Source organism: Poecile atricapillus, chromosome 2 (genome assembly GCF_030490865.1).
Source record: "Poecile atricapillus isolate bPoeAtr1 chromosome 2, bPoeAtr1.hap1, whole genome shotgun sequence".
Classification (NCBI taxonomy): domain Eukaryota; kingdom Metazoa; phylum Chordata; class Aves; order Passeriformes; family Paridae; genus Poecile; species Poecile atricapillus.
In genome coordinates, this window is record NC_081250.1 from 16,276,683 (window position 1) to 16,348,771 (window position 72,089).

Below are 72,089 nucleotides of genomic sequence, written 5' to 3' on the forward strand. Positions count from 1 at the left end.
TAAAAAGTAACCAGAACAATGGACAAAAGCAACATTTTGCTGGAAGTGGACACCAGAAACAGGGAACTGTATTTAGGAGCATAGATGGAACCCAACTGAACTGGTTTTGGATTTTCCCCTGCTCAGGGCTGGAGGAAGGGGAAGCAGATAGAGCAGTGCTCACATCCAGCCCCAGTGGTGCCATCTGAGCTCTGTGGCATGGCTGCCCACCCCAGGCAGCAGGGATGGGGCTGCAGCCTCTCCAAGGGCTGCAGTGGGGCTGGCACTGAGGAGCTCCATCACTTGCAGCCTCAGGAGCAAATTCTCCTCTCAGCTTGACAGTACAGCTGATTTTTTCCTGGCTCCTCCAGTGATACACATTAGGACCCAAAGCACCACTTTTAGGCTCTTTCTGCGTGATATCCCTTGGAAATGTGCCTTGATGCCCCTTTTTGGCAGGCCACCCTGGCCTACCAGCTGTCTGGAGCTGGCACACAAGCATGGGCCAACAGAGGGGTGCTGCAAAGAATGGCAAGGAGTTTTTTGCAGCTCCAGCCTGGCAGGTGCCTGAAGTCCTGCTGTGCTCCGGGCTGCTGTCCCACTGTGGGATGCAGGAGAGCCACAGTGCTCCATCAGCCGGTGCTACATCCTCCGGGAGCCGGCTGCAGGCTGCGGTATGCGGCCAGCAACTATTGACTTCTTTTTCCGTGCATGGAGGGGTAAGTAACCTTAATTAAAAACATGAAGCCCACAGTTTGTATCACATTCATGATGTTAAACAAGCTCTGGAAATAGAAACACTGTTTTCATTTAAGCTTTCCAACTGTGATCTATGTAATAAAATATGGAGGGGGCGGGCGTGTGTGAGATTTACATGTGATGATTTGGGAGATCTCACTGCTTTAGAGGCTTGTGAGGCGCCGCAGTGCCAACTGCTCCTGCCACTGCCTCACCACGTTTGGCAACGTCTGCCCCACACACACTTTTGTTTTTTTCCAGAACTGCTTTCCAAATGGTGATTTCTGCCCTCAGCTCTTGTTGCTGTGACTTATTCTGGGTGTGGGTGTGGGATCTGCCAGGCCCTCAGCAACCTGCTACCTTGGCTGCCCATGCCCTGCCCAGTTCAGGACAGGCAGGCAGGTGAGCAGCGCACATTTCCACCACTCCTGGGGACCACACACGTCCTCGATGACAGCTACATACCCTGCAAGTCCAATGATCCTCCAAGCCCGTGCCCAAACAGCACCATCGTCAATAGACACAGGGAAGGAATATTTTTGCCTTCCCAGATCGTCCTGGGCCACCACACAGGGAACAAGCATCCATTCCACCATGGTGGACAGGCAGAGGGAAGGCTCTTCCAAGGGCACTTGCTCAGTACCCTGCCAGTGCATGGATTGCCCCTTCTCCAGAGGCTGCCTCAGCCTGCAGGGCCCACAGAAACATACCATGCCCTATCTGCACCTCCCCTCAGGCTTTGGGGACCAGAACCTGTGCCTGCCCTAGCAGAGGGGGTCACTACTGCCGTGCTAGAGGGGTTTGGAGGGGGGAGTGGGATGACAGGGCAAACAATTGTCTGAGACTGCAAACGACTGAGATCACTTTCCCACGGGAGCTTGGTTTTGGTCAAACCTGTCACCTTCTAAGACTCCTTTTGCAGTGACGTAATTATAACAATACTTCCCGTGTCATAAACAGTTCATCTGAGCATGGCAATGATCAGAGCTGAGTGTTTTGCCGGAAGCTCCTAATCAGCATGTTAGCACAGTCTAACAGCAGGCATTTGTCCCACCCTGCTCCCCTTTGCCCACTTCTCCCCCAGCTGGTTCCCGAATGCTCTGGCCATGTCACATCCTGACAGGCAGCCTTACCAGGGCTTTGCCCAGCAGTCTGTGGCAGTGCAGGATGCACAGCCTGCACGGGGGCACTCTCGTGGTTATTTACATTTTCCTACCTTCTGTTTTCTCGGCAGGGGGCTGGCAGCAAGTTGTTCATGTCTTTGCCTCCCACTCTAGGGACAGTCCTTTTTCTCCCAGGACATTGGGGCGTCTCCGGTGCATTGCCCTTCCCCAACCTCTCCACTGCTCCCCGTCAGCAAAGTGAGAAATGACAATCGGATCGGTGAATCCCGATGCCAAGCTGCCCCGCTGCCAGGGCGCCTTTCCCCAGCGCGTGTGGCTGTGTGACGTCACGGAGATCGGCAGTGACGTCACTCACCGTGACGGGGGTGCGGAATTGGGGTGAGCCCCAAAAAGGACCCCACGGCGGCTGAGCCCTGCGGGGCGGTGGGCGGGGGTCCCCAGATGTTTTCCCCTCCGTCGCCCCCGTTCCAGCGCCCCGCCAGCGGAGAACCGCGTGCCCTCCGCAGCGCAGGAACACGGGAGGGAACGAGGCCAGGGTGATGGTAAGGGGTGGGGGGATACAAGCGGTGGCGGTATGCAGACTCAGGTACTTTGGGGTCACGCTTGTGGGGACAAGGACGGGGACAGAGAGGTGCCATGGAGAGCGAGGAGCCGCGGCTGGTGCCCGCACGAGGGATCTGCGCCGCGCACGTCCCGCCGGGCCCGCAGACGGCTGCTCCCGTTCACCCGCGGCGGTCAAATAACGTCTGAATTACATCCTTGTAAATATTGACTGTGGCCATCCTCGTTTCTGCCCGCAGAAAACCAGAACGTTAAGCCTGGCGGGGCCGGGCTGCTGCTCCGCAGGGCTGCGGTGTGCAGGGGGTGTGGGGCGGCGGGGCCGAGGGAACGGGGGCACATCCGTGGGAGCGGCCGGGGGCGCCCGTAGACATCGCCGGCAGCTGAGCATCTCTGCCGGCCCCGCCGGGGATGCTAAAGGCTGTCCCCCGGCTTGGACTGAGGGCTAACTTACAACCCTTGGGCGGGGGGTAGCGAGGGACACAACACACAAGAGAAGAAGGGGAAGCGTATTGAGAGATGGTTCCTGACATGGCATCATTAAACACCTGTGTTAATGAGTGGCACGGGGCTGCCGCTGCGCCTCTCGCCCCCTACGGGGGTCTCTCCCGCGGTCAGCGTGACACCAGCCGGTGTCCTCAGCCGCCTTCCTCGGGAGGCTCCCCCATACAGACGGAGAACAGCCCAGCCGTGCACTGCCGTACCCTTAGATGCCCCTGGCCGGACTCCTACCGCCCCTCCCCGCAATGCCCCTCGACGCCGCTCTGCCCGGGAGGGGCCCGTGCCCTGGCTGCGGCTGCTGGGGTCCCCTCGCCAGCGGTGACTCCCCCGGGGATGGGGAGCGACAGTCCCGACAGTTTGAGTGGCTGTGCGGCGGCAGTGCCTCCGGGCGCCCGCTCTGCGCATTTGGTGGTCGTTAAAAACAATTTGTTTCCCTCCCCGTTTGGGGAGGGGGAAGGGGAAAATCATTCCGGGGGAGGGGAGGGGAGGGAAAGGGAAGGGAAAAGGGGGGAAAAAAGGAGTGAGAGAGAGAGCAAGCGAGACAGAAACACCAAAGCCGACAGAAAACCCGCGCTCCGAACTATTGCGACACTGAGCGAGGAGCGCGGCGAAGGCTGGCGGCGAGGTGCGAGTGGGAGCGGACCGGGCCGTGGGAGCGGGCCGGGCCGAGGAAGCGGACCGGGGTTGGGTGGGGGGGCCGTGAGAGCGGGCCGGGCCGTGGGAGGGGCGGGCTGCCTCCCCCCCCGTGGGTGGGCAGGCGGCGCCCGGTGCCTCCGCGCTGCCGCCCCGCCGGTCGCGCCGGGCGGGTCTCGGCGGTTCGGCGCGGCTGCCCGGTGACCGCTGCCGCCTCCCCGCAGCGCACAGCGAGCCCCCGCACCTCGGAGCCGGCGGCCAGCACGACGGCGGCCCCCAGACCCCCACCATGAACACCATCGTCTTCAGCAAGCTCAGCGGCCAGGTGCTTTTCGAGGAGGACGCCAAGGAGCGGGAGCGGAGCGGCCGGTCCTTCGTGGGGGTGGTGGAAGGCCCACACCACGCCGAGGTGCTGCTCCCCGACAGCCCGTCCATCAAGGAGAGCCTCAGCCTGCGGAACCGGCGGACGGGGTATGCCGTGCGCTCGTCTCCGCGCCGCGCACCGGCTTCGGGGGCGGCCCTGCCCGCGCTGCCGGCGCTCCCGGCCGCCGCGTCACCGATTTGGGGTTGCGAGATGGGTTTCTAGCTGGGTCTTTGCCCGCGACCCCGGGTTCGTATTCTCTGGGATTTTCATTCCACAGCTACGGTGGGAAATTCCGGCAGTAGGTGATGCAGGGGCGTCCGATTGGGCTGGAATGTACCAGACAGAGAGCTCCTGTCCTGCTGTGCTTGACCTCCCCCTCTGCCTCCGAACAAAAACAAACCGAGAACACCGGGGCTCCACCGGCTTGTTCGTGCGCTTCATGCAATTAAAGTCTCCAAAGCAGAGGCGCCAGGCGGGACGTGTGAGGCCTGGGGCACGGGGTGGCGGCGCGGCCGGTGCCGGCGGCAGCGCCGGGGCTGCGGCGGGCGGGCAGTGCGCGGCCCCGGCACTTGTTCCGCCGTCCCCGCGGGTCCGCAGCGCACCGAGCGAGCGGCCGGGAAGGAGCTGCGATGTCAGTGCGGTCCCAGGGATGGGATTTAGAACGGACTAGCGTGATGCCAGTCAGGGGCTGGATAACGTGATGTTAGGATCGGGTTTGCTAAAACGGCAGCTGAGGCTAAGCTGCCCAAAGCCGTTTCTTTTTTTTTGGGGGGGGGGGGGGGGGGGAATCTTTTTCGATTTGTTGTTTTTTGGAGGTTAGGTTTGCTTTTTTATGCTGGAACAGGTGAAATATATGGTGATGAGGGGACGTGCGAGCTCTGGCGCGTTGACAGCCGTAGCTCGAAGGGTTGAACTGGCGAGCGCTGACCAGACATTTCGGGTCAGTGTTACAAAGTAAAGATCGAGGAGCACACTCGGGCAGCTGCGAAGCCGCGAGGTCCCGGGGAGCTGCTTGTACTGACGAATTTCCACCTTAGCGATTGCATCAGCTGGCAGTTTTAGCGGCGGTGCTGGCCGGGAGGACGCAGGTGTGTGTCACCGGGCTGTTGTTGCAGCCGGCCGCGGCGGAGCGCGGCAGCCCCGGGGAGCGGCGGCCCGGCCCCGTGGCGCCCCCTGCCGCCGCCGCCGGCCCCAGCCCGCCTCTGGGCTTTCCCTAGGATTCCGCCGGGTTTCTTCACTTTCTATTGTAGACCTTTTTTACAAAGGGACACATGTTTTCCTTTTTTTCTTTTTTTTTTTTCTTTTTTTTTTTTTTTTTAATTTTTTTTTTTTATTTTTAGTGGAACCCGGGGTTTGTTCCCCCGGCATACGCTGTTTCCCTCAGCAAGCGCGGGGCTTTGCGGGCTGCCTCGCGTCGCTGCCGGCGGCTTTGGGAGAGGCACGCCGGCTCCGAGGGGCGGAATGATCCAGGAGCTGCTCGGTGCCTTGGGTATCTCTTGAGTATCAGCGGGAAATAAATCCGGGCAGGGGAATCAGGCTGGGCTGGCCCCGGGGCAGCGCGCACCGCAGCTGCGGGATGCGCGGCCGGCCGTGCGAGATGCGGCCTGGGCGCCCTGGAGAGCCCCTCTGTGGACAGACCGGCCACACGCCTGTCAGGTGCCGAGTACCGAAAACATCGGGACACTCGCACCGTCGGAGCGCCGGCCCCGCTGAAATCCCCGCGGGGCCGCCGCCCGGGTCCGCAGCATGATCGCGGCCATTCGCCGGCTCTGAGTCCGCTCGCCCAGGCCCTGCACGGGCAGTTCGGGGAGCTGGTGGCATCACCTTCGTCCAGGCCGAGGGCTGCGGCTGTGGAACGTCCCCGAGCACCCCGCGAGGACGGAGCTCGGCTCCTCCGGGCAGGGCGCACCCCGGGGTGGGCACCCCCCGAGCTGGGTCCCCCCTCGGACGGGGCGCATCTACCGCACCCCGCAGGGGAGCCCGGGGCCAGGCGGGGCAGCGGGCAGGGCCCGGGCACGGGGAGCGGGCAGGTGTCCCGCAGCTGGTCCTCAGCGCCCCTTCTCCGCGGCAGGGCGCGGCAGAGCGGCGGGAAGGTGCGGCACAAGCGGCAGGCGCTGCAGGACATGGCGCGGCCGCTCAAGCAGTGGCTCTACAAACACCGCGACAACCCATACCCCACCAAGACGGAGAAGATCCTGCTGGCCCTCGGCTCCCAGATGACCCTGGTGCAGGTAAGGAAGGGAGCCCCTTACCCCCACCTCCAAAAACCGCTCTGAGGCGTTTCGTGGACGGGAGGGATGGGGACAGCATCTCCAAACTCCTCTGTGGCCTGAGCTAAGGACAGTGGTGGGTATCGGAGAGCATCAGTGCGCAGCCAGCAAGGCCAGGGGTCTTGTGCACATCCTTCTTCCACTCTCCCCTGGGCTCCCCCACCCCAGCAGGACTATCTCCCTCAAACAAGAATTACCACATCTGAGCTATCATGGCTGGAGAAGTGCTTAAAGGCAACCACCAAAAAGTGTGTGCTTGCCCCCCTAGGAACAGATGCCCTCATCCTTTCTTCTCATTCATAAATACAATGAAAATATTTTTGCTTAATCTTTAAAAATTCTCAAGTAAAAAATATCAGCCATGGAAGATTTCAGCACAGAATAAGAATTGTTGAGGAAATTGCAGGGACCTACTCCTCCCTTTTGAAAAGGGGATAGGATGGAAACTGTTCTATTGTTCTGATAATAATTGTCATCACCTGTTGCTCAGACCGAAGCGTTACCATACACACAGTGTGCAATGGCTCAGCACACCCAGTCTTGCAGGAATTATCATTGTAATATAATTAGATATGGGGAGTAATTGTTTTGCTCTCAGGTAATTCTCCCCTGAAGTGACTGGCAGTTGTCTTGCCAAAAGAGGAATAAATTTTGCTGCAAATGTTTATAAATCTCACTTCTTTGTTCTCTTTGCCATCTGGCGCTCTACTGAAATCTGTGGTTAAATGCTATCAGTTGCCGAGTGATGCTATCTCAGGTCTGGATGCTGCAAAGATTTATGCATTGTGAATAATCTAATTTCCTTACTGCAAGCTACTGCTAGGTGTGTAAAATGAAACCCATGTGTTTGCAGGATTGGGTCCTCATCACTCTGCCTAACACGTTATGTGTCACTTTGCAAAGGACACAAAGAGATCAAAGTAACCTGAAGTATTAGAAAAAGACAGGTAGTAATTCAGCTTTATTATTTTGAGTGCCGCTTCAAAAAAACCTGTGCTATGAACTTCAATTCTAGTAATGGCAAAATGGGAAATCTTTACACTTCAGTACCTCACGATGAAATTATTACCCTAGTAAAAACACTATAGCTTTGACAAAAATAATATTAATGTCTCAGAAAATGCCAGTTATAACTGGAAGATATAGTTGAAACAACTTCTCTTGCTTTTAAAAAATATACATGAAAGGCTTAAACTATGATTACATAAACATTATCCCTTCAATGGCACAATTCAATAGGAGTATTTTACTGGACTATGGCTCTTAGAATATCCCTGTATTTTTACATGAGATTTAAAACATATATTCACAATATGTGTTGGGACACTTTCACATTCATGACATCTTGAGGTGTTATTCCGTTCTTTTAAAAATGCCTCAGAATGAACAGAGAAGGAAAAAAAACTGGTGGGTTTTTGCAGGATTTCTCTTGTGGCAGCTTTGATAAATCCTGATGGGGATAGAATGTGTTATACCTTTATAAAAGCATCAAGTGAGCCATGGCCAATTCTCCACTGAGTTTTATGATCTACATAAGGTGTAGAATAAAATTAAAAAAGAATCGGGGAGGCCTGCATTTAGGTCTGTTAGACCTCTGTCACTCTAGTGAATTTTCACTGAAGCTGAATTTGACCAGTTTTGTTTCTATGAACTGTAATACTTGAAAGAACTGTGCAAACAGGCACATCTATCTTCATTCACAGGAGCACAACATCAAAGAGAAATCCCAGGTGTTTTTTCCATCGTTTTTGTGCAATGCTCTTTTAATCCAGGAATCCAATATCATCTGTATGAGATGTAAATACATATGTCTGGCACCAGCAGTAATTCCTGAGCCACAAAGAGCAAAACAACACAAACCCTACACCTACGTTTTGGACGCTCAAAAAGAACAGGATTGTAATTCAGTTCAAAATTTTTATTCTCTAAGAATGAGAGAGAGCACGTCAGTGTGTGATCTCAGTCACCCTGGGTACATCTGAAATAGCTTTCCTGAGGGCCACGCTCTTTCAGACAAGTGGTATAGCCAAGAGCAGGTTTGGGACTGTGCTGGTGTCTCTTGGAAAGCTTTGCTTCTGTCCCAGGAAGGGCACTTTGCAAAAGCATCAACCAGGGTCACCTATAAATTGTTTTTCTAATCTAGTAATATTGGACATCGTTGGAGAACCAGGAATCGGTGTATGATGTTTCCTCTGGGTTAAACGCCTTCACGTTTGCTAACCTGTCTCATATTTCCTACACTTTTTGCATTTCTCAGAGTTGTCCCGTGGTGTTTGCTCCCACAGCTTTCCACTCCTGTGGAGGCTCTTGTCTGCTGACAGCTGCTCCCCTTCCCAGCATCCCTCATGTGCCGACACCTTTCGTCACATAGGAAAGGCAAAAGATACTGTTGAATATCTCTCTGAGTTTGCGTTTCTGACAAAATGCCATTTAGGGAATGAATGGTTGGGTTTTTTTTTGTTTTTTTTTTTTCACCTGACTGACAACCTTGGCAAAGGTCTTTGGCTGCCTGGAAGATGTTGGTTGTCACCGTAACATTGATAATACGGATGTAACTCTTCTGCCCGTGCTTTTTTTCATCTAATGAACCTTATTCCGGTATGTACCATCTATCCAAAGGAGATTTTTTCAGGACCATGGCACAGATAAAACCAATTCTTCTGTGGGACAAAGAGATGAACATCCAGCCCTGTTTTTTACTTTGATTATTAGGACAAATTAATGACATGCAGATACGAGTAACTTTTGTTATTAGTATCTGCATGCCAAATCTACCACAACTTTATTTTCATTAGTTTTGCTATCACCCAGTGGGCTGATTTTAAAGTAATTTGTTCTACTTTACTAATACTTTGGCCTACTCCACTCTTCTTGGGTGCAGTGGGACAGCAAGGAGACTGTTCCAGATGCATTGTCCGACTGCAGTGCTGAAGAAAAGTCAGACTCTTTCAAAGAGGTAGGATTTTGCAGGAATCATAAATCATCTTGTTTCTTAAGTAGTAGTAGCAAAACCTGGGGCAAATTCTGGGCTGACTTACTCATGTGCAGGCCAACAAGGTCTTTGGGAGTCTTCAAGGCAAATGTTATTGCAGATTTCAGTCCAACAGTCCAAAGTTTTCTACTTCCACAACTGCCAAAGCAGGAAACCAAAAAAGCAATATAGTTTGAAAAGGCATTTTATATTTTACTCCAATTAGATTCCAATTCAGAATCCAATAACTTGTCCTATAATATGCTACATTTTCATTTGTATTATTACCACAGTGCTTGATTTATTTTATTTTAAATTTTGGTTTAGATGTTCTTGTGAAATAAAAAAGAAAAATGGCTGTATATTCCTTCCAGAAAGAAATATGAATGTGTGTATTGTTGGAAAGAAGGTTTTTCAATACAAGGATTTGTATATCAGTCATGTGCTGCTATGGATTTAATAGTATTCAGATTTATAAAGGCATATCTGGATTACTGAAGGAGAATCGCTTGATGTCTGCTCCCTTTCTGAAAGTTTGGCCACTCTTAAGCACTGAAGCAGAACAAATTACAATAAAATTGAAGATGTGTCTTCAGAAGTAAAGCCAGAGGGTCAATATTTCATGATGCTGATATAAGTACCTGATGCTCTTAGAGAACAACTGAACTGCTGTAAAAAAATGAATGCTGGAAAGCACATCTATTATCGTTCCCCTTGGGTTTTGTCTTTTTACTTCTCAAAGAACTACAGGATCGTTACTTTATAAGAATAGTAAGTTTCATCATGTGTTTTTTCAAGATACTTACTTCTTGGGAGGTTTATGTGACAAAGATTTTCCCACTGGCTTTTATCTAAATAATCTTTTGTTGGTTTTTTTTATTATTTTCGGAGATCACAGTAGCACAGCTTGGGACCGTGGGAAAAGTTGAATATTTTGGCAGCTTTGGTTGTTTCTTTTTGTAATGGTTTAGGTAAGTGTGGTGCAAACTGGCACTCCGAGTGGGACCTACAGCAGTAGACAGGCAGGTTTTTAAAGACCACATGGATAGACAATGTAACATTTGGAGCTGGTTGAAATGAGTGGTAAAACTTCTGTTGTCTTTGAAGGAGACAGGTGGTGGCTGGAGGTCAGGGTGAGCTGCTGACTGGTACAGCCTGTGGCAATGCAGCCTGTTCCAGCTCACACACCTGGAGATTGCCCAAGACTAAAGAGTGGGAGAGGTGTTGAATCTCATGGTGTCTTAGAAATCAGGACTTTCCAGCAGCATGCACTAGTGCCCAAAAGCTGGAAAGCACCTAGAGATTACCACATCATAGATTAAGCCTAAAAATCTCTTAAATGGATTTGACTGACTTTCCTTTCTTCCAAGGCTTTAATGGGCCTTGTAGTAATTGCGTTTGGGATAAGAATTTCTAGAGTGAGTTTGCTGCTTTGTGCTTTAGTAAAAGGTTTCTCTTCTAAAAGCTGACTTGACTTCTTTCAGAATCAGAGTAATTTATGTTGGAAAAGACCTTCATAATCATTGAGTCCAACCATTAACCCAGCACTGCCAAGTCCACTGCTAAACCATGCCCCTAAGCACCCCATCTACATTTCTTTTAAATACCTCCAGGGACAGTGACTCAACCACAGTAACTTTCACTTGCCAGCCTGTTGCCTGGCAATCCTTTCTGTAAAGAAATTTTTTTCCTGATATCCAATCTAAACCTCCCCTGATTCAATTTGAGGCCATTTCCGCTTGTCCTATCACTTGTCACTTGGGAGAACAGACTGCCCCCCACCTACAGCCTCCTTTCAGGTAGTTGTAAAGAGCAGTAAGGTATTTCCTGAGCCTCCTTTTCTCCAGGCTAAAACCCCCAGCTCAGTTGCTCTTTGTCAGACTTGTGCTCCAGACCTTTTCCCAGCTCTGCTGTCCTTCCCTGGACTCTCCCAGCACCTCAGTGTTCTTCCTGAATTGAGGGTCCCAGAACTGGACCCAGCACTCAAGTTGCAGCCTCAGCAGTGCTAAGCACAAGGGTACAATTACTGCCCTGGTCCCACTGGCCACATGTTATGGTCTCGTTCTTAAAATTATTAGAAATGCCTCTGCCTGAATTAAGATGCAAACCAGACCATATGCCAAAGGATTCCAGTCTCTGACACCACACTATTGCTGTTACAGGCCAGGTTGCCATTTGCCTTCTTGGCCACTAGACATTCACCAGCTCACATTCAGCAGATGTCAACCAGCACCCTCGGATCCTTTTCCAGCAGGCATCTTTCCATCCCCTTCCCCCAGCCTGTAGCACTGCAGGGGTTGTTGTGACACAGGGGCAGGCACTTGGCCTTGTTGAACCTCCTATCACTAGCCTTGGCCCACGGATCCAGCCTGTCCAGATCTCTTGTGGAGCCTTCCTGCTGTCCAGCAGATCATCACTCCCACCCAATTTGGTGTCTCTGCAAACTGACTGAGGGTGCTCTCAATCCCCTCATCCAGATCATTGATAAAGCTATTGAACAGGTCTGGCCCCAGTACCAAGCCCTGGCGAACACCACTGGTGACTGGTGACCAGCTGGATGTAACTCCATTCACCAACACTCCTGGGCCTGGCCATCTCAACAGTTTTCTACCCAGCAAAGAGCAAACCCATCCAAGCCAAGAGCAGACAGTTTCTGCAAGAGATGCTGTGGGAAATGGTGTCAGAGGTTTTATTGATGTCCAGGTAGATGCATCCACAACTTTTCCCTTACTAAGTGGGTCACACTGTCATAGATGAAGATCAGGTTGGCCAGGCAGAACCTGTCTTTCACAAATCCTTGCTGGCTGAGCCTGATCCCTGGATTGTCTTGTGTGTGCTGTGTGATGGCACTTAAAATAATCTGCTCCATAAGAAGCAGGAGGACAAGGTGCAATATATTTATCTCATTATGAAATAACAATCAAATACTACTATTCCCTTCTCTCATAGCAGAAGACTTAAAATATGACTCATCTTTTCATATTGATATGCAGAAAGCAAAGCAATGACATGGGAAGAATGAGCCCAAAATAAACCAAGAGTACCATGCAGTAATCACTCCTGCTAAATTTAATTGCTTTTATGTATGAATCACACTAATACTACCCTATCTTTTCTGTAAATGGCACTTCACTGATGAAAAATTTCAGTATGTAATAAAATGAAGCATAATCTTTCTTGTGAGAGGTTGGAAAGCTGTCAGTTTGGTAAAATGCTGCAGTAGCTGCAATCCTGTTGATTGGGACCCTGGATTGATCCATCTCTACTGTTAAATATTTGATTTCAGAATTACACTGTCATGCAGCAGGTGACTTCTGCTTCAGTCGAGCAGTCTGGAGTGACTTTGTTAACGGCATTAGAAAGTGCATGGATTTCAGCCCACCCTATCTCATTTACTATAAAAATTACTGTGTAAATATGATGATTATAAGCCAGTAACCTCAGAAGAGAATGAAAATTACTTACTCTGCCAGCTACAGTTTTGGTTTTGTAACCTGCCATAGTAAGCTACATGGCTTGTAAAGTTACGTGTTTTCCCTCTGAGCACTGATCCAGGGCTCACCATATTTTCAGTGGAACCCTGTTTCATGTAAATGTGATTTTAAGTAAAATCAAAGTGACAGACATAAGGCACCAGTGCTAAGTTCTAGCTGGGACTCTGAACCGAAGCTTTGCTTTTTCTTCAGGCACATAGTGTTTATTTTTCTCATAATCATTTTACAAGAGATTATTGATCCAAAATAATTAGAAAGATACTTCTGTGTGATTTATGCCGTAACCTTAGCTACAACAGACAGATGACAAAACCAGGGTCAAAATCCATCACTAGGGTCTACAGTTTGGCTCTCTATTATGTGGGGTAGCATGTATTGATAAAAAAATGTATGAACTTGCTTTGCAGGTTGATGTAACTTCAATGGTGTGATCGTTCCCAGATCAGACTAAAATGACGTAGTCTGGCTTTCTCTGTGTGCATGCTCACAACACAACAATGTGAACAGGGCTGTAGGCTGCTAACATTCTTTACAATTTCTTTTCTCCTTTGCAAGTGATGCTACTCTGCCTCCTTCCAGAGGTCATGTCAAAATGCACTTATTCCTGCCAGGTTTAAATAGTACTTTTAACACCTCATTTATCATTAAGCAAATATCATTAGAATATAGGTCACTTGCCTCTGCTCTTTCTCATAGTAAAGGTAGAGTTATCATTATGTTCTAATTTCTATCTTTTTGAGTTGCAGTAGAATCAAGGCCAGCGTTTTCTGAGGTGTGCTTTCATGCAAAGTCACAGCAAGTATATGCATTCCATTTGGTGGTTTAATTAGCACTGCTGGCACTGAAGCCTTTTTGCTCATTCAGTGCCTAAAACACTTTGAAATACTTGTGTTTGAGCCTGACTTTGTGATGAGCCTGTATGCGAGAGAGATACTAACATGTATCCATTTTGCTATGTCAAACTCCAGAAAATGCTCTGCAGTTGGGAAGGAAGAAAAACCAGACTATTGTTTAGTAGTCACCTGGTGAGAAATTGCATATTTACTATTTTTAGGCTGTCCACAACAAAAAGAGTTTGTAAAATCTGCTGCTCTGTAGAGAAAATGGTTGATTTCTGCAGTGAGTCTAAGTACGTTGTACTCTATGTAAGACTTTCCTGATGCCCACGGCTTGTCAGACTTAGAGTTTTGTTAAAGTACAAGGGAGAATTTGGGCTTTTATATATACAGATTTAGAATGTCTTCTTCTGTTCAATAGCCTTTTTGTAGCCTACGTAAATATCAAAGAAAATTCCTGAATATTAGATATTAGTTTAATTTAGGAAGTTGGTAATATATTGAATGTTCATATTGAAAGTTCAGGGTTTTATCTTTAAAATTAAAAAAATAAATAATATAAAACAACTATTTGGGACACATTAATTGAAACCTTGTGATAATGTGGTTTTGCTAACACTTGGGAAGGGTGGGAAGCCTGACCTTGCCTTCCTGTATGAGATTCCTGCTCTGCTCAGTGGTAATTTCGTGGACTTCCTTGAGGCATACATAAAACTGTTAAGGACTCTATGGATTTATTTGTGAAATTTTCAAGGGAAACTAATATACACGTTTGTATGCAGGTATCAAACTGGTTTGCCAATGCAAGACGTCGCCTGAAGAACACAGTCAGGCAACCAGATCTTAGCTGGGCTTTACGAATAAAACTGTACAACAAATATGTTCAGGGAAATGCTGAGCGACTCAGCGTGAGCAGCGATGACTCATGCTCTGAAGGTTTGTTGATGCTCTTTTATCAATTTTAAACTAATTAAAATTTATTTAGAAAGTATTATATACCCTAAGTTAGATCTAATTTTTTAATCACAAATACCTTCAGTGGATCTGCTTTTATTTTTTTTGTGAATTAGGTTCCTTTTTTGGCTCCCAGCTAGTACGCAGCCTTGCAAAGCAGGATTGTGTAAGTTCTTCAAGGTGGCAATCTGGCTGCATGTTTTTATATTTCACTGCTGATAAAAAGATAAATGTTAGTTCATTACATTCTACAAGCCTATTCCTTTAATCTGCATTAAAAGAAAAATATTATTTCGTTTGTTGGTATAAAGAAATGAGAAATCACTTGACTGTTACTTTCCTTCATGAAAGGGCTATAGCAATATACATCATTAAAGGGAGAATCTGATTAGTGGGGCATCTTAGATGGTAAACTGAATATTACTGTTATTTTTTGATGTAGTTTGCTAGTAGCTGTTTTTCATAACATAAATCATAAAAGATGCACTGGAATTCTCTTTCTTACTCAAATTAACAAATGCAGGATTTTTTAAAAGTACCCTGTATTTTTGATAGAACTCTTATATTAATTCTGTCTGTGAGTACTTTTTTTAGACAGTTGTGACATGGAAATACAATGACAGGAACAAATCCTACAGAACATTGTCAGAAATCTGTGTGTGAATTTTTAGAAGAGTGTGTCTCAATTTGTACTCAGTTTCAAATATCTTACTTCCAATTTCAGTCTGTACTCACATTTCTTGAAAAATGTGGGAATTTACACACCTTTCTACTCTCTTCCCTTGAAAAGATTGCATGCAGAACAATTAAAATAGAACAGTTTAAGAAAATGCACCTAAATATGCTGTGGTATTCAGGCAAACCGAATTTCAAGTTATGATAGTAAGAATTTAACCTATTCACACAGCTTTTAAAATGTTTATCATTGAGTTAGGGGACTTTTCAATTTTTTTTTCCACTTGTGTTACTTATGAACATATTAGACTCAGATGGTCTTCTACAGCTAATTAATTTAGAATAGCTGGAACATCTGAGAATCATGGGAACTACTATGAGCAATGTGTGAACAGAAGGAAGTGAAAATCAGTGCCTAATGCTGAAGTTACTGTCTGTTTTAGTATATTTATCACAGTTCAAAACATGTAGAGAAAGCCTCATGTTAAATATGAAGTACTCAATGTATTACTGTATCTTTGTTCTTTTGTTTTCAGATGGAGAAAATCCTCCGAGAAACCATATGAATGAAGGGGGATATAACAAACCAGTTCATCACACTGTGATTAAAACTGAAAGTTCAGTAATAAAAACAGGAGTGAGACCAGAAGCAAGTGCCAATGAGGATTATGTGTCACCCCCCAAATACAAAAGCAGCTTACTGAATCGATACCTAAATGACTCATTGAGACACGTCATGGCTACTAATGCAGCTATGATGGAAAAAACAAGGCAAAGGAATCATTCCGGTTCATTTAGTTCCAATGAATTTGAGGAAGAACTGGTGTCTCCATCATCATCAGAGACAGAAGGCAATTTTGTCTATCGGACAGGTAAGGGATATTTTTCTGTGTGATTTCTATTACAGACATCTTCAGTAGACAGTGGTTTTTGGAATAAGTGTCACCTGATTGTGCCTTTTATGAGACTGGGCGACTTCTGTCCATCCTCTCATATGATAGTGGGTAATTCCTGTCCATCTTCTTGCATGAGAGTAGATTACTCCTATCCGTCCTCTCAGAGTGGATAAATCATGTCCACTTTTCATTCTCTGGAGAAGTTCTACCTACAGTATTACAGTTAAGTGCTGTTATTGACCTCTAATGAAGCTGGTTTGCTTTTCAAATGGAGAAATGGGGATAATTTTTGAAATGACACAGGCCACTTTTTGTCAGCACGAAGATGAGCCTAAGGAAGGAGAAAACTCTTGCACATTCAATTATTACAATAAGGGAAGACTAGAGGAGGACTGAAGTTCTCCATGGCCACAGAGGAGGAGGAGGGCTTTGAACTTTCAAGGTGGCTGTTTGTGACACTTACAAGAGTCATATTCCCTTCAGTGGAGTGCATGTGAACACCTTCCCCTTTTGTACAGTACCTTTTCTGTCCTCAGAGTGCCTTTTCCAGTATGTAACCCTTCAGTGCCCATGCATCTCTTAGGAATACAGGCATTAGTGAAGGCTAATTTCTGCATCACTCTCCAGAGCTAAAGGGCCACAGATTTGGCCATTAAATGCCTTATCTTAGTGTTTTTTGAAGGGTTACACATAGTTTATTGTTTTAATTTTATCAATAAAAACATACAAGCATGATGTAACGTCATCCACTGTGTTACCAGTCAGAGCAAGGCACATGGGACAGCCTGCTTCCTGCCAGTAAATTGTTGTAAATCAGGGCAAGATCAGGACTTGCTCAAGTCCCTGTGAGGCAGGGAATGCTGGAAGGCTCCTCTTGTGAAACTTCTGTATATCTTTGGGACATTAGGTAAAAAAAATATCATTTTGAAAAATATGAAGGTTTGCACCCCAGTGTCTGAAGGTCTCCACCAGTGTCTCGTGGTTTTGACTCATTGCAGCAGCCCCTTGTGTTGTCCTGGGCCTTTCTTGGGTTATTCTGCCAGGGACCACCCTGAGGGCAGCATCACTTTAGGGATGGAAATTGCTGAAAAGTATTGGAGGATTTTGCAGAAAGTTAATACAGATTTAGACTTTGAACTTGGTTCCCCTTGGCTTCCTTGGCAGGCAGGTTCAGGTGCCTTTGCAACCTCTCAAGTTTGCAGCATTTACTCTCTTTTATGGCACATTTCCTGTGGGTTTTTTGTCCGTGTGGAGGGGTCACAAGGCTTTTGTTGGTGGGGGATTAGGATGACGTTTTTGTGTGCAAGTTGTTGGGAATGACCAAAGAACGAGTGGGGACCCTGTAGAAAAATGGGATCTCATGGGGAGAAAGAATAGTGCACACTCAATTAATAAGTTTCAAAATAAACTCTCTCTGTTAATTTAATTTTTTTCTGTACATAGCAAATGCATTTGGTTTGCATTATAAGTATATTGTTTGCCAAGTTTTATTTTTAAGTGAAAAGTTACTCAAGAACAGATGCAGAAGCTCAGATATGTAAACTTCTGTTTTCTGTACTTTTTACTATAACCTAAAAGTGGATGCAATGACTTCTTAAAATTTATAATAAATTTGCTACTGGATTAAGTTCTTCTTGACAAATTTCAAGCTGCACTGAAAAATATGGTCATTAATGTGAAGGCTGAGGGAGGCACACTGCAACTGTGTAAATTCACCAGCTGTGCTGGAATGACTAAGAACCAGTGTATTTGTCCTTAAAGTTTGTAAGTGACACTCCTGGAACTCCTCTTGAGATTGTATTTAAGTCAGTTCCTAAATATCTTTCTTAACATTGTCACATTTTTTGAGAATAGACTAGCAGCTCTTAGGATATGGTTTCATTCTTTTTTGCACTTTGAAAGCAGACAAGCAGTATATAGAATGAAAAAAGATTATATATATATATACACATGATATACATATATGTATATACATGACTTTTTTTCTATATTGTTGCTATATATATGTACGAACATTCAGGAAATACAGGTACAAATGGGATTTTTTCCAGTTACAAGATTACAGTCCCATTAATGATTTTCTGGTGATTTTATACATGCAGGAATTAAGCTTTTCATGAAGAGAGCCGATATTTTCAAGGTATTGTCTATTTATGAAACTTACTTTCAAATAGCTGAAATTATCCACATGATTGTTAGGTAGGAAGAGATAAATAAGGATGATTTACTTTTTTTATGTTTTTTTCTTCATCATTTGAATATCTGGGTTGGCAGTTCTCAGCGCAGTACTGTACCAGAACTGTGTCTGTGTTTTCAAAAATAGCTGTAATACATTTTGGTTAAGTCAATAACAGGGTATGGCTGGATTTACCACTCTTACTCTCCTGAAAGTGGGAAGTGTATTTTTAAGTGAGATATCACTGCTTACAAGGAGTTCCCGACTGCAATTTTTTTGTAGAGCAAACCAGCTAATTTTTAGCACAAAGGAGTTGTTGCAGGATTGTCAAGTCCCTACTAGACATTTTAATTTATGAAGTCATTTTAAGCAGTATTTCAAAAAACACAGAGTGAAAACTGATCGATGTTTTATTTTTGAGAAATGCTTGGCAAGGTTGTTGTGCCTGTAAGGACAGGCAGTCACTGGAGCTTAAACTAATTCTTTATTGTGTTTCCCTGGAAAGGTAACTTTTTTGTAGCAGATGATAAGTGAGAAAGCTCATTTGCCCTGTCTGGTTCTGGTTAGGGGCTGGACCCTGATTTCAGGTACATCTCTGTGTCTGGAGCTGCTTTGCTTGCCCAGCGCCCGGGTCAGCGTGGCCCCGTGTGTCTCCACAGCCTGTGCCAAATTGACGGCCTATGAGCGCAGCCTCCAATAACAAAAACAAGAAATTGCAGTTTAAAGTTTATAAGGAAAACGGGCTGTAGAGGTTCCCATTTCAGTCATTAACATGCTTATAAACACGGGACCATATGCTACTCCAGCTTCGTGCAACTGGGAAATCCCACATAAAGATGAAGGACAGGCTATAGAACCGAGTGTCGGCAGAGCAGCCTGGTTTTATACCCCCACGCAGTTCTCGTGAGCTGATGGGAAGCGGTGTCAGTGCTGGAGCAGGAGCAGCGAGCCCCGAGCGGAGCCCTCGCAGGTGCAGTGCCCACAGTGCCATTTCCCAGGCCTGGCGAGCCGGGCAGCTGCGGACAGTGCAGGCAGAGCCGAGCAGCCGGGGAGGAGTGCAGCCGTCTTGGGTATGTCACAGGCTTCTGTGAGCCCTTCTGTCGTAAGCTGATACTCTTATGTATATAACAGGACGTGCACAAGTGTGTTCACTTAAAGCAGAAAATTCCAGTTCAGATCAATCCTGGTGCAGGTAAAATATGTAAGTATATATAATTGGTCAAATATGCATCTTAAACTGATGACTGAAAGGCTTGGTTCAGTGTTTTTGTTTAGTTAAAAAGCCGTGTTGGAGAACTGGTTTTCACTAACTGCTTGGCATGCAGTCACTCACAGCGGGCTCTCTGTGTGACAGGAATAAGTGAAACCAGACTTGTCTACCTGTATTTGTTGTACAAATGCATACAGAAATAGCAGTCTTGACTGCAACAAGCACTCCAGAGATCTACAAGGAACAGATCTAATGTTGGTAGTGAAGCTGAATATAAATCTGAAGAGGCAACGTCAGTCTTTGGTTTACAGATCGCTAAAATGCTGACTTTTCTGTAATCACGCTGCAGTGCTCCCTGAGTACCCTATTGTCAGTCACCTGCAGAAACAAAACGTTCTGCATTGTTGTAGCACAAGGAAATGAAAAATTCCCAGCTTTCTGGGATGTCATTGTCTAGTGAAGGAAAGCAAAAATTTAAACAAGAGAAAAAGAGATGAAATGGCAGGACAGGGAGTCCTTTTTCTGTGGGCAGATTTTTCATTGATTTCACTTTATATGTTACTTAGCACAGTAGAAAAGCCAGAACAAATAAAAACAGTGAGGAAACTCAAGACTTGCAGGCCTGGAAAAGAGCATGGTTTTAAACAAGTGCTTGAATGACTGGCTGATTTTTGAAGATGTTTGATCTCTATTTTTAGACGCTTATACTCAGGAGTACGTTCTGTTTCTGATGTTTTCATTACTACTTTCTTTCTTTCTTTCTTTCTTTCTTTCTTTCTTTCTTTCTTTCTTTCTTTCTTTCTTTCTTTCTTTCTTTCTTTCTTTCTTTCTTTCTTTCTTTCTTTCTTTCTTTCTTTCTTTCTTTCTTTCTTTCTTTCTTTCTTTCTTTCTTTCTTTCTTTCTTTCTTTCTTTCTTTTCTTTTCTTTTCTTTTCTTTCTTTTTCTTTCTTTTTCTTTCTTTTTCTCTCTCTCTTTCTTTCTCTCTTTCTCGCTCTCTTTCTCTCTTTCCTTTGGATCCTGCAAACACAGTGATTTATAAAGCATGATCCTGGGTCATTTATTATAGCACACTGAGCACCTCTGATGACACCCTTGGCACTCTGCAGGATCAGGCCCACATTCCTGCAGAGCACTTAAATGTAAGGGTGTAGCCGTGCACATAAATACTATAGAGGGACACAAACTGCAGAACAGTGCTGTGATTTTGTGTGGTCCTTGACGACTTCTCCTCACAATTTAACATTTTTAGAAATTAACATGTAATTTAAAAATAAGCCATAAAATTTGAAAGCATAATATGAACACAATGGAACCTGTTCTCAGAAACAACTCAAGGGACCCACAAAAACTGCTCGCCGCAGTGATTTTTGCAAGCTGGATCTAAACGGTGCTGGAGACCTTGGGGATACTTTGAAGTAAATGGTAACCTGGGAGAGCTGAAGGAGGTCTTTTTTGCAGATCCTAATGTCATCCAGAAGTGAAATGTAAAAGGTGAATGTCAAGTACAGTATTAAATGCACACAGCAGCATAACTGCAATTTGAAGGTTGCACAGTTAAGATCGTATTTCTGCAGGAATTTTATTATTACATGACCTGATTCATCAACTAAAATAGCCTGGAATTGAGAATTGAGGAGAAGATTGTGTTTAATTTACTGTTCTGTTGTTTTTTCTAAAGAAAGAATAAAAGGGAATGGCTTTACTACACGGGAAGCATCAGGTTTAATATACCAGATGTGATAGCCCAAACTTCAAAGATCCCACCCGTTCCCTGCTACTTTGGTTTACTTTTTGCATTTCTTTCAGTTAAAACACCAAAAATCAAATAAGCTGGTTTTTTAGTTCTCTTTAATTTCTTTATTTCTCAATACCTGAGCTGCAAGGGGGATGAGTCAGGATTCTCTCCATGCAACCCCAAAAAACAGTGCTTCATCAAAACTGAACCTTTTTTGTGGGAAGGTAGCAGTTCCAACCCCGCTCAGGTAGGAAAATGGAGGAAAAGAGCACTGAGTGGGCTGGGAAGAACAACTGGGGGCAGAGCACTGTCCCAAAAGCCTGGGCACCCAGGGACTGCCTGGAGCCAGCCCTACTGAAAGGAGAAGCAGCACACTTGGCACTGCAGTTTTCCTGTGCCACTTCACTCCATTCTTTTATTGGAGAAGAGAGTATTTGTTTTCTCACAGGTGCTGGATGCAAAAACAGCGCATTCTTGTTTTATCTGTTTGTTTTCAGATGCAAAAGGTTATGAATGTTCAAGGCTTTTTTCCCCCCATTTAAACCCAAAATATTAAAGATTCCAGAGATCCGCCTCTATGTAGATAAGATGTTCTTCAAATAGCAGCATATTTGTTCCTGTTCTATAATTCAGGTATAATTGCTTTGGAGACCCCACAAAGCAGAGGGGAACTGTGGGAATGTCTTCTGGTTTTGCTTCTGTTGATGTCATGGCAAGTTTTCCACATGCTTCAGTAAAAACTGTCTAGAGCCAGTTGTTTGGCTGCAGAGGATTTTCCTCAAATCGGCTTGCTTCAGAGCAGCACGTGTCAGGACTCCTGACAGCTTTATCAATGTAGAGAATGAGATGTTCTTGAATGAATGATTTGAAATGGAAAAGATTACAGCATTTGACCAAAAAATCAGAGAAGACACCAAAAAAATCAGGGCACCAGCTGTGTTTCCATGGCCACAGGTTATCGCTGCCTGTGCCAGTATAGTAAGCTCACCTTTATTTTTCCAAGACCACTGAAATTTTCCCAATGCAAATATTCACAGCAGTGGCCAAAAAGTATCAGACCTGTGTGCTTTCCCAAGATCTCTCTCAGACACAGCAGGAAAAATGTGTGGTACTGTCACCAGTCTCTAACAACGATATATTTTAATACTCCTCTTTAGAGTTAGTCAATGCTCCAGGCCTCAGCAAGGGCTGTTCTCTGGCAAGCCTTGGGCTTCACTCATTTAGTGAAGGTGTTTTCAGAGAGAAAAAAATATCCCCATTTTCCCATTGTTCCAAATGTCTTCCCAATTACACTTGGTTTTAAAACCTGGGGCCAGCCAAAATGTGAATGTTTCAGGAAATTATGTGCATGGAAAAACACATAGTCATAAATCAGACTGTTTTCCAGTTTTAGCTCTAGACTGCATAGTTAGTAATGAATATAATAGGGAAATTAGAAAATTAGCAGTTAATTTAAGGATATTTAAAGAGTGTGTGAAACTACAGCTTGGGAAAACTCATTTAGTGAAATGGATGTGATTCCTTCTCCCCTTCCACTGCCTGAGCAGGATTTTCCCCGGTAGCCAAATTTGTGTGCAGATCTCTTGCAGCAGAAACGCCAGGCTCATGTGCTGCCTTGCCATGTCTTCTGCCATGATTCAGGGGTCCCTCAGCCATGCAAACATCAGCCAGCTGCAGCCATTGCTGCAAAAAGAAACACTGCTCAGAGAGGAGGGCAGAGTGGGGCTTGGGGGAGATAACAAGATGAGGTCAATGAGCCATGTACCAGCTCAAGCAGGGCAGCAGAAAGCCCCGGGTGCTGCAGCCCTGGTGCAAGAAGCAGGGACAGAGCAGGGCAGCACCAGGCAGGAGCAGTGGCTCACATCCCAAGGGATGTCTCCATAGCCTTGCTGCCTCACGCTGCCTTGGTGTGCATGCAGGGCCCTGGCACTGCAGCTGTCCCCCAGCGTGCTTCTGAAGGCACCAACAAGGGGCTACATGCTCTGTCCCTTACCCAGGAAACCCAGCAGCAAAATGTGAGTATCAGCTGTTTGTGCCAAAGGGAAGATGTAGGCCAATGAACTTGAAAAATATGGCATGATTTTATACATGGAATAGCAAAAAAGAGGAACAAAACACAGAGATGTGTGCTGTCACCTCATCAGAAGTAGCTTAGAAATCACACACGACTTTATGTATCGGTGATGGGGAAGCACTTTTGAGCAGATAAAGCCATGGCCAGAGGCAGATCACTGGGTTGCGAGCAAGACTTGTGCTGGCTCCAACACTGAAATGTGCCTGTTCTGCTCCTCAGGGCTCTTGTGGGACTGCAGCTGACTCTGCTCCTGCACCAAGACATCTGCCCATGGCACCTGCATGAAGAAAGAGAAATTACAGGGACAAACCTCTTCTTTATTGCCCAGTGGATCAGTTTTACATATGAAATCTATAATCTTCATCACAAGTAACCACTGCCTTTGGTGATTCTTACTAACATACTAATCTGTGTGCGGTGCAGGTGTGACCAGGAGGGGACAGGGTGCAGACAAGGCAGGCACAGGCAAGAAGGGGAAAAAAGGGCTGGACTTTTCACATTCTGGCTGAGGCAGTAAACTTAAAGGAATGGCAAGCCCATAAAAGTTTCACTTCATTCTGGAAAAACATCTGAATTGAAACTTCACACCTGGCATGGGTTTTCTGCGTGTCCCAGCCTCCTTCCGCCGCTGCTGGGGAGAAATAACGCGACTTTGGGTAACTCCTGGTAGATCCTGCTTCTAGCGCAGACTGTCCCTCGTGCAGTGTTACATTGCTGCTGTTCATGTTGCTGTAGTTAAGGTTGTACCTGTGTTTCCATTAGAACCCTTTTAATCTGCAAATTTATGACCCAGCTGTAAAAATTCAATCCAGACTGAAACTTGGCATGAACAGTGTTCACTCTTCCATCTGTGGAAGGGATTTAAGCAGGTACATCCCAGTAATAACCATCTGAGTTAGGCTTGTAAATTTGGAGCGTGATGACTGGTGAAAAAAATTGTGAGCTTCTCAGTAGTCCTGGAGTCTGAAATATTTTATGCTTGTGGTAAAACTAGTGAAAAGCAGCTTGTTTGTATTCAGTCATACAGCTGTAAATAAAGAAAATGGTTTGGGTCTTCCTCTGTTTGCTCACATGCACAAACACATGCATTTTCCTTACCATAGCAAGATTTTGATATGAGTGGCAAACATGTGAAACTCTCCAGGCTCGTGCACCGAAGCAGAGTTTGATGATGTCAAGTAGGTTAAGAAATTGTTTTTGTGCTGGTGAAAATGGTAGAATTTATCTATTGATTGTAAGAAGAAAAAAGTAGGGAAATAAGAAAATGGGGTTGTTTTGTTTTAGGTGAGGGTTTTTATTAAATTCTTCTTAAAATACTGTAAAAACTGATACAGTATTGAACTGCAAAATTAGTTTTATTCATCATTTCTTTCTCCCATTTTAATTTTCTTTTCTAAAAAGCTACACACTGAACGTGCCTGATCAGATAAACTAGTGATCTTGGCTGATCCAACAAATCCTATTTCCCTTTGCAGGTTTGTGGTTTTTAAAAATAATTCTGTAACCTGAAAAAAACCCCACCTCCTTTATGCGTTTAACTGAATTTTTTTAGGTCATTTGTCCATAATGTGAATACCAGAAACATAATGATGAAAGCAGTTTAGTGACTTCTGATATTCTATGTGTATTCACAGAGAAGCTTTTGGGAGGGTTTTGACACAATTTGAGAAGCAGATTGAAGGGATATCTGCATGGAATAATGCTGGGCTGTGGATGAGCTTGTACATTCAATTCAGAAAATGTCAGGAACCTTTAGGTATTGTTTGGTGAGTGGGAGTTTTTTCAGTTTGAAGGAGAAAGTGGAGCGGTTTTAAAAACACCTGTTCTGCAAAACCCTGTCTAATATTCGTCTGTAGAGGTTAATTTCTAATTATCCAGAAAACCAGAGTTGGATTCAGTGATATTAAATCCACTTCACTACAGACTTAAAAAATTCAGTATGAGACAAAGAGACAGATGTGGAAATGACCAGTGATTACTAAAGACCTGTTGAGGTCTTTTATGCTTTATGGCATTAAATTGGCATCAAATCACCACTTTAGATCTGCTAAAGGAGAAATATGTCCTAACAGTAAAAGCATGCAAAAGGCTTGTATAAGTGACTTTGATGTGTGCTACCAAAAAAAAAAAAAAAAAAAAAAAAAAAAAAAAAAAAAAAAAAAAGCAGGAGTTTAAAGCAGGAAGGAGATTTGGAGAGGTAAACTGCATTGTAGAAAATCTGGAAAAGTGAAAAACAATTCAAACAGAAAAAGATTAGATAAACATTTGAAGCTGGAACAGCTGAAGAGAAACACAAAAATAGGTAAAGCAAAATTCCAATGAGCCATGAAATCTGTTTTCCTTAATTTTTCACAGTGGCCTTGAAACCTGATGTCAGAGACTCTATCTCTGTTCTTTCACTGATGGCCAGAAATTGAGGTTATGATGACCAGATCGTTTGGTATGGCACTGACATTTCAAGTTAAAAGGGACTGCCAAGACTCTCAGTTATGACACTAAAATATACCACTATTTCTAGAGCCAATTTTCAGTCCCTCCCTCATGCCTCCACATTGATTTAGGCAACAGATGCGCGAAAAGGAAAGCAACATTCAAAATAATCCCCTAGCTGAGGCTGGGGGAAGGCTGGCTAGTGGGCTGTAGCCAAAATTCCTTAAATGTTACAATGTTTTACATTTCTAAATGTAAAAACTTTCTTTCCAATGTGAGGTACCAGCCAAATGTCTTAGTTACGGTATCTCAGAGTGAAAACTGGCATGTGGCCTTGTGGTCATTTGTGGGTATTGACAGATTTACACCCTCGAAGATCAAATTAAACTTTGTCGGTTTCTCCATCTCCCCTTACTTTGTCAGGGCTTCTTGTCTCCCTGTTACTATTTGTCAGCTTAAATCCTGTTTGCTGGAAAAATGAGGGCTCTTCAGGACCTGGCTCTTCAGGAGCAAATTGCCTCAAATTCTTTCTGCTAGCCAAGGTATTTTGTAATGCATTGCAAAACAGAGGCAGGGTTGCGCTCCTTGCACTAGATGTACTTTGTGGGCTAGACACTGCGGGCAGTTTAATGAGGTCTTGGTGTGCTGGAGAATTTGTGTCGGCCCTTGACTTCAGGGAGACTTTTATCCCAGGTCCCTGTTTGTCTAAGTGCTCTTTCTACCCCAAGGAGCAGGATCTGGCTTTGTCCCATTGTGGGCTGCACTGTGCAGTCTGGACTGATGGCTGCTCCGGGAGAAGGTTCCAGAGTTGGTGTGCAAATCCAGTGGTCTGCTCCTGGCTATTTATGGCAGATTTGCACTGCGGTGGTGGATTGTCCATTACACAGGCACACTAAAATTCATGGTCCTGCTTTTCTCCCTCTTGTGCTGTTTAGCTGGGGTAGCTGTTGATGTCTGCATCAAATTAATTTCCTTGGGATCATCTTCAAATAGGAGCTTCCTCCAGAAGACAGCAGCCTTTGTTCCTCTATCAGAGAAAGCTCTGGGTGTCTGTCTGTGCCAGCAGTGTCAGAGAAAGCCATGTGCAGCCTGTGAAATTTATGTCTGCAGGGGGAACAGGGATGCTGGGTGAAGCCTGGAGCCCCTCTCTCTCTGCAATATCATAATTACAATAGTTCTGGGCTTCCTACTTGTTGAATCTCGGTAGTGCTGGATGTTTAGGGATACTTTTTGAAGTGAAGAGAAACCAAAAAAGCTGTCCTGCTCTGGCCAGCACTTGAGATGGTAGTGGTGTTCGTAACATATACGATGTTTCAGATATATATACATATGCATAGATGCACACAGATTTTTTTAGTGCTCTATTATGATGATGATATCTGTGGAATTCAAGCACGTTCTCTCGCTGTTTTGCTGTGCTTGCACCTTCAGCTCAGAGCTGTGCAGAAGTTTACCATAGCAGTGAATTTTGCAAAGACAGAGGAAAAGAGGCTCCCAACTGTATTGTCTACAAACAATGACATATCTTGCTTTCAAGTCCCATACCTCACTGAGTTGCTTACTCCAGATTGCCGCTGCAAAGCTGAAAATCCTTTTCACAGAAGTCAGCAGAGAAGACAAGGCTGACCTGCAGGTATTGATCCCAGTAATCCTTTGTTTCATGCAAAGGCTTATTTCTGCTGTCTAAACTGATGTGAAGAAATGCTTGTTTAAACATTTAAATGAATAAAAATGGTGGGTGTCTTTATAAGCCTGTTTTCCTCTCAATATTTTGTCCCAGCCTTTCTGCTGCTGTTTTCACTCCTTGTCTAATGAGACTGTGAGTGATAATTTCTCCTTACTACAAGTGCAGATAAGCATTAATTTGCGTTTATTACATTTGCTGTGAATCTCTAAATGGAAAATGTCCTTAATGTTTCTCATTCTTCTATACCTCATTCAACTCACAGATTCACAGCCCTGATTCTCTTCTCTCTTATTTCAGAAGGGGTCGATAATTATATCTATACTCAACTCAAAGGGCCTTTATCTTCACCTGATAATTGAGGCACTCAGATATGTTTTAAAACCAACCCTTGGAAGTGCTTGGAAGTGCAAAAATCCAATTTCCCAAGAACTGATCTGGGGTTTGAGTGTTTTGGCCCCAAAACACGCTGCATGATTTGACACATGATGTTCATGTGTTCACAAAGCTTTCCAAACTTCATTTTGTGAACTCCTGCTGCTTTCAGTGGGATCTTTGCTCGCCAACCAGACTGTGACCCCCAGAATATAAGTGAGAATATAAGTGCTCATATTTGGGTACTCCTCATCCTTCATTCCTTGCACAAAATAGGAAAAATAAAGGCTGTATTCAGTGCTGCAGTACTGCTGCATTTGCTGAGGTTTGGAGAGCTCTGACATCTCTCCATGGGCTTTATGGCTGCTCAGAAACACCCCTTCCCTGTCCAGAGCAGTGGCAGCACTCAGCCTGACATGAGCCCACCAAAACCCTCTCCTGCCTCATGGCTGTGTCACCTTTCCAATATGTCTGGACAGGCTCCAGACAGTGGCTTCACACTCCCCACAGGACCAAAAGTCTTTTTACAGAAGGTACGGGAGGCAGGTCTTCTGAGGTAAACTCCTCATGAACCACTGGCTCCTGCCCACCGTGTCCCACCACACAACACCTTCAGCCCACAGCCCACGGGGAACAGGAGGTCTCGGCAAAAGGCCAGGTGTGAGCGAGCTGGCCAGAGTGAGTGTTGGAGAGGGGTGTCTGAAGGAGGTAGCAGGGAGAGATGGGTTTGTCCTGCCCCTCGGGGTATGAGGGACACGGTGCAGTGCGTTATCCAGTAACAGGGCTCGCCTTCGTCCTTGGAGAGCTCTGCTTCATCCAAGGATTTTGCTCCCTTGGCCCCTGCAAATCTTTACAGCTGGAATATGGGTTTAGGTAAATCAGACGCCTTGAGTTCACAAATACAGGGTAACTGTTTGGAGAGGAGAGGAGGGAAAAAATCAACAAAGGCCTTTGATATATTGTATGTCATCCATACGTGACACTCCAAGACCTTCAAATGCTTAAACTGAAAACTTAAATATAATTTAGTTAGTAAAAATATACCTTAGTTATAATAAAATGATAATAGTGGAACTTGGCAACAGAGCCGCTAATAAATACTACTTTTGAAATGTGCCTGGGATCCAAGTACATACTCTTTTACTGTGTAGTTAAAGCATATGGCAGGACATGCTAGACCAAGATTTTCTTTTTGTCTTTCCAGTGGAAAACTAAAGTTCTTTGTTTAAGTGAAGCCTGTTGGGAATTTTTTTTAAGTAAAACAAGGAGCTAAGGAATTCCATTTCCTTTTGCCAACTTTTTCTTTTCCTCCTTCAAGCCAAATTATCGATTAATGGGGCATTAAATAACAAATACTGCCTAGTTAGAATCATACACTTTTTTACTTAGGCTCTTTCAATACTTTCTTATTGGTGCTTCAAACACAGCTGAATTAAAAGATGAGATACTTTATTGGGAAAATGCTACCCTTTCTAAACCTTTTTGACCTTATAAAAATAAAGGTCAGTAATCTGAAAGTCATTCCATTTACATACTTACCCTATTTTTGATTGTTTAAATGGAAAAAAAAAAAATCTGTACTCCTTTAAGGTCTTCTTCCTGAGATTCATTCTTTGCCTTCCTCATTAGCTGTCTCCATTTCGGTACCCTATCGTTTTGCCAGCAGAGCAGCCAAGTGAATGCTTGACCATATTTTTGTCTGGCTCTAGTGAAACCGTGATCTGACAATAGAATACTTTTCTCTGGGTTTTCCTTCTTCCCCTGGGGAACCATACTTCAAGGGCAACCTGCTTGTCCAGCATATGAACATGTGGAAAATCCACTGCTATGCACTAATGATTTTCAGATGGGCAATTGTTGCTGAAAATCATCCCAAGAGCGGCAGCTTCTCCATTGTAGCACCTTACCACTGAGGGATCACATTGCTTGTAGCTGCTCTGGAATAAACCCTTTTCATTTATGTGCAGGGTGGTGACATTTGCTGCATCACACATATGTGGTGACAAAATTTAAGGGAAAAGGAGGTACAACTTACAGTTGTGGTTATTTTTTGGCCATTGAGACATGCATCAAAATCTGACGCTTATTTTAGATTGAAAGTATAAGTGTAGGAAAAAGTTGAGCTCTGCCAAAGATTCACAACAGCAAGGCAGAAGCACCCTAAATATTGTCCACAAATTAATAGCTTTCAAACTTGTGTTTTAAATATTTACAAGGAAACTTGTCACACTCTGGGAGAGAGAAAAATGAGTTTTAAATTTTAAATAACTTCTATTACTGTTCTTAGAATATGCATTCTTTTTAAACAACTTTCACTTTTAATCTGTAATTAAAGCCAAAGTTTTCTTTTAATTTTAAAAGCTTGTCCTTGGACTAAAACAACATGGAACATTTTTAAACATCGATCCAAGCTGCTGTAGATACATTTTATTAAAACCACAGAGCCTGCAGTTGGATTCCTTGCTTTGCCAGATCGACTATGAACTGTAAGTGTGGCAGTAATGATTGTGGAGTTCTGGATGCTTCACTAGCAGTGAGGAGGGTTGTTTTTCTGGAGTTGTTCCTCCCTTTGGGCCCTATTCATGAATGACTTAATCTCTGTCTATGATCAAATGTCGTGCAAGTTACTGTGCACAGAAAAATCAAGGAATGCTTCTCTTTCCTGCGTTCCTTACATGGAATTGCTGAGCCTGCCCAGCAAGCAGTTGGAGTGTGGTAAGGGTGGGAAGCAAGCAGCAACAAAAACACACAGAGAAAACCACCAGAAGCAATATAAAAAGAGTGAGACAAAGAAAACAGGGAAAATTTTGTAAGATCTGGTGTGCAAGTTGGACTGAGCCATGCACAAGACAGCTCCAGCTTGTCCAGGCAGCACCAGCCGGAGGGGAAACTGGGCTTTCAACTGGGGAGTGTTACAGGGGCAGTTTGTTCACCATGAAAAATAAAAGTGTTCCCCAGTATTTTGTCTGTAGTGCTGGCCATAAAGATGATTTCTAGTGCATGTTTCTCTTAGCTTGTTTGGTCTTGAAAAGCAAACATTACATGATTTGATGGGCAGATCTCAAGAAGTTCAGGGAGCAAATGCTTCTTAGTTTTTCTGTTTCTTGACCTAATCGCTTGTGTGGTAATTCTGTCCTTTCACAGGATGTTACACCACTTTATTTGAGGCCAAGAGTAAGACTTTCATTACTAGTGATATTGGTTACACAATGCATGCCATGCAAGGAACTTTTCTTGTGATGTTTTGGTATTTTGTTAGAGATCTAGCAGAATAACGGGATGAAGTGGTGCATAGCTGTCTCCATATTTATACAGGTCTCTTCCTTCTTAAGTTTCAACAAAGTTTTCACTTCAGCTCGGGTCTGTTCTCAGTTAAGAGTGAAGAAAGGACTTACGTTATCAGAGTTGTTTTTCTCATCACCAACACCCTGCAGCCGCTGCATGAAATTCTGTCTGTCTCCGTGCCCTAGTGTGAGGACAGATTGCTATAGCAGGACTCCCACGCCAAACAGTCACTGGTGGCAAATGGGAAATAACTTGACTCAGGTGCTGAACTTCCCCAGCTGTTGGTGGGAGTTACACTTGTTTGTCCAGGACAGTGACTGGAATAGTCGTTTAGCTCTTTTTGAGGTATTTTCCATCCCTTTAGTACTGGCAGTGGACTTAAAAGATGTAACTCTCTTTTCAGGTAGGTCATAGCTGGAGTATCATTTTAGCTCTAGGAGGGAAAAGATAGAAGAAAGGATAGAGAATGAAGGGGAAAAAAGAAGCTCAGAGCCAGGAAATAAATACAGGTAGGAAAATAAAGAGAAGAAAGTTATGGAAGATTGTAAAGAGAGGATAGTGCTGGGAGAGGACGCAGAAAGGGGAATGCAAGATTAAGGACAAGAACAAAAAGGAAAAGGAAAGAAAAGGGATAAAAGGGATGAAGGCAAGAAAATAAAATACTGAGGAAACAGGTATGGAAATAATGGTAGGAATCTGGAGTGTAACAGGGAAGGGTTCTAGAATAAATTAGAGAAGTGTAGGCGATAGTAGCATTTTTAACAGCCCAAAATTAGAAGTTTGATATTTTCCATTTCAACGTGTTTGAGAAATGAGGGTAAATAAGCATTCAAGATACTGCCACCCTTCTTGGAAGGAACCATTGTGTCCAATTGTGATGTCTTGGCATTTTTTTTCCATGTTACACAGGCTAAGAGCAAATAAACTTCCAGAAAAGGGTATGACCTTGCTTAGGATACAAAGCAAATTAATCCAAACTGTTGCTCCACAACTTAGGGCAAAAACATAGCTTAGTCTGGGACTGGGAAATACTCCAGTGCTGGTGGCAGTGGTAGTAGTGATGGAGGCATCTGTTCGTGTGAGGTGTGTGGTTATTAATTTCCCAGTCTCTTGGTGCATCTGCAATCCCTGACTAAGCTGGACACAAAAGTATAGAATGCTTCTCATATTTTGGCTTAATGATACCCAATCCAGACTTTGGCAGATTCCACCAAGACCTGTTTTGAAAACTGTAAGTAGTTTTCAGGCTACTGTGAGACAATTTGGCCAAGTGTGGAGGCTTCCTTGGCCCAGAGTTCCTGAAAGTTTTAACTTCTTTTAGGTCTGCTCCTTTCTGTAAATTTTTCAAACGAGATATTCTCTTTGAGAATTTTTCAAGTCATCCTCTGTAAGTTACAGAGAGAAATCTTCTTAACCTAATGCATAGCTGGCTGGGGGTGGTGTCTTTGTGCTCCTCTGAGACAAGCATCTGTCAGTAGAGTAGAAAGGACATCACCTGGGATGGACTGGTTGTTTGATCCTGTATGTCAAAACATGCATTCCTATACAGTTCATGGTATTTATGAACCTAAAATATGTCATGCCAGATCTGATATTTACACATATAATTTTCAAGTTCAACAGAAGGTTTTGTTTCTTTTCCCCCCATCATTTTTTAAAGAAACAGAATATATCTGAATTAAAAACATGATTGGTGATGGTGAGTGGGTGGTTCTGTTTACCCTGCCACATTATATAGTACCACTTTTACTCCTTGTTTGGATAGCAGTCACAAGACCTAGATATCAAGCTGTGAAAGTATTTTTCTTGCAGCAGCCTTTCTTTTTTTGGCAGGCAGTGGCTTTGGAGATGCCTCGCATTTTGTCATGTGATTGGACTGCTGATGAGGTTTCTGTGTTGCCTCATTTTCCTGGATTCCATCTGAATTAACTCTTCTTTGGGTCACAGTCATTAGCACACTTCTGAACGAGTGGGGCTTTGCATCATAGTGTGATGAACACTAATACTTAATCTCTGTAAGGAAACACCCTGTAAAGAAGGAAGTTGCTGCATTTGTTCCACGTGACAGAAATCTGTTTTCTGTACCTCCAGCTGTCCACATTGAAAACACATTCCATCTTCACAGTAATGTTCCTTCATGAAACAAGGGAAAATGAGGGGAAATTACTTGTATGTAATTGTTCCATCTAAAAATATTCAGCTTAGTCTTGTAAACACATAAACTAGTTCTTTGTAAACAAGTCTCTTAATTTTCTTTAAACTGAATATTTAGATGTTATGTTAGAGAAGCTGGGTGTATCAAACACATATGGTTCCTATTGCATCAGGGGCTTTCTTAATTTTTGAGTTCTAATTGAAGAGACATTTTTCAAAGCATGCTAACTTTACAGAAACTAATCTGACTCTGTTTGGTCTAGGCTTTATTCTTCCATCTATCACCACACTCTGGAGACATTTTCCACTTTAAATGTGCAGCAGTAACAATATACCTCATGGACTTTGAATTGCCTTCAATACTTCCAGTGTGTGATGTGGAAACACAGTTTGGGGTAGTAGAAGTTGGGGAACTTCCAGGGGATTGATTACTTGAAGGGGAGAGAATTAGGAAGAGGCATCAGGGAAGAAATGAGAGTAAGGACTATAATTTATTCATAAGTTTTTTGCCTTATTAATGGATAATTTATAACACAAAATGGCCTAGACCAAGTAGTATCTTTAAGTGGACAAAATTTCTATCCACATCAGAGAAATACTGCAGGTCTCCTTCAAAATATAAGATACTCCATAGATGTCACAAAACAACTATTTCCCTCAGATAACACAGAATTTCAGTTTAACATCCAATATGTATTGATTTTCCCTCTTACAAATAATAGGCGGAGAACTATTAAGTTTACACTTGAGGTGGGTGCATTTGAAATAGAAAACACATTTCTATCTCAGGCAGTGCTGTTCTGGTTTCTGCTGGTGTGGGCTTCCACTGCAGGTGCATGCTCTGCAGAGAGCTGAGCAATGCCCTGCGCTTGCAGGTGGTGATGGGGCAGGGTGTCTTGGAGAGCTGAGTTAGAGCCCCCTCTCCAGCTGCACCCTGAGCCCTTTGCACTGCCTGTGCTGGCTCTGACCTGTGCAATGAGTGCACCACGTTTGCCACTGACTTGGGTCTGAATTCTGGATAAATCCACCTTTCCCAAGCACAGAATATTTAACAATAAATTGCCTTTTTTTTTCTTCCTAATCCAATAACATGCACAATATAAAGTCCACAAAGGTCAAAAGGTCATAGAGGTAAATTTATTTATTAAATGGAAATACTTGGTCCAGAAACCATTATGAATCATTTTGGTGTTTTAAGTTCAGGATGCAGAGTAAATTATTCCAAAAATAATGGTAGCCAAATGTCATTCCCTCCAAGCGTTTGTGTAATATCTATTTATCTGTGGGCAGATGACTGCTATGTATAATCAGAGGCAGACTTTTGTCAAAATGAGACTAAGTAAACACAGCTGAACACAAGCAAGTTGGACTACATTTTTTTCAGTTCTGCCAGCACCATTATGACCTTGAAAATGAATGTTTTTTCAGAGCAATCTGCTTTCAATATGCGAGAATTTTTAATGTTTCAAATTAACAAGTGTTGATTGAAAATTTGTTCTGTTTAATTTTAATATTTTTGTCCAAATAAATGAAAAGTGTGTATTTGTCCAAAGGAAGGCATCCTTTCTGCTGCTTGCAAAGTAGGGGTGTTTTGTACAGAAGTGTTTCTTGCATGTATCTATGTGAACAACAACAACAGTTAGGGTTGTAAACTCATCTGAAACTTCATCATATAATCAGAGAAAATTTTCTATTGTTTGCTTGAAACATAAATGCTTTTTTTTATGTTCTGTGCAAGAAAACGTAGAATTTAGGCAGTGGATTTTATGCCATTACATTATTTAGATATTGTCTTCATTATCCTGGAAAACATAGGACTATTTATAACTTTTTCCCGTTTTTCTGAAGCTTAATATCCTTCTAAACTTTTTGTACAGACCCTGTTTTTCTCTGATACCCCAAAAGAAACAAGTCTGACTTTACTGCCAAACAGTACAATTTAAATCTTAGTTTTAACATGTGGATTTTCTGCTTTTAAAGTACCAGTCATTAGAACAGAGAACATTTTGCTCCCTTGATTTTAAAGGTCACAGCATTTGGAGCTCAGAGAAGCTTTGGAGACAATTCAAATAGGAGTCCTGATCAAAAATTTGTCTTTCAGTAATTACAGCGAGTGAGTGTCATCCATTGCCAATATCTGTGCTTCAAGGCACTTCTTTCAAAGGGATCTTTTTTTTTTCCATTTTAAGTGCTGTATAGAAACCAACTAACATACCAAACTCAGGAGTAGGACATGTGCACAGAGTTGTGGCCAGGGGAAACTTTCCCAAAGTCTTTGTGCTTCATATTCACAAGTCATGCTTCCCAATCTGACTCTTTGAGGGGCAGCAGTTACCAATTTCTACCCAGTTTGTACAGAACAAGGGTTTAATGCCAGCAGCTGAACATGCACAGCACCTCCTATTTGATGGGTTGCTACAGTGTGAATTTGGCTTCCCAACAGGTAGTCCTTGGATGTTTTTTGAAAGTATTCTTGCTTCAGTTTTCTCTTCCCCTGTTGTACTAGAGAAAGAAAAATGAGGATCCAGCTGGAAATGGGGAGGAAGAGGAAAAAGACAGATGTGATAGAAAAGAAGACAACACAATTGAGATGCAATTTTGATGGAAAATTGCAATCATTGGATATGGCTGAACATTCCTATATTTTATTCTCTCTACTGAAATGCAGATTTCACAAATAAAGCAGAGGGTGTTGCTCCCAGGCCTGTCTGAGCAATGTGGCATCTTAACATTTACCAAAATAATATGGAGAGAAGTCCCTGATACCAGGTTTTTAGACACAATTGTTTCTTCTGGGCAGCTCCTTCTTGGGGTCTAGGGGTATGGATACTCCCAGTGTCAGTGTCCTGCTTTGTATTCTGGAATCTCTGCTTCACCACAAAGGCTAATGAGTCTTATAAAAACAAAAATAAATGAATGGGGCAGGTGTCATCTAAGCCCCCAAAATGGGCCTCTGGGTGTTTGAAGGGTGCTAGCAAGTACTAATTTCAAAGCTTAGGACCATTCAGGCAGAACTTACCTTGTGTTACAGCAGCTTGAGGCAGCCAGCTGTGTTTGAGGTGTGAGAGGAAGGGAATGTCGCTGCAGATGGGGCTGTGGGTGGTTAGCAGCCTTCAGGTCTCTTCAAGCAGCTCTCAGGATGCTCCTACCTGAGACAGTAGTTGCCTAGGAAGTGCTATCCAGAGAGAATACTTTAAAGATTTGCTGAACCTGGAGTTGCAGTTGGGGTTGATGGTGTGTGCCAGCACTAGCCAAGACCTGCCTATGAGCGGGGTGAGCCACTCCCAGTGGTGCTCAGAGGGCTGCTTTGCCAGCACTTTATTAGGTTGTTTGTTTGAAGGAACGTGTTTGTGCCACCCAGCTAGGCTGGTTTTTGTGCATCCTGATGAATCTGTACTATCAAATACAGCATTTGCTGGTGGTTCGAGGTCTGTTTGCCCATTGTTGGAAGAGGATGGTGGGCAGGAATTCAGGCACTGTCCACACATGGGATTTGCTGTGTCTGCTTTGCAGGACCTTTGCAGATCCTCATAAACTTCACAGACTCTGATGTATAGTCAATTGTTCTATGGGAAAACTTTGGCTCACGGGCAAAAAGAAAAAGTTCTTGCAAAATGAAAGAAAAAGCCTTTGTTGTTATGAAAGTGGAAACAGAAGTACTACTAATAATAGCAGCAAGTTAATTTAAAAACATGAAACAGTTCACAGAGCTTAAAGAGTTTGTGTTGTAACTGCCTGGCTTGCATAGCTGCTGAGAGTCCTCCTGTTATCCTCTGTCCAAAAGCTCAAAGCCTAGAGTTGAACTGTGTTGGAGGGATCAAAGGATCTCACTTTCTTTCACCATAGTTATTTCCTAAAAAATATAGACGTTCTTTGTGTCTGGAGCCATGGTTTCATGTCTTGTTGATTTTCTCTATAGAAATGGAAATTCAGGATCTTAATTCTTAAAAGGCAGGTGAGAATGCAAGGCTATCTGTACAAATATGATTTGTACACTGTACTGCTTACCCCCATAGGAAAACATCTAAGTAGATCAGGGAAGACACATAAAAAAATTCCCTAAGTGTGAATCACTCTGAGATAAAGTTAATTTAATTGCTCCTTGAACAAAAAGTTCACAGTGACTTCCAACTGTATCTGTGAATTGTGAATTGTGTTCTATGAATGCAGGCATGTTCTAAATTTTTATTCACATATCTATAACTCAGTTTCCCATTGCAAACATTGTTGGTTGAAGGGTTTTTTGGTTGTTTTTGGTTGTTTGTTTGTTGGTTTGGTTTGGGGTTTTTTTTGGTTTTTTGGTTTTTTTACGGTAACATGAGGAAAGACCAATTATTCATAATGCTAATAAAACTTCTAAGCTTGCTTTGATCTATAAAGCTTTCAAATTAATAAAAATTCATATTTTTTAAGTATATCAGTTGATTTAACCATAAATACCATATGGCTTTACCATAAATATGTGTGTTTTAAGTCTGATATGGCAGACTGTTGCAGGAGAGAATTCCCTGGCAGAAATCTCCTGCCTTCCAGGAAAACACCTATGAGCTAATGTAAAATAAAGATGTAGTAAATATGGCACTATCACCTTCTGCAACTGTCTTACATATTTTTGAAGCACCTTATGTCTGCACCAAGCTGATATTTTTAAACAGTATTCACCCTATTTGGGGGGAAAATGTTACAAGGGCTGCTTTAGATAACATTGTCTTTCATCTTGGAAGCTAATAGCAGCAATTCAGTTATGTTTTAGAGGAGGCTATTGGCTTTAACTGCTTTTCAATTACATCCCCTGGTCAATGTGTCAGTGCCTTTTTGGGAGAAATATGTTCAATAACTATGGATAGTATATTTTTCCTGCGGTAATCATACACTGAGAATCAATAATTCGTAATTCCATTATGAAAATTTATTAATACATTGATTACAAAATAATTTTTATAGTATGAAGGGAATCACTCATTATTTAAAAGATATGTATTATTACTGCCATAATTATTGTTACTACTATTTTAGTCCAGTCTCCAGTTAGGTACAGCTTCCAGTGGCTAGTGTAGCTTTTTCAGGTGAGAACTGTTTGCAATGATCTCAGAATATCAGCTTCTTCACTCAGAGAAACTGCCTGTGCATATAGCCCGTAGTTCAAAAACTCTCTGTTTGAAAGCAGGTCTGTTTGCCTTGAAATGCTGTGGCTTAGGGTCCTCCACAGCTCAGCAATTGCGTCTCTGCGAGCTGCTCTTCCTGAGATGAATGGCAAAGGGTTTGAATGAGCCTCGTTGTTATGCAGCGTGTCCTGCAGTTGGAGGAGCCGAGCAGAGCAGAGCTGCTCCGCAGCGCCGTGGATCGAGCTTTACAGAGGCTCTAAAATGCAGGCACTTGTGCTGTACCAAGAGGAGCAGGCAGTATATCAAGGTCAGGACGAGCTGGTAAGCCCTCGGCAGCAGCAGCAGCAATCTGTGCTGCGATCCAGATCCATTCCTGTGGCACAGTGCTGCAGTCAGGGCTCAGGCAATGCTCTCTGCCACGTGGATGCTCAGTGCCCTGCTACGTGGGGCTCATTTACTCATTACAGCCTTAGCGGCCGAGGCCCGGCCTGCAGGGAAATCTGAATCCGGTCCCTGTCTTGTTATCGGTTGACAATGCTTCCCTGCTGGTTTCTTGAAAATCACTGTCTCCAAAAGCAGCAGTGTGTGTGTTGAATAACAAACCCCATCACATTCAGGCTCTTCAGGTTTGGGAACACAGCCAACATTCTTGAAGAATGATTTAGTGGCCAATAAACATCTGCAAGGTCTGTAAGACTGTCAGAAGCAGTAACATTGAAAGTAAAGATCATATCAGTAGCAATTCCCCTGTCCTGACGAGGCATTCAGTGCAAATATTTGTTCAGTCATCCTTGCTCTCATTCCTGTTATCACAGACGGTTTTGTACATTTTGCCAGAGAGGCAATTTCATCTTCTTCCACAAAGCTGTTCACATCCAAGGCCTTTGCACTGTTAAGTACCGTCCTACTACTGTTTCAGGACCTCACACACGTGCTCCTTCAGAGTGCAGGAGCCTCATCTGTCTTAGGCAAAGGTTCTGCTGTGAAGGGCACTTATAACTTTCAATTAGCGAGCATCTGCAGTGTTAAAGTTTAGCTGCTCCTTGAGAATTCAAGCCCAGTGCAGCTGACTTTATTACACTGCACCAATCTCCATGATAGCCTGGAGAGGCTTTGAGCTCTTCTAAGTATGATTCTTCTGCAGGGTTGCTGGAATTGCACTGCATTAGGACTCAAACCATTTTAAACACAAGATGATGTTTGGAGTATAGGAGGTGTTTTTGCTGCTTCAAAAACTCTTGGCAAATAGGCACATCTTCCTGAATAACCCTGGGCATGCTGTTCTGCCCCAAGAGCTTTCTGCCTTTTTGTGCACTGCCTCTCACTCACTGAGTGAATAGGAGAACTGAAAACACAGCCCTTCTTGATAAGCCTCCCAATTTACTAGAATCTCTGAGGGCCCATTTAAAAAGGTGCCTGGGAATATTTAGGTTTGGGAAGAAATCCTGTAATGGAAATAATAACAGTGCAAGTTGTGGTGAGCAGGAGCATTAAGACTGCAATTGCTTCACAAAGGAAAGCAAAGGAAACAAAACTGAAGAGTTGATTCACAAATAATGGTATCAAACACTAAAATCACTTTTGTGAAACTGGAGATGAGAATAATCCATAGGCAGCTCATTTGGCAGTTTCTTTCCATTGATTATTCTGTATATGGTCAGGGAGGAGGTGACTACAGTTTTCTGTGTATGTTGCAGTTATTCCTCGACATGCTCAATAAAGGGGTTCCCATCACTAGATGGGATCTGTTGAGCTAGATGAGGGAAGAGATACTTTTCTGACATATAGACCTGGCCTAGTTTGAAAGATGCCTCAAAACCTATCTTATATCCTCATTGAGTGTTCACTGCTGGTTCTGTATCACCAAAGCCATGGCATGAACACAACTGAGTGCCTCTGAGGACAGGATGATTTAATGATGTGCTGTTCAGTGCCACTTGATACATGCTGTCTGGCCCTTTTCAAAGTTTAATAAAGGTGTTTTCCTAAGACATCTATGGGATTTCATAAATGGATAAGTAAGGCACCAAACAATCACAATTTAAAGTAATTTTAGATACAGAAGACCTTGTGGATGCTTACGATTTCATGGCTTTTTATGCATGCAAAGCAACACTCTTTTTAACCTCATCTGCACCTGTAAGTGCTCAGCTATGCTGAAGTTGAAAGCCCAGGCTTTCAAGTCAGAGTCTAGAGATTCTAGGAGGGAATGTACTGTAGCACCTGTGAAAAGGTCAGTTAGAATGACTTACTGAGCCCCACACACACCTGTAGCACAAGCAGAGAACAAGCAGAGAGACTTTCAGTCACTAACATGATGTACTTAATGTGTTAAGTCCACCTGACTGTCTTCTCTCTTCTTGTGTCCTCTTCCTGCAACCACCTTGGAGCTGTGTCATGGCACCGAGATTGTGCAGGGAAAGGTGTCACCAACTGCTCCAGGTTCAGCCCTGGCACATCTCCATCATGTACCTTCAGGAAGTGGTGACCACAGAAAATACCATCTGTGATTGTACTGCTGTATCTCATAGCATACTTAGTGTGAAGGCAGATTGCATAGCTGTTCCCATTTTTATGCAAACACACTGTAGAATACATATTTTTATATGTATATATTCTACATAATGTAGGAGCAGATACAGGTAGGTACATATTTGAAAATATCTGTATCTCCTTGGAGATATAAACAATCTCTTAAATTTCACATGTAATCCCTGGATTTGCAGGATCTGTTGTGCAACAGTTGTCTGGGTTACCGGGAGGCTCTTTTGCAGCTTACAGTCATCTTTATGGCTGTTTGATTGCTGGAGCCCTGCTGATGCACTTTTCTTACAAGCTGCTTGAATTTGTATGCTTATGATCTCACAATGCAGTGAGTTTGGGACACTGCTTAGGTGTCTGGGTTTTAGTATTTGCACGTGTGTCAGGGGTGGTTTATGTGGACATCAGGAAAAGGTTCTTCACCCAGAGGGTGGCTGGGCACTGGAACAAGCTCTCCAGGGAAGCAGTCACAGCACCAAGCCTGCTGAAGTCCCAGAAGCATTTTGACAGTGTCCTCAGACTCACGGTGTAATTCTTGGGGCTGTCCTGTACAGGGCCAGGAGTTGGACTTCAGTGATCCTTGTGGGTCCAGCTCAGGATATTCTGTGATTCTGTGGTAAGTATTGTGCACATTTCAGTACCCCATGCTGTGGATGGAAGAAGCTGTGTTTAAAGAGACCATATTTGTCAGTTCTTTTTCTTACAGACAAGTGAAAGAAACTGAATTTCATCTCTCAGGTAGACTTACCCATTCTTTACTCCATTCTTCTGGCTAAACACACCATGGAAATCAGTTCTGGCATTCACTGAGAAGTTCCTCCACTTGCCTGAAAATACAGTACCTTGTAATTTAAATTGTCTTTGTACAGCATATGCCATGTCTGAGCCTGCTTGGCTCCCAGGAGCAGGAGAGGAGCTGGCTCCTGCAAGTGGGGCCACAGGAATGGGTGGCACGTTTCTCTAAATTCTGCAAGAAGCTTCTGAAAATATTCTGTGTGCATGCATTCATATCATAACATTACACCGCATATATAGGGTCTGCTCCCAAACCCACAGCCAACTAGCATAACAAAATCAGATTTTACTGCTGTCGTGTCAGCCTAGGGTTGAAATATGGCTTTGAAACCCTCCCTTTCACCCTGCTTTTTTAATGAAAAACAATCGTGCTGGAGTGTAATAGTGCTTACCCTGGCTGCATTTGACTTTAGCTTTTTATTTTTAAAGCCTTATTTTAGTCTTTAAGAGCTCCCAATTAAAATCTTTAGATCCAGAGTGAAAGACTGAACGTGCTTGCCTGCACAACAGCAACTTTCCTGGGTGGGAGAAGGATATTTTTGTATTAAAAACAAAGAAAGTTGACATAGTGGTATGTTTTCTCCCTTTATATTCCTTACTCTTTTTTTCTGGTAAATCCTCATTTAGTATTTTCCATTTTGTATTTTCTATTTTGTAACATCTCCCATAGTCTTTCCTTTATTTCTTGTTTCCCTTCCACTTCTCCTTTTTCCTCTTTTCTTTATTTCATCCTCCCCCTTACCTGTTGCCCAAGGTGGTTTTCAGTGTTAACCCCTAATGGTTTGCAACAGAAAGGCAAACTCCATCTGATGAGTCAGCACAGCACGTGTTGTAAATCGCTTCCCAAATAACACCACACACACACACACACAAAAGAAGCCTAGGTCAGATGTTCCTTTATGCATTGTGAAATGCATGTGGGAGACTATCACCAAGGAACCTGACAACATTGCACGACTCAATGAGAAACATGCCAGCTCAATGAGAAAAAAAAAAATATTTCAGTCAGCTTTGCAGCAAGCTTGTAAAGAAAATAAAACCGTATAACCATCAGTTTGTTAACAGCTCACCTCAACACTCACAGCCCCAGCTCCTATTATAGGCTCTGCTAAGGTCTGGCTAAGAAAACAAGACTCATACAGTGCCCTGAATCTCACCAAGGAGAACACACTGTCACTGGTTAGGGGAAATTCAGAGTCAGCTGTGACAGCCTGAACAATGAAGTGATTTACAACAGTTTTTTATCTATTTTGCTAACTCATAAATTCTTACATTCACGTGCATAGTTCAAGACTCTAAGGCCATTTACACCATGCCTGCTATTATGTGGGGCTTTCAGTGCACTTATTAATGCAAATATTAATATAGACTTGCAAACTCGGTTTTCTTTTATGTTTTATAAAATATACCTATCACAGTCTCTGTGGGCATGTACATTCATTTTATAAAAATTACATGTATTAAAATGTAATTAGATGCCTACTCCCACAGCAGCAGGCTCCAGGCTGCACAATGTGAAATTTGGATGCTCAGGGATTCAGGAAAAAATTTGAGTGTTAGCAGTCCTTCACATTTAAAGCTTGTATGTGAAGTTTGATGCAAAAAACAAATTGCAACGAAATATTTTCACAGAAAAGGTTTGGTCTGGAGCATGACAGAAAAGGGATGTTTCTAACATTGGCAAGACCCACCATATGGATCTTAATAGAAGATGTCAGACCAGGGCTATAGCTGTTCCTGGGAAAAAAACCCACTGGGTGAGCAGGGAAAAATATTCACTCTAGTGGTCACTGTGAACATAAATTGTCATTATGCAGCTTGTTCATCTGAAAGGATGTAACAGCTGATGACAGGTCAGTTGTTATACTTGGTGTCCCTGTGAAGCCAAAGGAGTGAGGTAACAGGGTTGTGGGGCTGACTTCATTACAAACTGCTCTGTAACCTCCTGGAAGAAAGAGAGCAGCGGTAAAATAAAGCTTTGCTGAAAAGGAGCTTTCTCTAGAGCCTGGACGCAGAGCTCATTCCTGTAAGTTTCTGACAGCTTTCCTCCTCCCACCCAACTAAAGGACATGCTAATAAATCTTTGTCAGTAGAAATCCAGTACACCCCTGAGATCAGACCAGCTGTGACTGGTGTCATGCAGTCTCCCAGGTCACACTGCCATGCTGTGTCTGCAGCCACAGGTCACCTGAAACTCCAACAGGGACTTCCATTCCTCCACCAAAAGGTTCTGCTGCATGAGCACTGCCAGCCACAACCTGATGGCTTCACAGAGACCTTCCCAGCCCAGGACCTGCTTTGGGGCAGGAGTGGACACATAAGGGACAACACTGAAGGGATCCCATGTGTAGGTGGCCTGGGGTCTGCAGGGAGTGTTTGGGGAATATTTCTGTAGGAGACTCTGTGGTTTGGAGTCTCTTCCAGCATGAGCTTTCCTGTCTGCACTTCTCCATAATTCATCCTTAATAGATCTACTGTCCCTGAGGAAACTGGGAGGATGGTGCAAAAGGAAAAGGGTTTTAGGAGTTTCAGTGTTGGGTGGGACGAGTGCTGCTTGTGTGTTGAAAGCCTGTGGTACTGTGGGTCGCTGGCTGAGCAGTTATCCATGTTTACAAACTCATTTGTCTGTTTACATTAGGCTCAAAATGGGGGACTGCAAGTGCAAACATAGGATGGTCAGCTTCTTCTTCCTCCAATTCAAGCTGGAGAAGCTGAGGTTTTCTTGTTTTTCAAAAGGTGCTACAGTTTTTGCACCAAGATTAAATGATATTTTTTATAAGAGCAAAAGCCCTGGCCTGCTGCTTTGGGCTACAATTTACCCTCCCTTGCATTGCTGAGCAGCCTGGGCTAAGCCACGTTCCCTCCCCAGATGTGGGTGAATATTAGTGGTGTTACGTGATTCATGGTTTACTTTGGGATCCTTCAGGAGTAAAGGAGCTGTGTCAATGCAGAAGAGCACAGGAGTATTAACTCAAATTAATCTTTGTTCTTGGAGAAAGGGAGATCTGAAAGTCTTATGCACCCTGAAATTGTGGTTTGGAACACACTGGAGTCAAGGGGGGAGTGTGTGTGTGTGTGTGTGAGAGAGACCTACAGAAATACTTCATCACCCCACTAATTTACTCACACACGTAATGTTCATTTTTCTTTCAGCTGCCTCATTTTATTTCCTGTTTCTCCTTCTTTTTCCTCTTCTTGCTTGTTTTGAAAATGCTGGTCAACACATGTTAAGTCAGAGTCTCCAAAACCAACAAAAGAAAGTTCAGGAGAGGCAGTGAGAGAAACAACTAAATAATGTTGCCAATTTTAAAATGAAGATAAGTTATACAGGACCTTTTATTGAACCAACAAATGTTTTATGGTGTTCACCATTTGAGGCCAGCAGTTCTTTTTTCTTTTTTTTTCCCCTCTATTTTAAGCTAGAATAGAAGATGTGTAATTCATCAGGAATCTGTACATGTTTAAGTAGCTTCAAAAAATATGACGCTGATGTGAGACTGACCTACTGTGTCTTGACTTCTATGTCCATTTTTTCCCTACTACATAATGTTCTGTACCTTTCCCTCTCTGTCTCATTCCCTCATTCACACATTCTTTCCCCTGTTGGTTTCCAGCCATCTTTGCTTTGTCAGTGTTACCTGATAACACAAAGCAGGGTTTAAGGCAGTTGTTGTGGCTCAGCTGGAGCCGGATACTGCAGGGAGTGGGGGAGCCATGTGGAGGCTGCTTGGTGCTACCAAAGGGGTCAGTCTTGTCTTTGCTGTTCCCAGCAGGACTTTAGGTGTACTTCATCACCCACACATGTGATATTCTTAGGTTAGAATTCTCAAATCCAGATGATAAAATGTCACTGTAATTGACATTGTTTAGCACACCCCCTGAAGTTGTCCAAGTATATAAAAATTACTCATTTGGATGCAGCAGACACTAAGTGTCTGAGTTGTTCTAAAACATTTGAATGTGCTGCAGGCTCCGTGTCACCAGAGAGCCTTTGTGCATAGTAAATTGGAGCTATGTGATGCCATTGTGCAGTTTAAGGATGGTTTGCCTGCAAGAATGCTGGGCTTCATTTTCTTTGGCTGGTCCTTTCTGATAGCAGAAGAATAAAGGAAAACATTTTAAATATTAGAGAAATCCTGGGAAATTCTGTTCTTAAATGCTTTTGAAATAGTCAAAATATTGCCTTGGCAGTATTTTGACCTTGGGCTTCCGAGACTCATTTCCATCTCTGCTAAAATGGGGCAGAAGGCTACCTTGCAAGAGAGTTGTCAGGATCAGCCAGTTAATAATTATGAAGAAATTTCATGGTGAAAAAAAGATGCCGGGTATATTATTAATAATGATGTGAGTCCTGAAAAATATCGTGCTGTATCACAAAGCTGGTATTGTCTGGTGTCTACACTCTTGGCACTATGCCCTACAGTAAACTGTATACTGAAAACTCATACTAATGGAAAGGTATACAGAATTCCATTGGTAGGTGATTTATAGTGACTTCCTATTATAAACAAGAGGGAACAAATATCCTGCCTTGCTGGTTTCTTTGGGCAGATGTTAAGAGCAGAATGAGACATTCTTGGCCAGGCAAGAGCTGGTTCCCTGGATGCTTACAACTGGGAGCAGAATGAAGCACCAGAAAGTGAGGTTTAAATGACAGTCCCTAATTTTAAATGAGTTTCCATTTTCAGTGTTTAAAGCTTTCTGGCTGCAGAGCAAATGACCACAGTTTTAAAAGATTTCCAAACCTGTAGCAAAAAGGTATTTCTGATGTTTAATATTAAATAGATTTGTTATCGGATCTCAATATATGTTGAAAGCTACCGCCATCCTTTGACAAGAAGCATAATTCTTTCTGAGACACTACAAAGCACCTTCAGCAGCAGCTTCTTCTGGTTTCAATTACTAAATATGCTATTGAACACTACTGTTGTTTGTTTAGGAAAATCATTTGTGCTGGCCACTTGTATGCTGTTAAAATGTATTTATGTCTGTATGTAGTAGGATAAACATCATTTTTAACCTATCAAATGAGTCTTGGGAACAGTGTGGAACGCAATAATTCATCAGTGCTGGCTTTCCCAGGAGTCACTTGACACACTGCTCTAAGCTTGACAAGTCTGTAGGGGTTTAAATTTGTGTGACAGCTTGCCTTGGTCTCACTAGTGAGAGAGCCACACTCTGGAAGAGACCAGAGGTGCTGCCACCAAAGATGTGTGAGATTAAAGGTAACCACAGTGCTTGGAGAGCTCTGGTGAAACCTTGGTACCTCAAGGTTGGTAAAGTACTGTTTTTCATGTACTAGAGAGAGGGTTATGAGTGGAGAGCCCATCAGCACTTGCTCTGGGGTGAGTCCTCAGCTCAATCTTGGTGAGATTCTGGATACTCCATCATTTTATCATTCCTTTCATCACCATTTCCAGAGAGGTTACCCAGCCCCAGTGCCATTTCCATCTTGCCTCAAAGATGAAATCTAGGAACATGTTGTATGATGGTCAAGAAAATGGGCACTCTCCATTTTGAGAATGCAGTTCTTTGATTATTTTCATGGCGCAATCTCCAAAATGTTGCTTTTACAGTTGAAATATACTTTGCAATTCTTGCGCAGATACCTCAAATATCAAAAGCTTCAATTACTGAAATCTTTATTTGGTAGTTGGAGGCAGAGCAAATAGATTATAAAAGATTAAGAAAAAGAAAAATATTGGGTAAGACTCACCATTTTGTGGCCTTTTTTTTATACGTTTGATAACATTTTGTCGTCTATGTTTTTTCTCTGGTCAGTGAAGAGCCAGACATGACCAGCCTGCATTTCTTCCAGGCTGAGGTAAGCCATTAAGGCTGTAGTTATACTAGCAGTGTACTAATGTCTCTGTATATAAAAATAGATATGAATCATTGATATACTGAATAGCCAAAGGAGAGATACGCCCCTCCCCCCATCCAGCTGTCAGCATATCCACATGGATGATAATACTGTCCAAAGGACAAGAGTCTGAGGAAGGGGCCACAGAACAGGACTTAGGAGTTTGGCTTTGCAGCAGCACTCAAGGACATTGGGCTGCAGTGTTAAACAGAATGGCTGAATCCATTTCTTGGAGGGCATCTCTGTTATTTATGAATGGAGTCTGGACAAGTAAAGATACAAAGATGCATGACTTAGATGGCAGTTCCATGGCATGTAAATTGAACCCCACTTTTGCTTTGATTCACATCAAGTTGGTTTGACTGGCAAGATGTCAAGGAGAGCATAAGGAAAGGTTTTTGTCTCTCTCACAGTGGTTATCCCTAACAAAAAAAAAAAAAAAAAGATGGTAATACTTCCTTTGCTAAGGGCTGTTCAGACACAGGGGAGCTGCTTGGATGCTGTGGTAGAGCAGAGTGGTATATGCTGTCAGAGGTTTGGTATAGCAGAAAAGGATTTTTGGCAAGAAAAAGGGGGCCTGTTCTTTGAAATGATAAATTTTCAGACTTCATTGTACTAACATGCTTTGAGAGCAGTTATTAGCCAGAGCTTTGCAAATTATCAGTGATGGTTTTATTTTAACCCAGTTTTGAGTTTCTTTGACTTAAATTATTTGTTTGAAAAAACCATAAAATCCAAACAGAATAAGAACATATGTGTGATTCAGGAAAAATCTTCAGCAAAGTTAAAGAATAGGCAGTTCTTTCTGCCAGGATTTTATTTTTTAGTTTTGCTACTACTTTTATATACCATGGTCAAGATACTTTCTTTTAGAGCTGGCTAAACACCAGTAAAAAATATTTGCAAATACTCCTTCAAATAAACGCTGGAATTGGAATGTGTGTCACCATTCACACCTACTTCCCTCAGAAGTTTGTACAAGCAATTTTTTTGTTCATAGGAAATATTTTCCAACAGCAAAAGAAACTGACAGATGCTTGAGAGAGGTGTATTTATATCCAGGTTTGCTCTGGCAATGATGTTCTCTATTACTTGCCATTTCCATTTCTATACCTACTGACCTATTCAGTCCTAAAGCTCGTCTTGAAAACTGTCTCTGATTAAAAAAAAACAATGAAGCAGGGTTGAAGAATTCTTCATAGCCAAGTACAGCTTGAAAAAGGAGACTTTTTGTGTCATCCAGTACCTCCTTCTTGATCAAATGTTTCTTTTTTCCTTGGTTCCTTGTCCTCTGCATACACTGGTCTTCACCCTCTTGAATCCCATTCAAGCATTGTTCTAGGAGATCTTAAGAGATACTGGTTCAAGCTGTGCACTTTTGGAACAAAACTTAATTCTTGGTCACCTGTGAACATTTATTTATAAAGCTGTTTTGCAAAAGGATGGAGACCTGCCAGATCAAACAGTTTGGCAAACAGCTGATCTCTGAATTGCAGCTGGTCTCCATGCGGTTCTTTAGTGGGACTGTGGTCTCCAGCAGTCACCTCCAAGTATGGGCAGTGCAGCTGAGCTGAATTATTGGCTGTAGGAGACAATGGACTGCTGGCTGTGGTTGCTCCTAAGGGGGGGGCTACCAAGGGTTATTCCACTGGAAGCTCAGTTTAAAGACAAGATCAAGTTTTAATTCATAATCTGATGGAAATCTAGCAAGTAAGGTTGATTTGTATTTGGGAATCTGGCCTCGCAAAGATCTACAGTACTTTATGGGATTTATGTAGTGCTTAGAGACTTTTTGGATCTTGTAGCCATTAGTGTTCATGCCGTTGCTGTTTCTTTGGTTTGACTTGTTTTCCGTAGATATTGCAGCTGGGCATCAGCTTCTTACTCCTCTATAATGTATTTCTGTGTCAGGATAGCAAACCCACTGAATAAAGCTCATACATTTCTGCCTGGTAAATATTTCTGGCTTCTCTGGGACGTGAGGACTTAGTGAATGAACAAATATGACTCTTGATGAGGAAGTGTAGTTTATGCCTGTGATGCAGTTTCATCTCTGAGCGCTGTTAACCAGGTGTGCTTGTTACTTGTGTCCCTCTCAGCTGCCTCTGTGATGGGGCACTGCCTGGGCAAGGAGCGCAGTAGAACCCACACACATCATGTGTGCATGGGTGAGAGTCCTATTTTTAGTGCATACTAGAAGGCATTCACTGAAAGGCAATTTTTAGGTTTTGCAATTCCTTATGTCTGTGGTATTCAAAACATAAATATGTTTTGAAGAACTCCTCTATTACCCTGCAAAATGTAGGTGAACCTTCAAGAACAGCTACACCTTCAGTGTAGCTTTCTCCAGGAAGATGCCTGCATGAAGCTAGTCCTTTATGTGTTTCAAAGCAAAGATTTTATTTTAGATTTAGTATCAATTTTGGAATAAATCTTGGGTTATTTTTCAATATGTCTATTCCCTGAACATGCTTGTTTTTAAAACTATTAAAATAAAATAGCCTCTTTTTTTCCTGTTTTCAGAAAATCTGGAGAATGGACCAAATAAGTGTGAAAGGTGAGTAAGTGACTTCAAAGTTTTCCGAAACTACTTTTGTTATTACAACAACTACTGTTGTTATTATTACAGTTTTCCTGATAGCTGTGTAAGATGTGTGTGTAAATATTTGTTGTTGCTTGAATCTAGCACAGCTAACAGAAAGGGACCCAGCAAAGATGAGACGTACTGGAAGGAGATCAACGCAGCTATGGCCCTAACAAACCTTGCCCAGGGGAAGGATAAACTGCAGGGAACTACCAGCTGCATCATCCAGAAATCATCACATATATCAGAAGTAAAGACTGTGAAAGTGCCATTAGTTCAGCAGTTTTGAGGCATGGGTCCTCTTTCTTTTTCACGTCAAACAGACATTTTCCTCACAGGATTGGTTTTCAGCAAAATCAGATTCACAGACAAGAGGAAAATGTGCAAATGACCCTTTTACAGAATGGTCAGTTAAAAAAATTAAGGTCCCTTCTGACTCAGATGTTTTCATTGTATTAAATAAAATGTTCAACTGCTTCTATAAAAGGCATGTAAATTATAAAAACCCTGTTTTTATCAAAACATTAACTTATTTTATGTTACTCAAAGTGCGCATAAGATGTTTGCATTGCTATTACAGTAAGTGCCTTGCTTTGAAAAAATAAGCTATAACGTGGGCATAGTACAACAGTGTTATGCCTCAAAATGACAATGCCATAATGCTTAAACTTTGTATATTATTCCAAGTGGGCTTAAGCAGCCGAGGGCTAAACACATTACTGCTGAAGGCCCTGGAGAGTTGTGCTTATTTGACTTGTACAAACTGACAAGTCTTAATGAAATTGTTACATCATTCTCACTCTCTTTTTTTTAATCAACAGTGTTATAAAAATTGTACAGTACGTTTTGTCAAAGTGAAGTTAAGGTTGTTATGCATGTTTCTTACCTGTATATGCAGTATATTAAAATACCAAAATCATTCCTTTGAAAAGTGCAATACTCTAGAACACACAAATTTAGGAAATAAGTTAATTGTTCAGATTATTTTGAACTTATACATATGCTCTCAGCTGTGTTGCTCATTAAAGATTTGTAGTTGAGAAGGTTTTAGTCAGACTAGTTGTAAATTCAAGTCAAATTTCTATAATTTTAAAGCTTTACTAGTGACTTACTGAAGTTTTGATAGAAGTAAAATTGGTCTCTTCTTGTACAAAACAAAAACTATAGTGCCATTCAGAAATGTTTCCATGGTGGAACTTATTACTTAAATGTGGTTTAAACATTTTTATTTTGTATGTACTGCATAAATGAGGACAGTTGATTGACATCTCATATTTCAGTAAGAAAAGCCTATAATATAAATTATCAAAGCCCAAACAAGAATCACAAAAGGAACTGAAACATTGAAGAATCTCAGCATTTAAGGCAGGAGGGTTTTAAGAAGATACTAAACCATGTATTAAATGTCATGTCTCTAAAATTGACTGCTATTGAGTGTAATAACTATCATAAAACAAGGTTTATTTTTAAATTTTATCTGGAGGTGTACAAGTTATTCTTAAGTCATATAACAATAGTCTAATGAGGTTTACAGTGCTTGAATAAACAGTGGCAAAGCCAAAACAAATTTATACAGAATCTGTTACAGAAAACTGGAAAAGAGCTGATTGTTGCTAGGATTTGGATTTTTTCCTGTGGGTATCCTGTCAGGTTTTTTCCTACTTATCCCTTTCCTTGCTTCTCTTTATGGTGAGCCATCAATGAACAAGACAAGACTTTAGTTCTGCTCCTGCTGAGTTTAATGGCAGAACTCCCACATCAATGGAAGCAGGACTATGCTAATGATGTAACTAACTTGCAAATAGAGGCTGTTTCAGTTGCACTAAAATAGTCAAGACACATTGCAAATATCAGCCTTGGTGTGACTTCTTAGGAAACTTCTTGATGTAACATAACGTTGTTGGTTTTATTTAGTGTACAATGAAAATTATTTGATATGAAAATATTTTGTACATATATATTTTTACTTTGTTTTCTAAATTGCTGATTTGCATTGACTTAAAGTGCCAAGCAAGAAATGTATGTTGTGACTGTATGAACAGTTGAAGTATGTTTTACTGACTTGCATCATTATATGTCTAAGATTCCATGACATTAATTTTTAATACTTTACTGGATTTTGGCATAATAATGTGAGTTTATAACTAATAGCAGAGAGTTAATACTTCACTTTTGTTCATACTATTATAAGTTATTCTGGTATTAAATATTTTGTGACAATAAATTCATGGTTTTGACAAACTCTTCTGTTAGGAATATTCAGTGGTTTTGTCTGTATAAACAACAAAATTTGTCATGTAAAAAGGGTACTTTTGGGGGCTCCTCTGAAGTAAAACTGGAGAAGGCAAGCCATTGTATAAACAACTTGTTAATGGTTCTCTTTTCCAATGATCAAAGCACAAGAATAATCTGTAAAACACATCAAGTGGGTTTTAAATTTAAGAAATATTTGGCCTAATTTCTTGTTACTGTTTCCTTTAATTTATTTTTTTTCTACTGCTGCTTTAGAGTTTTCTGAAAACACAAATTCTGATGAATTATGTGTGTGTCTTTTTTAAATAACAAAAGTCATGATCAGTGCTGAGCCAACAGCTAATGAAAACTCAGTAATTATTTATGATATTGGAAAAACAAACATTATTACTATTGCTCTTCCTTGTTTCAACATATGTAACCATTTTAGTAAAATAAATAACTGCAAACAACATCTTGCTGGTTTGAATTAAATATTCATTTATCTGTCCTTTGGCATTTGCATTTCTGGTTTCCTGTAATAGTCAGGGTTTCCCTGTACTGGGACACAAGCATGTAACAGGCTAGGACAAAACAGAAAAGTTAGTCTGATCAGTACACCTTGTGGTACATAGTTGTGTCAGGTAGTTTAGTTCATCCCTGATGAAAATGACTGCAACAAGGCTTGAGTAATGACTAATGACAACATGGCAGGATGCTAGTAAATCCTCCACACTGGAGGAGTGCAGGGAAAGCCATAGCTACTTATTGACCTGAGTCACTGGAGAAGGTCCATCAGTTGGGAAAGACTTTGGTCACTTAGGTGTTTTTGGGAGCAGAGGCTACATTTGCCTACATTGCCCTGTGTGGATGTTTGGCTGTGGAACCCTGCTGGAGAAGGAGATGCAGTCAGCCCAGCCAGAAGCTCAGAGCTCATAGTAGAGAGTCCAGTGCAAGTGATCTCAACTTGTGTGCCTCAGCAAAACTAATCCACTTGCATGGGAGGGGTGATAGCTAAGATTTGGTGGGCAATCAGCAATTTCAGTTTTTATGTCCTGCTGATCTGTGATGAGCGTGTATTGCTGCAATACCTCTGGCCATCCAACATGTCAGGGGAGATCTGGATGTTAAGCTGATATGTGAGTTCCTGAGGGAGTATGTACAGCCTGACTTTTGCTGTTGGGAATGTGTAAAAACACCCACATCTTAATGATGCTGAGCTACTTGGCACCTACTTTGTACCCGAGTCTGACATGAAGACACCAACTCAATCTGCTCCCACCTACTCTGTCACATCATTTGCCAGAGCTGAGTGCTCCAAACTCTTATAAACCACTGAGTCAGGGGAGCTCCAATTTTCAATTCAGTAGTTAGAATATATATTGGGCTCAGGATTGCAGACTCCTCTCCTAGCATCACACAACTGCTGCAACCACTGAGCTGGTTGGCTTTGTAGCCTCATATTCTCCACTGGTAACCTAATGCATAAATATATATGCCAGCTGAAGCATTCCACCAGGGAGACTGAGAGCAAGTCCCAGGACAACACAGACCATTTTGAAGACGTTTGATAACTTGGTTGCTTAAGTTTTAACTTGGAGTTTGGCAAAGGATGGCAGCTAGACTTGGGTACCCACACACAAGTGCGTGAAGTAGCTGCTGTATGAGCTAGAAGGAGGTGGGGAAGGAGGTTGGTAACATGTCTGTACTGTGAAAGGAAGAATGGATTTAGCTTTAGCTATGGAAAAGGCTATGTGGGCTTAAACCCATTTCTTTTTTATTACCTTACTCAGATACATTCTCATTATGTTCCCTGTCTTTGATGAATTATGTTTTTATCTACCTAAATTATCCATCAGTGGAAATCAACAACACCAAATGTGAGATGCTATTACAGGAAGCAGCTTTGATCATAAAAATAATCACGAGCTTCTGGAATTCACTGTACTTTTAACGCTCAGAAAGTCCTTTTACCCTGCGTGTCATCCCCAGCAACAGGAGACAGCGTAGGAATTGTTCTGCATTAGTCAAAAGGGCCCCTGCACCAGGGAAAGGCCTTGGTGGCTGCCCTGGGGGATGCTCTGAACTGCCAGGGAACTGCATTCTCTCCCTGATTCATGACAGTGAGTGGTGAATGAGCAATCACTGGCATGAGGAATCACTCAGGGCCAGTCAGGGACCATGCCAGGGGGGCACAATTCACCTTGCCTACTAAGGCCCTGCCAAGTAATGGGACTGCAGCCACCAAGCTCAGATCATCCTTCAGGAATCTTTCCAGAGGCTTGCAGGTTCCATCGTGCCTCTGTAGCTTTCAGTCTTGCAGAAGTTCTGGGCCGTATTCTTCACATGTCTTCTAGGACCTGGAGAAGATGGTTTTATCTGCTGGTGAATCCCCTGTGTGGGGTTGAAGATGAAAATAAATGTGTTTAGTCATCCAACTTTCCAAAGCTGAAGAAAAGCTTTTATAAATTTGGCTCCACCAGGGCTATACAAGTCTTATTCATAATTTCTGCATTCAAAAGAATACTGAGGACCTTGAAGCAGCCCTGGCAGACCCATGATCCCAGTACTGCCAGGAGAGAAAAACAGAACAGCAAAGCTTGCCACTGCTCCTGGCACTGCCTCAGATGTCCTCTTGCTGTGTGGCAAAGGGAAGGGTGCAGCTGTTTCTATCATGTTTGACTTTCATCGAATCACAGAATCATGGAATAAGCTAAGTTGGAAGGGACCCAAAAGGATCGTGTCCAGGTCCCATCCCTGCACAGCACCATTCTCAAGAATCACCATCTGCTCAAAAGCATTGTCCAAACACTTCTTGAACTGTCAGACTTCATGCTCTGACCATATGACCTCTCTGTGTTGTCTTTCAGGTGTTTTTCAATACCTCCCAGAATAATGTCCATAACTTTATCAAGCACTAAAGTGAGACTGACAGGGCTGCAGTTTCTGGGGTCCTCCTTCTTGCTCTTCTTGAAAACTGGGACAACGTTTGCCAGCTTCCAAGCAGCTAGGACCTCTCCAGATCCCCAGGACTGCTCAAAAATCATCAAGAGAGGTTTTGCAATGACACCAGCCAGCTCTTTGGGGATTCTTGAATAATTCCTATCAGATCCCATAGATCTGTACAGATCCAGCTTGGGAAGCAAATCCTGCATAGTTTCAGGGTTGAATGGAAACTGATCACTGGCAAACAGGGTCTTCCAGTTCAGGGCATTGAGACCCCCTTGGTCCATCATCCATTTTGAAGATAGAGGCAAAGAATGCATTAAACATCTCTGCCATGTTCATATCCCTCCCTGTTTATGAGGTGAACATCTTCATCCTATAAGGGGTCAAAGTTGTTTTTGCACTGCCTATTACCATATTATTTCAAAAAAACCTTTAGTGGCCCCCACATTTCAGGCCAAATTAAATTATTTTCTCACACAAATGCACTTTTCCTGCTGTGAACCCCCATATTCTGCTCTGAAACCTTCAACACAAGTGTGCTTCCATTCAGTCCCTGGTGTGCCCACACTTTCTTAAACCTGTGCCTGATTCTTGCAGGGAAATATAGCCTGGACTTGGCACAGACTGAGAATACCAGACCCTCCAGTGTTCCACTGCGGCTCTGAAGTCCAGTTGGCACCAATTCAGTGGACACAGTGACAGCTTTAAGCATGACAGCCCCCTGTTCCCATTCCTGTGCTACTACGAATGATCTGTGAGACTCTTGGAGAATTAGAAAGAACCTCAAAGGGTTTCAGGCTCCTAACCTAACAAATCGAAACACTTCTGAAGTCTGAGGGCCAAGTCACGTTTCCATGGCCAAGTGCAGGCAGTTGCATGCCTACTCTAATCCAGCTGGACAAAAACTTGGGTAACCAGGTTTGACATCAAGCCTGAGCTGCTATACCAAGGTCCCCCAAAGACCATGAACTGGACTTAGTGTGGTGTATGTCTGTGCAGCTTTGGGATCATTGATTGTTCTATGTCTTACAATGTCAACAAATTTCTCTGTGCTTTTGTGCAATATTTCAAAGAGGACAATAATACATCTTTGTGTGGCTGAGCTGATGTTTGTAGGAGGACCTTGGTAGTTGGAACCTGCTCTGATGACATCCCTACCCAGCCTAGTTAGTAGGGCAGGAAAGAAAGGCGAAGCATGATGCAAAGGGCTGAATTGCCTGGGAGCACTGCACTGACACACTGCAAGGGAGGCTACAGGAATCTAGCCTTGATGCCAGTTCATTTTTACGAGCTGATTTGCAAGTGCCCGGCTGTGCTTGATTCTCATTAGCAACAAAACTGAGACTCAAACACACAGTTTTCACAGTGCTAGGTTGCTGAGCCAGTGTTTAGGTTTGGGCCCCATCTTGAAACTCCTCTTGTTTAACAAGAAGGGAGGTAGTTGGCTAAAATACAAATACCCTGAGGGGGGAAAAAAATGAAGAGAAAAAAAAAAAAAGAAGTGGAAAAGAGACACGAATGCCTAATGCAACAGAGAAAAACCAAACCCAAACCTCCTTAATGTTGCTGTTATGTCAGCTTGGGTTATTGGCAGTGGAAGTGGTTATTGGCAGCGGAAGTTAGACCTGGCTCAAGGCTAATATAACTTGTGCACCTGACTTTCTAAAAGAAGCTGAGATCTGGTTTCTTTATGGATGGGCTTTTTTCATTCATGGTATTGGTCCTTTCTCCAGATTTCCTTAACTTGCCTTTCAGCCTGCTTTGGACTTAATTGTCCTTCTATCCTTTCTCCTGCCTGAAAATTCTCCTGGTTCATGCAGACAGCAATGGGATCCTTCATGCCAAAGGTCATTTTTCTGGTTTTGCAGTCACAGAGGTGGACAGTGTATGACTCAACAAGCTGGTTTGTCAATGACAAATTTTGGTATCTCCCTTCTCACAGACCAGGGCCAATGAACATATGAAGTCTCAGAAGTGTGCAATAGAGGCTCTTCAACCAACAAGCTCACCATCTATCACTTCACTCCTAACTACTACTGCTTTTGGCTATCTTAACTCCCAAAAGGACTGTCAATTTAACCATAACTACCTAAGAACTGCCAAGTCTCATTTTATGAGCTGCTTTTGAGAGTTTAGCTATTTAAGGCTGATTTTAAACAATTTTTATTGGTACTTCGTGGCATGTGCCTGATTTACAGTGCTGTAAATAACCACAAATTAGGGACATTTCTTTCTTTACAGTAAAGGCACATTATCTTGAGTATAAGAAAGATAGTTGTTGGTAAAAAACTGGAGTGCGGGTAAAAACTTTCCTGTCACACGCTTCCTCTGTGAGTCCAGGTAAGCCTTATCCTGAATTTGGTCCATGCAGACAAGCTGAGTCTTCCCTGGAGATGCTCTAGACACCAGGGAATGTCCTGAGATGTCCCTCACTGCTGTGGTAGGAGACAGCACTTCTGTTTTGTAAGTGGCACTCTCAGTTGGATGCACTTCAGGAGCTGTGGGTTTCTGATGGTAAAGGTAATTTAAAATTTCATCTGATTCACATGTCCTGGTGCAGGCATCACCTTCGGCAGCACTTCCATCTCTTCACTGACTGCAGCAGGAGACTGAGCTACTGAGACCAGATGCCCAAATCTGGCACAGCTAAAGTTGGGGAAGACAAACCACACTCTCAAGAAACAAGCCATTGGGACCCACACCATGAAAATTCTTATTGGGCCCAGGCCACCACTACTGACCTCCCTTTGCAATATCAACTGAGAATCACAGTGAAGTGCACGGATAACCTCATCCCTGGAAGTGTGTAGTGTGTCTTTAAGAAAGATTCCTTGCTGCCCAGGAATTCTGTGGATGTACAAGTTCAGGTATAAGATAAGATGTTTCATTTAGGACCTACCCTGTGGCTTGGGAATGTTCAGCAGAGCAGTCTGATTTTCTTCATATTAACTGGTGCAGGAAGGAGAATCTTCACTCTAAAGGGTTTAAAGCTCTGTTTCTGTGCCTTTTTAGGAAATTTTCTCCCAGTTTTGAGAACTGGAGAATGTGCTTATAAGAACCAGAAGAAATCCAGAAATCAGGCAGCACAAGATAACCCTGCTGTCATTTTGGGAAAGGACAGCAGACCCATAGATACCACACTGGGTTCTTCAGTGCCATCACTGCACTGCACAAATGGGTTCCTTTTTAACAGTAAATTCCCTGTTCATGTTTGCTGCCTTCACACACAGAGAAAAAGTTCTATTCATAGGGAAGAGTGAGAGTGTATAACTGTAGTACATGGCTAAATGCTTTGGGCAGCACTTAAAATGTTAATCTTAACTTTGGGAATCTTGTGAAATGGCCACAAAATATGTGGCCGGATTTTAAAATGTTCCAAGTACTCAGTGGCAGCCAGTGAAATCATGAAAAATGGTCAGCAGCATTTCAGCTAAATCTTTGTGAATAAAATGCCGGGTCAGCAAATTGGAAACATTTTGTGGAACAGGACAACTGTGTTTAATTTCTTTGGATTTCTTCTAAGAAAGCTTGGAGATGATCAATCTCCAATTTTTATTTTTTTTCATGAATAAGTCTAGTTTTTCAGATTTACTTTTGTTGTCTTGAAATGTAAGGTAATTATAGTAAAAAGGATTGAAATCAACACCAAAATAGAAATAATTGAAACTTACAAAAATATTGAGGTTTCCAAATTATGTTTACTGACTTTTTTAAAATGTTCTTTTGGCTATTTGTCTTCACTGTTTATGTATTTACACTTTCTAACCCATTTTAAAACAACCAAAAAATAAAAAGTTTTACCATCTCAAAAATATCTACAGGCAGGAAAAATACATTCTCCATAGTTGCACTGAAGAACTTTTAATGCTCATTGTCTTGAAAACAAGAGCACTTTTGCATGGTGACCTCTGTATATAAAAGTCTGTATCTCAGTACTGCATTTGAGAGTACTGGTTTTTATGCTGAATCATTTCAGTCAGCACAATGCTGCTTTTGCTGTAGGTCATCTTTGTATCAGTGTCCTGTTGCCTTCAAAACAAATAGGGTTTAAGAGAAACTGTGAGGCTTTTTCTGCTGTCTGGGATATTGAAAGGAATTTGCATTCAGGTGGAAAATGAAGATAGTGAGCATGGCATTTGCTGGTACTTCTCATCCTTGGAGAGCAGACAACCACTACAGTAATGGAAGAATCTATGTGGTGTTCATTCATGTATGTTGTTTACAAATAATAGAACAAGCAAGAGAGAGCAAGTGGATCAGACTGAAGAGGGCATCTCCATCACTTAAAAAGAGACTGCAACAGCAATAATAAATATATTTCTCAGTGAGCAGTGTAATGGTAACCAGAAAACTGAGAGTGCTCCAAGTTTTGCACCAACCTTTTACTGGCAGTGAAACCACATGCAAAAAAAAGTGAGGAAAAAGCTCAGCAAACAGCCAAGAGTGTCTCACCATGCTTCTAGATGTAGAACAAAGAAAATCTTAGTAATTTCAAGTCTTTTAAACCCTTGACTATGGTCCTGGAGCTGACATCTTCTAAGCAGGGTATCTGTAGGTGGGCAGTAGAAAGGTCATCTCAAGAGTAGCCTGCCCAGACTGGTGTAACCCCATCAGGCCATGCCCAGTGCCAAATTGGAAGAGGCTCGGCTGGAAAGTCTAGTGCTTTTGTCACTTTAAAGTATGTGAAGTGTTATATAGTTACAAGTTAAATTTATCCACCCTCTTTCACCTTTTTATTTAAAAGCCTTTCCTTTATGGACTGAGTTCCTGGAAAACCACATCTCCTTACTGCTATCTCAAACAAGACTACTTGCAACAAGTGTTTACTGTGAAAACAACAATACAGGCATTGCTGTATAATCCAGTCAATATCAAACATCTTCTAAGAAGTATCAATCTGATTCCCCTTCATGAACAAAAATACAAGAAGGTTGCAATCTTTTTGAGTTTTCTTCATGGGAAGCTGGGGTGGGAACTATATACACAATTTATAAAATTAAATATTCCTCATATCTGTTTCACAAGGACCTGTACCAGCATGAGAGCAGGATTTTGTGGTACCTGGATTTACACTTGAAATTAAATACAGGCATGTGGAAACATTATTATGTAAATGAATACTAAGCTGCCTCTTGCTGCATTCCCTCAACACCAACAAAATAGTAACATGGAAACCAAAGGCCAAGTGTAATTTTTTAGCTTGTTCTGTGAGAATGAAAAGAAAACCTGTCCTGTGTCGGAGTCATTACTTTTTCATCTGTGAAGTCTTAAATGTCACAGACCCTGGGCTGAACTCTTCTTTCATCAAAACCAATAGAGCTTTGATACTGGTTTCCACTTGAGCATGAAAGATCCCAAAGACTCAATTTTTCACCTTTCACTGAGAATCCTGGCAATGTACTCCAATGTCTTGCTTTCAGTACTTTGTTCTGATGGGTCCTGCTGCTCAAGTAGGAAGTAAATTTCAGAGAATCTGTAGCTCAGAGACATCACAGCTCTGTGCTGTTGATTCAGCACTGCTCTAGCCTGAGGCACTGCTGCACCAACCCAGACAGAAGGGCAAAGTGTTCTAAGATGCAATCAAGTTACCTTCACGTGTCTTTTACCCACTTCTCCATGCCCTGTGGATCAACCAGGAAACCACCAAAACAAACACTTGAGGCTCACCTGTGCCCTGATCCTGGCCACATCTTCACAGTAGTGAGGCAATAAGAGGCACTTGATCCCACAGGGCAGGATAGGCAGCCCCATTTCTGTGTATTTCCACTGTACAAGGGTGTCAACTGATCCACCAAAACATGTGCTGCCCAGCCATGTAAGGGACAAATTACGGAACTGTGAAACTGTGGAATTCCAGACAGTTGGCTGACATCTCAGGGATCTGCAGGAACAGCCAGTCAAGCTGTGCACAAGGCAGGAAGGTACTGAGAGTAACAGTCAGCATGAGCTTCTTATAAACATATCATATAAACCAATTTTATTTCCTTCTGTGACAGTAGAGCAAACTGCGTGTATGGAAGATACATGGTAGATCAGACAGCTATAGGGACTCTAGTTAGATTTCTGGCAACTTTTCATATGACATTCTTATAAATAAGCAGAGGAAATATCATGGAGCTGAAATTACCATTCAGAGTGTATAAAACTAATGGAAAATTCAGGAAAGCTATTAGGGACTCATTGTCAAAGTGAAAGTATCCATCAAGGACTTCCACTGGAGTCTGTCCTTGGCAGTTTGTGTTCAGTATTTTCATCAATAGCTTGTCGAAAGGAATAAAGGGAAGGTTCCCCAGCTGTACAGTATGTGCTATTAGCTTTATACAACCAGTTCCTAGGGACATATAGCCTGGAAAAGACGCCTGGCTGCTGCTGCTGGGGTGTGCTCCCCCTGCCTCGACTGTTCTTCACGGTGGTCTGCAGCAGAAAAAATGTGGAACTCTTGCAATGCAGAATCCTGATACAATTTTTGTTGTCAGCTTGTTCTCGCAAGTATATCAGAGACCAGGGTTAGAATTCTAAATTATCTTGATACATTGGAGAAATGGCCTGAAAAGTAACAGAATTCATCCACTGTATTGCAAGGACCTGTGAACAAAAATGATGAACTGCACAGAGCATGGTGAGGTAGTGTCTTGGATTCCTTAAAATCATGACAGAAGTTCTGTAGAAGATGAAGGCTGATCACAAAGTGAAGATGATCCAAAACTGTTCTGTTATTGTGAAAAAAAGAAATGCCACACTGAGTTGTGTATGTAAGTGTTGGACTTTATGATATGTAAGGGAATGTCTTCTGCTCTGTTGAGACTGCACTTACAAGACATAAATACCAACAGGAGGCACCCAGTTACCATTCTAGGAGTGAACATGTTCTGAAAGGGAAATGTAATTAATCTGGTGTTACTAAGTGTAGAGAAGATTATGAACCTCAGGTATATGTGGTCAGCAGAGACACAAGAAAAAAATCCCTTCTTTGTACAGCAGTACACTTGAGTAATAATGGATTTTAATTGCAGCAAAGGAGATGGTAGGTCAGTTCCTGAGCAGGACATGCCAGCTAAGGGGGATCAGACAGGGAAGCACTGGAATACATATTCTCTGTGGGTAGCAGACTTCCCATCAATGAAGCTTTTTTAAAGAACAAGTTAGAGACATATTAATCAGGAGTTAAATAGGTATCATTGATCCTACCTTGAGACAGGATGGCCTCTCGAGGTCACCTCTCCATCCCGATTTTCCATTTCAGCAATCTGCCTTATAAACATGGCATGGTCTGTTGCTCAATAGATGGTTAAAAGAGTGAATAGCAGCTGGTTTATTCCTGTTTTTGTGAGGTGTGTTTACATTCCAGGCATAAGAGTGGAGGGAAAGGACAGCAAGTTCTGATCCCACCAGCCAGCCAGCAGAGGAGACAGGGCAGCCATCCATCGGAGGCTGTTTGGCTTTCACAGCCTTTCAGAGTCCAGCATAAGGGACAAAGGTGGCTCCCAAACAGAAGACAAGAGACTTGAAAAACATGGAAGCTGACAGAGAGGGACGTACATTTAACATCTAAGTTCAAATTGCCAGAAGAAAAAAGCAAGGAAATTTCCAACTAGGTGCAATGGAACAGCTCCTGAAGGATCTGAAAGTGCTTTTGGCCTCCATAGAAAATATTTGGGCAGAAACCCTCCAGAAGGTATGTTTGTTTTGAGCAGAACCTGGAGTTCCTGCACAGAGGTCTCTGAAGGCTGTATTGCAGGATTAGCCCATATTCTCTGTACTCAGTGTCATGGGAGACTGAATGTTTTCACTGTTTTCTGGAGCCTGACACAGGCAGACAGACCACAAAGAAAAACACGGGAACAGATCCTATAAGCTACTTCAAATAACACTTGCTCCAGAGCATCTGGTGAATGCTGAGAAATTCTAGTTTCACAAAAGATGCCAACAGGGGAAGAAATTGTTTCACAGTTTGCCTCAGGCTTCAAAAGGGGTTGCTGAGCATGTTAACCGACACACTTTTGGACAGGCTGGCTTGTGGTCACTGCCACTAACGAACAGGAAAACAAATGCCTGTAGTCTGAGCAGGGATTCACACTCTGCACCACAAAGCCAAGGAAATTGCTACCGGAGAATCCCCAGAGCTGCTTGGCGAGTACACACAGGCTGGCAGGACATGTGAAAAAACATCAGGAACATTTCTTATGTGACAAGATGGATCATTCAGAAGGAAGACTGCTTGGAATGTAAGGATTTGGTGTATTGACTCAAGGGGACACTGAATGTGTTCTTAGGTATGAGCAGCTCACTTCCGAAAGAAGCTAGGGGACAGGGAAATGGGGGAGAGGGGGTGGGGGGTAGGAGTAGGACACTGTCAAGTTATGTACAAAGATGGAGAATGAGCCAAAAGTAGAAAGGGGGAAAGTAAATCAGAAGAGTCTTGCATACATTCATTATGATATGGGGCTTCTTTTGCAAGCACCAGCAATTCCATTGGCCAAAGAGATACACAGTCACTTTTGATACAAGAGAGACAAGAATTTTATTACCATTGTACGAAATCCAGTGAATACAGAAAATTCAATCTCCTTTCTCTGCCAGCTACATGATTCACAAGGTGTCCACTAAAAAGACTGACAGTCCCGCTGTTTGTCTGTGCCGGATAAGCTATTCTGGATGCAAAGAACTCACATATATGGACAGAAATGTTCAGGAGGATGATGAAACCTGAAATGGATCCAAGTACAGCATAATAGAAACAGGCTTTGGCTCTCAAGGTAGGAAAGAATATCAGAGATACTGCTAATGGGAACTGGTTATTAAACTGAACTACTGATCACTGGAGGATGGAAACCAGCCAAATATCCTAAATCTGAAAGACCTGACCAACATAAAAAACTACCTGTTAGGGACAGAACATGAATTCCTCCCTCTACCTTCACCTGGTGCCAGGGTTTAAAGACACCCTGATTGTCACTTGCCAATATTTCAGTAAGACTGCAAGTCTAGTTCTTTTTTTAGACCAACTATTTTCTTATATTAAGATTCTGCTCTTTTAACAAGAGTTGCAAAAGGTGACTTACGAAAACATACTTAAGGAAATGGCAGAAATGTCTCATGAGATCCTTGCAGGAGCAACACATAATACTGATACTGTTGTCTTTCTCTTGGCAACAACTTTTCATCAAATGGGTTTTGAGAGGTTTGCTTGGACGATATAGTATTAACTCTATAGTCTGATTAAACGAGTGTGAAACATTAATAATTAGAACATGTCATTTGAGAAATTACAGTCTGATTGTATATAAAGACAGTAGTTTTTCTCTATTTCTTAGAATTTCCAGACCAGGTATTTTTCAAATTGCCAGCAAAAGCAACACAGCAGTGAATGTTCCAGCTCCAAATGATAATTATTATTAATCATTTAACTATTTTCATTGAACTGAATTAAAATGCAAACTTCATTCCTCATTCCTTCAGGTTGAAATTACCTCTGCCCTTTAGACTAAGGGAAAATGTAAAGTCCTAAACCATCACAATAGCTTTGTCAGCAACTTTTCTCCCTCCTACCTTGCACTTCCCAATACATCCTTACCACCTGGGCGATGAAGTTTTTCGGGGATGAGTTGACTTTTACAGGACCCGGCTTAATAGGGCACAGGACTAAGTTATGGCTTCTTTCTGACAATGTTTACTACTAAAGAAGAAGCAGCTACTGAATAAGAATAATCTTGTAGGGTTTAAGCACATTTTGATCTTGATTTATGAAGGCACTGGCTGTGCCACCCATTTCTGTGAGTGGAATCTATATTTTGTCATGCTGGGGGGAGCCAACACTTCTAAGGCAAAAAACTATGAACTGGATACTGTAACTGCTGGATAAGTAGATTTGCATTTTTAATGCTGATATTTGTGAAGACAAAAAGATGGTGCTTTTGAGATAACACTGGAGCTGCAGAGAGGGCCTGAAAACATAAAACCCAGTTGCGAATGGAGGCTTGAAACATGAATCCAAACCCACAGCCAACATTCACCATCCTGCTGAGAGGAGCTTTTTATTTACTTTTCCATGCCATGGAGAGCAACAATTCATTTACTCCTTATATATAAATACATACACACACGACACCAAGTAATATCCTGCTGATCTGAAATGCTCCCCTGGCCTCACACCCTCCCCACTGGCAATCCCCCTCCCAACCAGTTCTTTTCCGCTCTGCAGCAGCACAGCCCTGGGGTACGTAACCGTGAAACCTTTGCTTCAGACAAGGGAGAAAGCTTCATGAATCACCAAACAACACTTCTCAGGTGGGAAAAACACATTCTTTGTTCCTCTACATGGAATTAGAAAAATATGTGTAGAAGTAAAGCCCTGAAAACCCCAAGAGAGCAATTGTGCTTTTTCTCTTTCCTTTTTTGTGGGGTTTTTGGTTTTTTTTTTTGGTTTAGTTGAACTTGTGAATCTTGGGGTAGTTTAATTAAAGTTCTCAAATTCTTTAACAGTAACATTCAGTTGTTCAGTGCTTCATATTTTTCCCCTGGACTTGCAGAGTTTCTGTCCCCCTCTTTTTCTTGTGTCACTTTTACTCTGCAATAAAACAATTGAAGCACATGCTGGTACATAAATATTGGCAGATTTTTAGGTTTGCTCCTTTTTTTACTCAGCCTATTGGGCAAACAGCCTAGAAAGGCTAAGTTATTTGCCAGAGTTTGAATTTCTGGCAAACAGCACAGATCCAGTACAAATCTCAAATCATATTTTAGGAATGCCGTGCTTCTACCGCACCTTTCCAACTCTTCTCTCTGTGCTCTAATGACTATTATGGGGAAATGCGTTCCAGAAATGTGAAAATCAATGTAGTGGGAAATGTACCAAAACCACCTTTCCACTTATACAATCTCAGTTGTCCAAGAAACACAATTAATTAGTGTTATTGAGCTGTTTAGCTCCCCAATAAAAGCTTTTTGAGTGATTATATGAAGAACCATTGGTACTGGAGACTTCATACTGAAGTAATTAATGGAAGTTGATTATATTCTGACAAGTTAAACACAGGTTTGTTTGATATTACACACACATGGAAAACACATGCTCTATTGAGCTCAGTACCTAGGAGTTTAGATTAATGGTGTTGATGAATTATGTGGAGATTATATACTTTGCAGACACATAATGGACCTGATTTTGAAAAGCAGGCTCTCATTTTGCTCCTGCAATTTTGAGGGTGTGAATAATTGCAGGTGATTTTCTAGCAGCTAGACATCTCGCTGCCTGGTGGAATTCCTTTGGGCAGAGGTCATACCTGGTTTTGTGCAAGGCACCAGGAGGCACAGGGACAGTGCCTGTAGACAGTGAGGAACAAACCTACACTGGTGCTGCACACTGGGACCACAGGGATCAGCAAGGACAACTCCTTCATGCACAGCCATCGCAGCTCAGTTGGAGCTTTCAAGAAACATATTCTCTGTCTACGTTCAGAGGCATGTGGTGAACTTAAGGGTCAACCCCAAGAAGGGACGGAGGAAGCTGTCACTGTGCTTTCTCCCGCTGCTAGGCAGATGTTGGACACAGACCTGATATTTAGCCCCAGGACCAGCTGCTGAAGCTGTCTCCATGGGACATGACTTAGGTTCAGCCTAATGTCTCAGGTATTTACCATGTAGCATCTTTCTCTTGAGAAATATGTCTGAAAAGTCTAAAGGCAACTGAATATCATTAGGATGAGGACAGAGGTAGTAATGAATGTTAATGTTCAAGGCCTGCAGGGGATAGCTGGGAGGTAGAAGGCCAAGTTCAAAGAATGGCTTGATTCAGGCAGGAAATGAACTCAGATTTTGGTTTGGTTGCACTAGTCTGCCATGTAGAGCAGCCTGCATAGAACAGTCAGCTCAGATCTGATGCCCTCCCATGTTGCTTACCCACAGGCACACATCAAACCAGTTTTACAGGACACTTACTGAGTGCTTGGATCACCAACCAAGCATACTTCATCAGGATTTTCCTAGAAACCTTCCCAGAAGAAACTAGCACTACAAATATCCCAAACCCAAGCTATGAAGGCAGGCTGTCTGCAAAATGCAGATAGCAGTCTGGCCTTCACAGCACTCCTGGAAATGGCTTTTGGATTCACAGGGCAGCTCAAAAATGGATGAGCATCTCCTTCTGAGAGCAGATCCTGATGAACCCTGAAGATGTGATTCAGTTCAAGACTTCAGATCTGTGAGTCAAGACGCAATTTTCCACGTGAACCAAGTGGCTAAACTTCATCGACATCATGGAGATCTCACCAAAATTGCCAGGGAAAGATAAAGAGAGATTCTGTCCCTCTAAAGCACAGTTCTCTTGCTAAACTGCCTGCAACTCCCCTGCACCTCAGACACCTGTGGACAGCTACCATCAGAAACCTCCAATTAGGTCTCAGGCACAGGTGAAACCTTGCCCTTAGAGATGCATAACAGGTACAGCACGGCAGCAGCACGCCATTTCCAAAACCTCTGTGATCACAGCTGTAAACTGGCTGCTCTGTCCAGACCTGTGCTCTCCCTTGGATGGGACCTGTCCATCCCCAGTGGCAGAAAATCATCACCAAAACCACCCAGATCTATCTAACAAAGAAAGAGCCCTCTGATTGCTGCTGGGTGCAAAAGCATGGAATATCAACACCCAGGGCAGTATCAACCCTCCTTCCTGGGACTAGCAAACCTTCCTCAAAATTTTAGTGTTCAGAGCTATAAAGTTATTTCATTTCAGGTCAACCTGGCTGAGAAATGAGTTAGGACATGTCATTCTCAGTGGTTGTACCCAGAGACTTCTTTTAGGTTTTAGCTTGAGGTATGTTGCACAGAGGAAGAAGGGGAAAGATTTGCAGACCTGTTTCTGCTTTGATCTTAAAGACATGAGGAACAAATGTGAGGCACCAGGATGTGCCTACAGAGGTACAGTAAGTGGAAAGTTAAAGAGGCCAACACAGGCGTGTAAGTTTAGATTACATGTTAAGAAGAAATTCTTTACTGTGAGCGTGGTGAGGCACTGAACAGCTTGCCAGGGAAGATGTGGATGCCCCATCCCTGGAAGTGTTCAAGGTCAGGTTGGATGGAGCTCTGAGTAACCTGATCTAGTGGAAGGTTCCCTGACTATGGCAATGAGGGTGGAGATAAATTAACTTTAAAGTCCTTTCCAATCCAAGCCATTCTATGATTCTCTGATACCCTGTACAGTGCAGCTGTGATGGAAGAACTGAACCACAAGAGAGGCAAGGACAAGCTCCTCTGTCTTTGTCCCTCCACAGAGAAGATCTAACATGGAATTACTGGTGTGGATTCTTTATACAGTTTGTTTGACTGTATAAATACCTAACCCTTTCCTAAGACTGCTGCTTTGATCACTCACCTAGCTGCAAGCCTCTGAGAAAAACAGAATTAGAACTTAATTCTGCAATTATTTGCTGCCTCCAGGAAAGTGTAGTCATTGTTGGGAAAGGACTTTCAAGTCTCCCCCATGCTGACTGTCTGCTGGAGGCAGTGGATAATCACAGAAGCAAACCCCAATTCTTGCTGTGCTGGAGGACAGGAAGCAGTCCTTTCCGAGCAAGGAGAAAGGCCTGGCTTCAGCCTCTGCTGCTTAATTAGCTGCTGCAGGTGGAGAGCTGTGCAAGTCCCTCACATTGCTTTTATAACTATCACATCTTTATGTGGCTGAACTGGTTTTTTCCACTGTAACTTGGACATTTTTGGAAAAGAAATATTTTGGGTCACATTATCAATTTTCCCCCTTTGGAAAGCTTATGAAAATTAATCTATAAGCAAATTGATGTGAGGAAAAAAGTTAGCAGAAATGTTTTTAAATGGACAATTTTCAAAGGACTTGAGCTCATTCCATTCGAATTACAAAGCCAGAGCTTTGATCCAGCCACTCTTTGGTTCCCTACCTCTCTTTCCCACCCATGCTTCTTTGCATCACACTCGAACATATCTTCAGTGAGTACATTTTAGCTAATGATTGAATTTACCATTCAATCCATTGGCAGAATTGGATCAGTCCTTGATTTGAATCAATGTTTTGATAGACTGTTCTTGAGGCTGAATGCTCCATTTGCTGCCCACAGCAGGCACAAGAAGCCTCTGAGCTGCCTTTTGGATGGTGATATGCTACTCTATCTCAGACAGGTGGAGGAGGGTACTCCTTCTCCAAGACCTACACATCACTGTGACTTTCTGTTAATGGTCCCAAGACAGTTCTCAACTAGGGCAGCAATTTGTCTGCAGACATCAAACTAACCACCCTAGACTAAGGCCACCTTGAGGATATCTGTGTACTAATCTCGTGCCATTTTAATTAGTGCTAAAGGAAATTAACAATACTGAGCTAAATGGCTGTAACCTACAAAAACAAAACCATGCCTTTTGTTTAAAGTGAGATGCCAGTTGTGCAGTGAGATGAGCACTGAGATTGTCCTCAGAAGAGTCAAGGAGGCCTGTGAGAGCCACCATGACTTTGGGATAAACAGAGACGAAAGCCTTCAAGATGCTTTGTGTAACCAGAAAAAGCAAAGCAACCTTCACACAGACACAAGCATTCCTGCAAAAAAATGATAGAAAGAAATTACCTCTACTTACTGGTGTCTCATATCTTACTGGCTATTGGTTTTGTGTGGTTATGGAAAGAAGGCAAAACAGATCAGAGAGGCCAAGGACTTGGCCTAAACAAACATCAGGATTATGGCTCCAAGAACAGAAGCAGGGTGGGGGAGGAGAGAAATTTTGACCTAGCTGATTAGAAGACAATTGTAACCTGAAAAACACAGCTCCTATCACTGCATATTCCTTGTAGACAGAGGACCATAATAAAAGAAGTCTATCATCACCTCCATCTCTGCTGTCAATGTGTCTGTCAATGTAACCTGTATTTCCAGTGTGGTGCTGGAAAAGGACTGGGACAAGCCTCAGCACATTTGAACTCATTCAACTCCCCCAGGAAAAAGGTCTCCCTAGAACCAGCAGCATGAGGCATGATTAAAGCAGAAAACATCAAATAAAGAAGGAAGAGTCATCAAGATTCTTGTAAATCATCCTACAAGTGGAGAGACAACTTGTAGGTGAAGATGAAAGTGCTTTTGAGGCAACATCTGCACATGTTGCACACAGTGTCTAGCCAGACTGGGAAGCCCCATAGCTGGAAGCAGAGACCTGTCTGCTGTGAACAAGGAGGATTTCCATGGAGCCAGGAGACTCAAAGGTATCCTGACAACTCAAAATCTGCTAACAGACATGAGCAGCAGCAAGGAATGACAGATTTCAAGAAGTGTGTTGAGAAAGCAATGAAAGGGTCAGAGGTCAGAGCAGACCTCACTCAGCCACCTGGCTGCACAAGTGGGTTAGCCAAATGGCCTCAGTAAAACTATTTTCTACTCCATTTGTAACCCTCAGAGGCCAATCAGAGAGAGGAGAGATTGTCCAGCTCAAATAATGCAAAACTTGATTTCTTTGAGAGAAAACTCCTAGACAGGCTTCTTGGCTCTGCTCAGCGTCTCACCCAAGCGAGTGGCCAGGAGGAGGAATAGGAGAGGTTTCCAGCAGGCAGCCTGTGCACGCCAGCCCTGTCCGTGCTGCAGAGCAGCCCACGACAGACAAGAGTGCTCCAAGTTTGCAGGGGCTGTTGAGATGTGGTGCACAGGCAGTCATGAGGCAAAAAGAGCCAGATCAGAAAATTAGCAGCAAGGGGAAAGCTGAATCCTCTGGCCTGGCTGAGGACCAGACAAGACCTGTTCTTGGCATCATCTGGTGCAAACAAGGACTCCCAGGATAAATGGGCAATGGAACAATTTATACAATTTATGTTTAGCTGGACTTCAACATGCAGGGCCAGATCAGTGAAAGGAAATCAGACACACCAAAGGCTTGGGGAATTTGCCCCATCATTTGAGTTTTTCTCTGCAGCAGCCAGTCAGGAAAGGAAGCAGCTGCTAGCAGGATGGACATTAATTGCCATGAACCCCATAAGCACAGATATGTCAAATGGAAAAGGTGACTCTAGTCTGGTCTGTGGCATTTTGGAACAATTAAAAATAGTGATAGATTTGGTTTGTAAAACAAGAGAAGTTGGCAATAATGCAAAAACTAAAGAAAGCAGTTAAGTGCTGGTACAGTGAAAAAGTTTGCTATAAGACGTCAGCTTGTTATAATAGAAGCCTGGGCCAGAACAAAACATTACAAGAGCCTAGAAAAAAACCCTCTTTCCCAGTCTGAGGATTGCGAGGACACCACATTATGTCTCTGAATCCCAGAGGTACACAAATGAGGCCCCAGGTTTTTGCTTAGATCCTCGCAGTTGAAGAGCAGAAGGAGGAGGCTGGTTACAAATCATCTGCTGGTATCTGTGAAATGCATGGAAAAAGTGGACATTGCCTCAAGAATAATCATTAATAGAGCAGACATGCTAAAAACAGCGAGGGGTAGACTGTCCAAAAGTGAGCCAGCTAATTGGTCTCAAATGGAGACAGTGACAGAGAAACATACATTTGTCCAACAGTTGGGAAAGTTGGGTTTGAAAATTGGACATCTGGAATTTGAGCTTTATTTCTGGATAATCGAGATAGTGGATGAGCTAATAAACAGTTTGGATTTCATTATGCCTAATAGCTGAGTAAGTGCCAGGAAACCATGTCTTACAAAGCCTGCCTATGAAAATTCTTCTAAAATATGGATCACAGGTAAGTAAAATGACATGTAGACATCTGTTTCACACAGAGCAGGGAATGGCACCTTTATAAGTGACATGCCAAGGGGCTTTTTCAGACAAAGAAACCACTTCCCAGAGGCTGAAACTGGTTTTGAGACTAGGATCTCAAAGGGATTTTATCTGCTCAAGTGCTGGTATATGGGAAGCAAGAATCTGTTCCCCATTGTGTGTTAGACATTTTTGATGA

At 42.7% G+C, this 72,089-nt stretch overlaps 1 protein-coding gene across 1 annotated transcript; it reads left to right on the forward strand.

Moving 5' to 3' along the window:
- The first annotated feature begins 3,724 nt into the window (after positions 1–3,724).
- Positions 3,725–52,704, forward strand: MKX (mohawk homeobox). The gene is made up of 6 exons (XM_058832097.1): positions 3,725–4,004; positions 5,969–6,128; positions 14,251–14,404; positions 15,634–15,969; positions 49,944–49,977; positions 50,107–52,704. Exons 1-6 carry the CDS (start codon positions 3,823–3,825, stop codon positions 50,291–50,293), a joined length of 1,053 nt encoding a protein of 350 aa, XP_058688080.1. The 5' UTR covers positions 3,725–3,822; the 3' UTR covers positions 50,294–52,704.
- Positions 52,705–72,089: the final 19,385 nt, after the last annotated feature.

Coding starts and splice junctions, on each gene's coding strand:
- MKX (XM_058832097.1), top strand. CDS start 3,823: ATGAACACCATCGTCTTCAGCAAGCTCAGCGGCCAGGTGCTTTTCGAG. Junction 4,005..5,968: donor CTGCGGAACCGGCGGACGGG/GTATGCCGTGCG, acceptor TCTCCGCGGCAG/GGCGCGGCAGAGCGGCGGGA. Junction 14,405..15,633: donor CGATGACTCATGCTCTGAAG/GTTTGTTGATGC, acceptor TTTTGTTTTCAG/ATGGAGAAAATCCTCCGAGA.